The 72,089-nt window shown below is 38.3% G+C and overlaps 1 protein-coding gene across 1 annotated transcript; it reads right to left on the bottom strand.

Moving 5' to 3' along the window:
• Positions 1-17,668: 17,668 nt before the first annotated feature.
• GC (GC vitamin D binding protein) lies at positions 17,669-51,240 on the bottom strand. Its single transcript, XM_032843129.1, has 13 exons — positions 51,049-51,240; positions 39,895-39,964; positions 39,159-39,291; positions 35,429-35,640; positions 34,146-34,278; positions 33,789-33,883; positions 30,303-30,432; positions 28,865-29,067; positions 27,970-28,099; positions 27,410-27,507; positions 25,471-25,603; positions 20,170-20,224; positions 17,669-17,852 (listed from the first exon to the last, which is right to left on the bottom strand). Exons 1-12 carry the CDS (start codon positions 51,104-51,106, stop codon positions 20,195-20,197), a joined length of 1,425 nt encoding a protein of 474 aa, XP_032699020.1. The 5' UTR covers positions 51,107-51,240; the 3' UTR covers positions 17,669-17,852; positions 20,170-20,194.
• Between the last annotated feature and the right edge of the window lie 20,849 nt (positions 51,241-72,089).

Genomic DNA, 72,089 nt, shown 5'->3' with positions numbered 1-72,089 from the left:
TGAAAGGGGAAATCACCGCTTTCTCTGGTTTCCTCATGACTCCAGCAGCCTCAGACCTCAGAATGCTCGGAAGTCTCTACGTTCTTATCCTCATCCCTGCCAGCATGTAAAGGGTGCTGGGTGTTCCAGCTCATCCCTGGTGCTGCCTTCTCACCACCTGCTCTGATTCATCCCTGCTTGTCAGCCCTGATATCCTGACCGGACTCATCCTGTTGCTCAGAACAAGTCATCAACATACATCTATATTACTGCTAAATAAATTATATACCAAACATAGAATTAAAGAAAAAAAAAAAAAGAGAAATGTGTTGCAACGTAGGTAGTTAAGGGATGGTTCCTGGTAGTGACTACAGGTAGTTTTGCTTTGCTTTGCCCCTTAATTTTGCTGGGTATTAGCATCCGATATTCTCAAAGCGATGATAGCTAAGGAAGTCAAAGCAGCACAGAGACTCCTAGGAATTCTGTTTCAGGACTTGATGTCTTTGGCATCCTTAATATTTTATGTGTTCAAGGCTTTAAACCAATACCTGAGAGAAGGTGGCAACTCTCGTCACATAATACATAACACAGTATGTTAATTTGGAAGTAATATAATGAATGATTGTGGTGAATTAAGACAGCCAGTTTAAGCAGGAGCCAGATAATTGGCTTCCGCTCTCAAGGTATAGGTATCTTTCCGTTACTAGTCTCTGCAGTGTTTTGCTAAGATCGGAAGCTCGCCTGCCTTACCTGCTGGCCTTCAGGTCCACCCTGCATTCCCTAAGGAGGACTCCACGAGACTCCAGGGTACAGCTCCACATCAGAGGACACTTAGAGGGCTCTTTCAAAGAGTTTTAGTGAGAATTGATTGAGGCGGAACACCTAGATCCCTCCAGGACTTAGAGATCCAAGCCTGGAACTTTTTGTAGCACCTTAGAGTGGGGAGGATTCTCTGAGGGATTTCTGGACCTGTGTGCTGGTTCTGTGCAGACTCTGAGCCTGTAAGTGAGAGTCAGCCTGAAGCCACTGGCATAGCCCCTCAAGTTTCAGGAGAAAGTGCTGGTAGGAATAATGGTCTGTGAGAGGCCAGATGCCATGGAGCAAAACCATAACAATAAAAAATGATCACAGCTAACATTTATTAACTGCTTTACTTGTCATATCTGTTTACTCGTTATAACACCACTTAGAGATACTAATATTTTCCCCATTTTACAGATAGGCAACAAAAACATTGTTAATTGTCCAAGGTCTTACAGAGAGAGAATGGAAGTTTTCTTCATGCCAAATGCAGACGGTTTGAATGGCTTAAGGTAGAAAAAGAGTACATTCCTGTTTGAACACATCATGTTCTTGCTATGACAACAATATTCAATCGTAGCGTTAGATCTGGAAGATGTCCTTTAATGTGGTGGTAGGTAATCAGAAACCTCAACACACTCATATGCCCAAGATCATACAGTTAATAAATAGCAGAGCTGAGAGTGAAACTCAAGTCTTTTGATAACCATGGCAAAGTCCTTCCATTAACTTTTTGATAGTGGGATTCAGGATGATACAGAGGGGGAATGCAAGGCCTGCAGTTGTACAGTAACCAGGATTCTGCTGCCATCTAGTGGGACAATTGGGTAATATATTTTTTATTTAAAAATTTTTTTTTTAAATTAACATATAATGTATTAGCCCCAGCAGTACAGGTCTGTGAATCGCCAGGTTTACACACTTCACAGCACTCACCATAGCACACAGCCTCCCCAATGTCCATAACCCAACCACCCTCTCCCTATTCCCTGCCCCCCCCCCCCCCCCCGCAACCCTCAGTTTGTTTTGTGAGATTAGGAGTCTCTTAAGGTTTGTCTCCCTCCTGATCCCATCTGGTTTCATTTAGGTAATATTTTTAAAAAGTTTCAGAACCTGGGCTCGGAGCCGCACCACCAGCACACACAGTAAACTGCCGTCAGGGATACAAGGAGGAAAAGGGATTGGAGAGGTTATTTAGTGTACTGGCAATATTTTGCAGACGGGACTGGGGGTGGGCGGATTGGGGAGTTTATTCTATATGTATATATAAAACTCTGGTCTCTACTTTTGTTCAGCTCAGTGCTCTTTTCCTCTGGTACTCCACTGATGGGAAACAAAAGTTCCTTTCGATTCAGACTCCAAAATCAGTGTATTTGCCTGAAGTATAGTGAGGCTTTCAGCACACGTTCTATCACTCAACTTTTTATTTTGACAGATAGTTCTTAGTGATAGTACTGGAAGGGAACACTAGTATGTATAATATGGACATATATCTATGTCTCCATATCTATATATTTTACGACTATGTCTCCACCTTGATCTACAACTGTGGTCTTTTTTTTTTTTAAAGCTTACACTAGAATAAATTTCTATTTCTTAGGCACTTGATAACTTATGATAGCCTTCAAATACACTAGCTGTCAATAGACTGCTGGTCAGTATTTTTTAAAAAAGTTAATGAGATTAGTGGAGGCTGGGTGGCTCAGTCCGTTAAGCGTTTGACTCTTGATTTCAGCTCTGCTCATGATCTCAGGATTTTGAGATCAAGCCCTGCGTCAGGCTCCACGCTCGGTGGGAAGTCTGCTTGAGATTCTCTCCCCCCTCCTTCTGCTCCAGCCCCCCTCACATAAACAAATAAATAAATATTTTTAAAAATGTTGATGAGATTAAAAAAGTTAATAGAGTATACATAATAAAATACACAATATACATCGATAAAATACACTTTATGCCACTATAGTCTTAGCAGTAGAGGAATTTTATAGCAAGTTTCGTAGATGCTTATTTCAAAATAGATTTTTATTTCTACTTCTGATAAATTTGTTTTGTATATCAGGGTTCATACAAAATTTAAAATATTCCGTAAGACCTTGTTTGTTGAATCTATGCATGAAATGGACAGTAACTTAAAATGGTGACTTCTTCTCTCTTTGTCACATTTGCTAGTTTGTTTTCTTCCATTCTTTTACCTAAAACAATGTACTGAATATCTGGGAGGGTAAGAACCGTTTTCATTTGGTGGTGGTGTTTTTGAAAAATAGCATGGGGGCCGGGACAGAGAGAAACAGACTTCTATCAGGGAAAAAAAAAATAGCTCTTGTCTTTTTTTGGAGGATCTCAACCATAGGGAAGATTTTAAAGATTTTTCTTATTTTTACGTCTTTTCTATATGTTCTAGATACAATTCTCCAATAGATGGGAACTATCACCAAGTGTCTTATCAGTTGTTATAATCTTCAATTTTGCAAAATGCTGGACACATTTTAAAAATTCTGCCATATTGGGAACCTGGGTGGCTCAGTTGGTTAAGCAGCTGCCTTCGACTCAGGTCATGACCCTGGAGTCCCAGGATTGAGTCCCACATTGGGTTCCCTGCTTGGTGGGGAGTCTGCTTCTCCCTCTGACCCTCCCTCTCTCATGCTCTCTCTCTCTCTCATTCTCTCTCAGATAAATACATACAGTCTTTAAAAAAAAATTCTGCCATATCTTTAGCAATTCTGTGGCAGTATCAGAAAGGAAAGAAGGCAGTAAGAGAGGAAGGAAACTTTAAAATCTTCAGACCCAGACAAAAATATATGAAATGAAGCTGGCTATTAGAATATATGGGTAGAAAATGCTTTCCTGACCAAACCATGAAAAATTTCTTCTATTGTAACTTTGGCATAATTTAGAGAAGTTGCCAAGCCTAGTGGACAGAGGCAGTGAGTTGTATATATATATATATATATATATATGTTGAGGCCATGGCTCTGACATCAGCCTGCCCAGCTCTGAATCCCAGCTCCACCGCCATTTACTGATGGGTAACCTTCAGCCAGTCACTTCATGTCCTATGTTGTCAATTTTCTGCTTTCATATAAATATCACATAATTACTGTAGCTATTTCATAGAGCTTTGTGTGTGTGTGCTGGAATGAGGTAGTGCAGTTAAAATTGTTTTGAACAATGCTTGGCACATAGTCCACACTAATTTAAAGGTGTTAAAATAATTGTTATCAACGGCTCCAGTTAGAGATCTTGAAGGGATTAAAGTCTAGTCTTAACTCAGTGGAATCATGAGTCTGATAACATTTCTCGTGAACCAGTCTCTGTTTCAACCACATAGAACTAATTCTGTTCCTTGGACAGTCGTTCTTCAATGTCTTGAACAGATCAGAGTTTCTTCTGAGTCTGTTATATCTGGCTCTGCTGAGTACCATGTGTGGGTTATGACACTGCGGCAGGACTCAAACTTGGGGAGCCATTATCACTTTTCTTTCTCAACAGTTGTTGGAGTCGGTTGGTATTACAAGTGTAAATGACAACATAGGCTACTCTTCAAGAGCACATAGAAGATGCAAAGTTTGGCCTCCTGGCTTTACTGGTCCCTGGACAGGAGACCGCAGGTGCACCTGATCTCTGAGAGTGGTATCTTTATGACAGATTGGGCCTGTGCCAAGGAGACATGGGTACTGGAGCCCTAAATAATTTACAGTGGAGAATTTTTTTGGACACCACATAATATCCTCATCTTCCTCAGCTAGTATCACAGACTGTGGGAGAGGTCTTGGAAAAACCGTGGACAGAGTAGAGCTGGACAAGACCTCAATTGTAGGAATGATGAAGTCCTTAGCCTTAATTCTTTTTTTTTTTTAAAGATTTTATTTATTTATTTGACAAGAGAGAGAGAGATCACAAGTAGGCAGAGAGGCAGGCAGAGAGGAGGGGGGAAGCAGGCTCCCTGCTGAGCAGAGAGCCGGATGCGGGGCTCAATCCCAGGACCCTGGATAAATGACCTGAGCCAAAGGCAGAGGCTTAACCCACTGAGCCACCCAGGTGCCCCATCAGGCCTTAATTCTATATCTGACTTGGGATCTTTTTCTCTTGTTGGGTCTCAAGTGCCAAAGGCTAGTTAATGATGTTAATCATACCCTTCAGTTAATGGACGTTATCATCTTTGGGTCACGGAAGGCTCAGCTCTTGTTTAATTTACCCCCATTACTCATACCCCATTTCCCTCTGCCTATGAGCGTATGTATTTTTAATTGACATAATGGTCACGTGTAGGAATGTCATGTGTTTTGTATTTTTTTTGCCAGCACTATGATTTTAAGACCCATCCATGTTGCTATACATGCATCGTTTGCTGTGTTTAACATGTGTGTCACTTCCCATGGTGTGCATTCTTAATATTCTGTTTTTTCTTCTAGGCTAGGGCTGGAGCTCCAGTTTTCATTTGACTCTCTGCCTACACGAACAGTGCTACTGAGGCATTCTCCTGCATATTCTCCTGTGGACCATGTGAAAACTTGGTATGTTTTATGTATCTCCAGGCGCAGAATGTACAGAGTTTATGTATATGTGTAATTGACTAAGAACCTCTAGATTCCTTCCAGAACACATAGACCAGCCTGCTCTCCAACCAGCAGTGTGTGAGGCGGCCTTTGTCCCCAGATCTCCACCAACCCTGGGCTTTACACAGCTTTGTAATTTCACTCAGTCTCACAAACGTAAAGTGATATCTCATGGTTGTTTTAATTAGCATTCCTCTGATAATTAATGAGTTTGATTATCTCTTTATATGCTCTTAAGTCTTTTCGATTTCCTCATCTGTAAATTGCATTTTTTAAAAAATTAATAAGCTTTATTTTTTTAAAGCAGTTTTAGATTTAGAGAAAGGCTGAGCCCATAGTGCAGTTCCCACACTTTCTCTCTCACTCCCACAGTTTTCCCTATTAACATTTTACATTTGAATAATACATTTGTTACAATTAATGAATGATAGTTTATTTAGATTTCCTTAGTTTTTACCTCATACACTTTCCTGGTCCAGGATCCCAAACAGGTATCACATTTTATTTAGTCTTTGGGTCACCTTGGGCTCCTCTTGGAGTGATGGTTTCTCAGACTTTTCTTGTTTTTGAGGAACTTGACAGAGGTTTGAGGAATACTGGCCCAGGTATTTTATAGAATGTTTCTCTCTTGGAATTTCTCTCATGTTTTTCTCATTAATAAACTGAGTTTACAGCTATTTAGGAGGGAGACCACAGAAGTCAAGTTTCATTTTCTTTTTTTCTTTTTTTAAAGATATTATTTATTTCTTTGGCAGAGACATATCACAGGTAGGCAGAGAGGCAGGCAGAGAGAGGAGGAAGCAGGCTCCTTGCTGAGCAGGGAACCTGATGTGGGGCTCCATCCCAGGACCCTGAGATCATGACCCAGGCCGAAGGCAGAGACTTCAACCCACTGAGCCCCCCAGGCGCCCCTCAAGTTTCATTTTCATTCCATCATATCAATCATCAGCATAATTTATGATTATTGATGTTGATTTTGATTAGTCGGCCAAAGCAGTGTTTTTCAGGTTTCTCTCTTGTAAAATCTCTTTTCTCCCCCATTTTTAAACATAAATAATTCGTTGGAAGAAAGTCGCTATGCAACGTCCATGCAGAAGGCGTGGGGACTTATGGTCCCTTTTTTTAGGGGGAAAATGTTCACGTACTTTATTTGTAATGCTTTTGCAGGGAAGTTTTGTCTCTCCTCTCTCATTTATTAATTTACACAATCATTTATTTATATTAGTGTGGACTAACTCATGGACATTTATTTATACTTTGGGTTATAATTCAATACTACTGTATATATTTTGTTCCGGCTTTGACCACTGGGAACTCTTTACATTGGCTCCTTTGTCCCACTGACTTACCCCAGTCTTCGTGGGTTTTTTCCCCCCCTTTTTTGAGCACTTTCATTCTTCCCGATACTACAATATACTCTAGGCTCATTCTGAATATTAACAGTCATTTCTCCAAGGATCCTTAACTCCTTTTGTTGGCAAGAATGGCATTAGAAACTAGGGTCAGAGTGCTTGGTATGTTCATGGCTTCTGGATTATCATTTCTTTCAGGCCTTCTCTGTGGACAGAGCAAGCACACACGTGTGTGTACGAAACCCAGTGTATATACACACATTCATAAATATTTCTGTATGTAGCCATCTGTAGCTACCTTAAGTTAAACATGGGTTCTTACTGATGTCTCCAACTCGACTCCATTACATCATTTCAGCTTCTTTGCGTCTCTTATTTGTAAACGTCCATTCCAACAGTGAGATACTTGGCTCCTAGTATCTTCCATCCACTTACTAATAATTCAGTTCCAGTACATGTGGTAGCAGTATCAGGATTGTCAACAAGTATCTCCACGGGAAATAACTTTATCAACTGGAGTGCAGTGCTTATGCATTATTCCTTTCATCCTTCGTCTTAACAGACTTCATTTGTTTCTAAAGTTGTGAGGGTTGACACCATTTCCCCCGACCCTTCTGGTGAAGTTGCTTCGTACATTTATAATACAGTTAAATTCTCTTGTCATAGTCTGCATTCTTTCCTCTGATCTTTGACCTCATAAATGATGTTCTTGAAGTTGCATACATTAACGTTCAGCATTTGGGTTGTACAGTTCTGTGGGTTTTGACAAATGTGTAATGTCCTTTGTCCACTGTCACAGAATCGTGCAGAATAGCTTTACTACCCTAAAAATCCTCTGTGGTTCCCCTGGTCATTTGATGGTGCATTTTATTTTATTTTCTTTGTGGATTTTCTTTTATTTTCTAAATTTTAATGCCTTGTCAGTTTTAGAATTGCAAATCCATCACTATTTTGCTTAAGATTTGTCCTTTTTTGCATCTTTTTGAAGTAGGTTGCTCCTGACCCCATGTTATGAATATGTTTACTTACATTCTTCCCTATTAATTCCAGAGTATTCTAAGTTTACCTTAAAGAGTTTAGTCCCTTTGTATCTTCACATATGCTATTTGATAACATTCCAATTTAATTTTTCTACACACTGAAGAAAAATGTCACAATATCTACAAAACAATCCAACCTTTTCACAGTGATTTATGACACCATTACTATAGTTTTAAGTTCCATATAGACCTGGATTTCTATTCTATTTTACTTAACTTTTTGTATGTTTTTTTATTATATCTTAATATCTGCTTATGTACATTCCCACACATTATTCTTCCTTTTTTGACTTCTTTCTTGTAGATTTTTAAATTTCTGTATACATTTTCAAATAAGGATTTTGAATGAATTTTTAAAAAATTCACCTGGAATTTTAACGGGGGATTGTATTTAACTTATAAATTTGAAGAGGATTGATACTTTTGTGATATTGAATTATTCACTTCAAGAGCATGGACTGTCTTCTCATTTATTCAGCCCCTGTTTTATGATCTTATTAGCGTTTTAAACTTTCCTGAATGCCTGAGCAGATTACAGAAGCTTTCTTCCACTTACTCTGCCCAGGGTTGAATCCACTCCACTCAACCTCTCTCCCAGCTCGATGTTCCCAAGCCTAAGATGGCCTTTAGGGAATTCCCCAGCCTTCAGACTCTCCAAAGATTCTCATAATTATTGTTGTTATGGTTGTTAGTTTTTCACATCATTTTAGTTTCCAGCCTTGGAGGCAAGAGTGCCAGCAGCTTGCTTGATGTCACCATGCTGAAGAGCCTAGGTGCAATTTGGGGTTAAGCCTGTGTGAGCCCCGCATTGGGCTCTCTGCTCAGCGGGGAGCCTGTTTCCTTTCCTCTCTCTCTGCCTGCTTCTCTGCCTGCTTGTGATCTCTGTCTGTCAGATAAATGAATAAAATCTTAAAAAAAAGAAGCCTGTGTGAATGAGGCTGTGTATTGTTTTCATGTTTTTGTGGGGGTCGGGGAAGAAGAAGTCACCTACTTGATCCATTTCAGTACCTGTAAAATGAGGACCTGACTGGAACTGCCGGCCCAGGTGGAAAGACAGAAATAGAGGCCCACAGAGCACATGTCCAAATATTGGACAGTTTGAAATACATCTGACAAACTGTTAAATAAATAAAAGATGTTTTATCCTCCTTGTTCGGCAAATGTAATTTTATAACAACCTGAAAATCCAGGTTTAGGCCTGAAATTCTTAGATCCCTCTGAACTCTATAGTAGAACTTGGCAAAATGCAGAAAGGCCGCCTCGACCCTGTGGCCTGTCTCTGTTTCCCTCCCAGATCCAACTCTGTTCGCCTCCGTGACGATCTCATAGTATGCACGTGCACATGCTGGTCCATCTGTCTAAAGCCTCTATACACCCTCTATAAACAAGTGCCTCTTGGTGCACCAATCATGTGGTCCCCCTAGAGAGGAGACCTATGTAGATGCTGGAACGGAATGGAATTCTGGCATTCTGGGTACTAGAATAAGGTCTGGAAGGAGGAAGAGTTGATTTTAGGGGGGCATGTCCCTTTGGCTTGATAGATGCCTAGCCCCATGGTGGGAAGTCAGGGGATCCTGGCTGGACAAAGGGGAGAATAGGGTATCTTAAAGTTTGGTGCCCAGAGTTAGAGCTCTGTGTGCCTAGGCCCAAGAGAGGTACAGGTCAAGTACTATTGTTTCTTTTAGGCTTTGAAGAAAGAAGTATCATCCATTCCTTTTAAATTCTGAAGAGGCTTAGTTGTTGCCTAACCCCCTGATGCAGGGGAGAGGTTTCCATTTTGGGGGTCAAATAAAGTATGGATCATGAGAAGAGGGACATCTTCCCCCAAATCATGAATTATGGATTATGAGAAGAGGGACATCTTCCCCCAAATTATGAAGTATGGATTATGAGAAGAGGGGCATCTTCCCCCAAATCCCTCTTCTTTCTGTTCTACCTACATAACGTAACTATGAACCTCAAGGTTCCTCTTAGCCTGGCTATTTTTTTTTAAGATTTTATTTATTTGTTTGAGAGAAAATGAGAAAGCATGAGCAGTGGGGAGAGGCAGAGGGAGAGGGACAAGAAAACTCCCTGCTGAACAGGAAGCCCAAAACAGGCTGGGTCCTGGAATGCCAGGATGCCAGGGTGCCAGGGTGCCAGGATCATGACCTGAGCTGAAGATAGCTGCTTACCCGACTGAGCCACCCTGGTGCCCCTAGCCTGGTTGTTAAAAGAGAACGGAGTGACTTAAAACAGAGGCTGGACGTGTGGATAGTGGCTGGGGAAAGCATGCCTTTCTAAATGAAACGTCACTAAGTACGGACAATGTAGTTATTTTAAAGTTGTGTTGTGGCTGGGCTTAAAATCAAATCATGTGTTTTCTTAATTATCTATGCATAGAGAAAGGGGCTCCATCCTGAAAAGTCCTAATCACCACTGATATTCTTAGCAACTTAGTTAATGAGATAAAAGAGTCTTTTATGAGGGAGAGGGGGGTGAGGAGCATGAGATACAACCCTTGATTCTATTTTGTAAAGATTGTGTTCTGGACTGGCAGAGTCACAGATCAATCTCTGATTGGAAAGGGGTCAATGGTACTGAATTTTGTATAAAGTAGCAGAAAAGAATCAAATCTCTTAGGTATGCAAGTCAGAGAGACAGTGGTGTTCAGATGACTTGTTACTTCTTGTCTTTCCTTTGTCTCAAATCTTCCTGAAGGAGATGAATGATAAACAGTGATGACCTCGTTGCCCTTGGAGCACGAACAAAGGTGTGGGTAGATCGAAGTCTTGCAGTTGGTATGCTCTGAAAGCCCGAGTTTCTGGGTGGAAGTCCAGTCCTTTCATGTTTTGCATACTCGTCTCGTAAATGTCAGCAGACGAGTGGAGACAGTGATCAGTGTCACAGACACGTGCTCCGGAGAGAACTGTCCCTTCTTTTTAGTTAAGTATTAAACCACAGCACATCCTGGCTTCATGGTTGTTTTTCAGGAATAGCTAAGTAATAGAAGAAAGACATGGGAGGTCTATTTTCAGGAACGATGATCTGTCGTATATTCACGGCAATAATGATGCAGTTCTAAAATTTTAACATGTCAGACAATTTTACGTAATGTTTGCATTATACTTACTCAGTGTTTCCATGGTTACATGGAAATGCTTGGAGCCACCATTTTGAAGTACAGACTTACCAATTAAAAATTATATAAATGACTATATGTAATTGCCAAACGATGACAGTATTGATTTTACTTGCATCAAAATTAACCACATCATTGCTATCTTTGAGTTAATAACTGACAATGCATCACTATGTGATTCTCTGCTTCTTTTTTAAAAATAAGATTTTATTTATTTGAGAGAGAGACAGAGCATAAGAGCGGGGAGGGTCAGAGGGAGAAACAGACTCCCCGCTGAGCGGGGAGCCTAATGTGGGGCTTGATCCCAGGACCCTGAGACCATGACCTGAGTCAAAGGCAGATGTTTGACTGACTGAGCCACCCCGGTGTCCGTAATTCTCTGCTTTTTACATACAGATAATCTATTAGAAATTAGAGTAACAGCTAAGCGTATTTGTTGGTTTAACGTGAGTGTATGAGACATCATAACTGGGGACATATGAATGACAAGGAGCCAGATATGATAGACTGGGTGACAAAAACTCATTAGAGACGAATTCACTTTATTTGATGTTAAGTTCGAAGGAGTATTGACCTTATTCTGTGTTTATATCTGTTTATTATTTTCATCTAATTTTATATCTAAACTTATTCTAGGAACTACTCCACAGATTACTAACCTAGAAAGTAATTTTTAAAAAATGTTGGTGATTTTCCTTCTGGTCAACAAATCTATACTTGGATCTGACCCCTATTTACATCATTTCCCTAGCCTTTGGAGCGCGTTGTGGGGTTCTGCATTACCACTGCCGATGACAAATGTGTTGATCTAAACATTTTGTACTGTTGGTGGAAACTCCATTGGTCGAACACCGCAGTCTATCTCGTCTCCTCTCGGAGCTGCTGGGGCGTTTGCAGGCCCGCTGGCCAGAGCGCAGTGGGAGGGACGCTGCCTGCCTTCCGAGGGCTGACGCGAAAGGACAGCTTCCGCCCGTCTATCTTGGGATCCTCGGGCATCTGCAGCCGCCGCGGGAACGGGCTGGCTGCCCTGAGGCTGCCCGCGGGGACCCTGGGCACAGAGCGCCAGGAGGGAGATGCTCAAGGGGCCCCGCGGTTGGTTGCTTCCATGCGGGTCCAGCTTCTGCGGAGGAAAACGCTTTGGGGACGGCCGCGCCACGGCCGGAGCGCGACTGCACAGGAAACCCCGAGCTCAGTCCACACGGACAGGCCTGAGCAGAGTTTTGACGGTTGCTACTGCTCTCAGCTGCTCCGTCAGGGCGACGGCCTCCCGAGCATCGGGCGCTGGGGCGCGAGTGGTACCCGCCGCGCCTGACGTTGGGGGCACTTAGCGCTGCGCTTTGTTCCTGCGTCTCTGCTGTGGGCGTGAGCGCCTCCCGCGGAGCCCGTCTCGCCTGTAAATTAGTCGCATCAGGACCCAGGTTCTCTGCCTCATGTAAATCCGAGGAAGACGGAACGAGATAAGATGGGAAAGTTTCTGAAAAAGTAACACTGAAACCGCTCAAGCGTAAAGTTGGACAAAAATCAAAACGGCTGCACCAGTGCTCCAGCGAAGCTCGGTATTAAAAAAAAAAAAATGATCGCGGCGGCTGGGTGATCAGTCAGCGAAGCATCTGCCTTCCGCCCAGGTCATGATCCAGGGTCCTGGGGTCAAGTCCCGCCTGAGGCCCCCTGCTCTGCGGGGAGCCTGCTTCTCCCTCTCCCTCTGCCGCTCCCCGGCTTGGGTGCTCTATCTCTGTCAAATAAATCAATAAAAATCTTTTTTAAAAAAGATTTTTATTGATTTATTTGACAGAGAGAGATCACAAGCAGGCAGAGAGGCAGGCAGAGAGAGAGGAGGAAGCAGGCTCCCTGCTGAGCAGAGAGCCAGATGCGGGGCTTGACCCCAGGACCCTGGATCATGACCTGAGCCCAAAGCAGAGGCTTTAACCCTCTGAGCCAACCAGGCGCCCCAATCAATAAAATCTTAAATAAACAAAAAAAGATTTTATTTGTTTGTTTATTTAGAGAGCGATTTCGGGGAGGAGCGGAGGGAGAGGAAAGGATCTCTAGCAGGCCCTGGGCTCAGTGCCCAGCTGAACCCAAGACCCCGAGATCCTGACCTGAGCGGAAATGGACTTGGATGCTGCACCCACCCAGCCGCCCAGGCTCTCAGGGAAGCTCTATTTTAAAGAAACCTTTTAACTGTTTTCTGAAAAACTCCCCTCCTCCTTTCTTAGCATTTTGTTTCAGGAACCTGGTACCACACCGAAGAGGACTAAGGCTGGCAGTGCATACACGGCTCCTGATGAAACCTGTCAGATCCTGTATTTCCCCATAAAACCCCCAGTCCCTCGCTCTGGGAGGGATTTGCAGCCTTGTTGTTGTTATTGTTGTTGTTGCTAATATGTATGTATTTTTAAGATTTTACTTATTTTTTTGGGAGCGAGCGAGCACGAGCCAGGGGGAGGGGTCGACGGGAAGGGAGCAGCCGACTCGGGCTGAGCAGGGAGCCAGAGGCAGGACTGCATCCCAGGACCTTGGGATCATGACCTCAGCAGGAGACAGACGCTTAACCAGCTAAAAGCTATTGTTCTTCTTTATCCCAAACCGTGTCTTCCAGTTATAATTTGGTTCGGAAGCACAGAGGTCGGCTATTGACAGCAACACAGTGTGTAAAAAGTGAAGTATTGTACTATTTTTTTTACATTTTCTTACCTAAACTTAGCAGGAGTTTAATATTGAGACGATACTCCTACTCCTTCACTAATGCTATCTTTTAAGAGAAAAAAATGGCTTAATTTTCTTTTCTCAAAATTTTAAACATCCTCAGGAACTAAATGAAAAAAAAAATAGATCATCTGGCCTTTTATGTACAAAATGGCGAAATTCACACAGTTGCTAAAATCTCTGGGAATAAAGGTTGCTCATTCTTTCAACTTGGCTTTTCATGTTGCTCTAAACAGAGCTGTAGCACAAGGTGATCAGTGTCTACCCACTTTATGAAAATCTGATTTCAGAATAGCTTTCCGCACAGCTATCTGCATTTAGGCCTGTTAGCCGCAAGGTGGAGGCAAAGACACTTCTATTTGAAGCAAGCGTGTCCTGCCTGGCCAGGCTTGCCGCGGTGCAGCATCCAGGGTTTCAAGGATCTGTATTTCTGGGCTTGTAGCATGAAAAAGACACTTAATCCATTATTGGAAATTTTCTTACTGGGACAGAAGCAATATAGGAATTCCGAACCCCTCCTTGGTGGATGGGTAAGTAGGTATTATCATTAACTGCAAACTAGAATTTGCTGGAAAGAATTAGTTGTAAAACGATGAGACTTGCGGTGGTGCATGTAGTGGAAAGAATAATTAGGTATTTTCTTGGCCTGGTGGGGAAAAGAATATCTCAGATCCTGGAATGGACAAGGAAGAAACTGCCTCTGGGAAAGGCCATCTTTTGACTTGATTATCCATGACCGGGTTTTCTGTAATGGGAGACAAACATTTTATTCCATAATTGACAGCATTTTCATAATGCAATGGCAGACTGACAGAAAGTAGTATTAGAAATTCACTCTTGCCCAGTATAACCACTTAGCCAGCAGGTCCTTCACTGGTTGATTTCAGATGCTTCCTTTTTCTAGTTTGGGTGAGGGTGCCCAGACTTTTTTTTTTTTTTTTTCAAGATTTAATTTATTTGAGGGAGAGAGACAAAGGAAAGACAGAGCGAGCACAGAGGGAGAGTGAGAAGGCGAAGCTGACTCCCCACTGAGCAGAAAGCCTGACTTGGGGGCTTGATCCCTGGACCCTAAGGTCATGATCTGAGCCAAAGGCAGATGCTTAACCAACTGAGCCACCCAAGTGCCCCATGTACTAGGCTTCTAAAGCAGCGAGTTAGACTTTTGTACAGCAGGTTCCATTCAAGACTGATTAAACCTGAATCTCTGAGAATTGCTGGTCTCTACACTGGGTGAAGGCAAGGCTTTGATGGTGGGGAGGGGTACACAGAAAGAAGGCCAGAGTCATAAAAGCACAAGCTTCTTAGTCTTCTTGTTTATTTCTAGCTGTTTGGAAAGTGGGTAAACTGTCAAGTTGACTCAATTCTTGTTTCATTAGAGCATATTGCTGTTGGATTAAATGACATAATAGAAAGGCTTTCTCCTTGTTGTTTTTAAATTAAAATCTCCGTAAAAAGGAGCTTTTTAAAAGAATTTCCAGGAAAAGGTATTAATATACTAATCCTGTGTAGACCACTTAAGGTGATGATTCTCAGGTGATGGTTTAAGAATCACCAACAAACTGAAGGTTTTGGAGGGGAGGGGGCTGGGATTTGGGGGAGCCTGGTGGTGGGTATTAAGGAGGGCACGTATTGCATGGAGCACTGGGTGTGGTGCATAAACAATGAATTCTGGAACACTGAAAAGAAATAAAATAAAATAAAATAAAATGGAAAAAAAAGTACAAAAGAAAAAAAAATCACCTGTGGAATGATTTAGGCATCTAGAAAAACACAGGGTGTTAGTACTACAGTTTGAAAGACATTAAGTCTTGTATAGGACAGTGCAATTTCCAGAAGTTTTGTGTGATGGCTGAACTGTATGGGTCAACTTGGCTAGGGTATGGTGGCCATTTGTTTAGTCAAATGTTAGGCTAGATGTTGTTGTAAAGGTATTTTGTAGATGTGATTAACATCAGTCACCAGCTGACTTTAAGTAAAAGAGATTACTACCCTTTACAATGTGCATAGGCCTCATCCAATCAAAGGCCTTAAAAGCAAAACTCTATTTTTATCTCGAGGCTGCAACACAGAAACCCTGTGTGAGTTTCCAGACTGTCCGCCTCCTTGTGAACTTCAGACTCGCCCGCCACTCCACGACTGGGTAAGCCAATTCTATGAACTCTCCCTGTTTTTCTATCTCCTCTTAGTTCTATTTCTTTGGAGAACCCTTACTGATACAGTTTGTGATTGCCATTTTTAGAAACAAGGAATTGTGTTTGTTTCTATTATGGTGAGTACCTTGTTTTTGGAAGAAGGTGATAAGTAATGCATAAAAAACGGAGGATCATTTATATATATAATAGACACTAACAAGTAAAATCACCTCTGGTGGACAGTAGATGGAAATTCAAAATCATCTCTTTAATGACGAAAAGCACTTAGGAAGTAAGTGTGAATTTTGACAATATCTTCTCAAAAGATCTCTGCTTCCCATAAAGTGTAACAAATACAAGCATAATTATGCATATAAAGTCTCAAATTTAAACTTGTATTATAATGATGGTATATTTGGGTCAGAGATCCTTAATATAAAAAAAAAAAAGCAATGAAAGTTTTTCAGAGTTTGCTGAGAAATATATTCAGGGAACCATGAAAACACTACTTCAACCCATTATATAACATTTATTGAATATTTAGTGACAAAAAACACCCAGTTCTCCTTGGTCGGGCATAAAAATGCTTGACCAAAATGGGCATGATTGTAGTGGTTTATGAATGATTTCTCAAGAACGGAGCAGAATTTTCCAAGATTAATTTTACAGAGCAATAATTCTGGGTGATACTCAAAGAAAAAGGGGTCAGTGGTTAAATTAGGGACGCTAAATTGTACCCGGTCGATTGTGACTCTTCAAGGAAGATACATGATATTGTTTCCAGAACTAATTTCATCAGGGAGCACATTCTTCCAATATACCTTTCAAGACTAATGGGCATGGCATCTGGACTTGAAGGCTAAGTCTCTGCTTTGTTCTTGCCTGTTACTGTAGGCCACTCATTTGCCTTTTTGGAGTTATCAATAATGTTTACATCCCAGAGTTGGTTTTGAAGGTTCACCAAGATACTTTGGAAGTATAAAAGGACTTTAAGAAATTTAAAATCCTGCCTAAATATGTACTGCATAGTTTGTTGCCCCCCCCTTTTTTTTCTTTGTGGCATCTGAAGAACTTTCCACTTGAGGTTCATTTCCCATTTTGAAATCTTTGTGGGATGTAAGACTGGCCCCTTCTACAAAAGCTGCAAGGAGACAGGCATTTTATTTTCCAGTTACTGGCCGCTAAAGTCTTGAGGATTTGACCTTGGCTTAGTTAATGATATTCTTCCTGGTGAGAAGACTTAGAATCTTGAGGCATGACCGAGGATGATTTTGGTTAATGTAACTCCACTTATATTTGCTACAAAATCTGCTTCATCTCTACCATATAACTCTACATCCACTATGAGATAAATGTAGATTCTTTCAGGCAATTACTTATAAATATAGAAGTTTTCCTTAGCTTGTATGGATTTCAGAGAGGTGCTTATTCTAAAAGTATGACTGTTTTTTTCAAAACAAAACCTGTCCACTTAGAACATTCATTTTTCCCTGAGCAAAGGAAGCACACAAAAATATCTTATACAGTGTACATGTGGTAAGTTGAATTAAGCTAAAATCAGGTTTTTAGAATTTTGACCCAATAAATTGCTCTGAGGGCTCATCTTTAGCAAAGATAAAAATGTTCAGATCACAGAGATTTTTATGCAAGGCAGATGTTACCTACTTAATGCCACACAACCTATAGCTGGGAGCACAAAGGTGTTCTCAGGAAGGCAGTGGTGGTTCTTTAAGAAGTGAGGGATCCCAGGCTATTTATGATAGAAGTCTGGCTACCTTTTCCTTAATGGTACCTATTAAACCTGAGAAGCAATCAAGAAAGGGAGCTTAGTGTGCTGGGAATTTGAAAGTGGATACTTAATGTTGTGAATCTTCTGGAAAGACCACAGAGAACTAGAAGAAAGCAGGTTCTCATGAGGCTGGGGCTGCCTAAAACAGCATCTTTGTGAAAATCATAGGGACAGAGCTGAAGATCAACATTGTAATATTATCCTCGGTAACATTTGTGGTCTGCATTATATTTATTTTCATAGCAAATTATCAAACTTATCATTGTATAAAGATATTGTAGCTGATAAAAAGCAGAGAGTATCCTACTGGTCTCCCCAGGAGCTCTGGTTTTGCTTAGGTTAGGCCATCAGATGGTCCCAGGTGGTTTCAAAACCAGATCTATAAGAATAATGAAAATAAATGTTAGAAAAACAGCTAATGGGCAACAGTCATAATATCACTTAGCAGATGTTTATAAGGCCTGGTTATTTTTATGTTTAAAGAGAAACCTGTCTAGCATGACGCATATATCCACCATGGCCCAATTCATGGGTCCAGACCAAAAATGTAAGAAATTCCCAAGACCTGTCTAAAAGGCCATCACTGTTGTTATGTCAAGATATATCGTAGCTTTTCTTTTTTTCTTTGAATTAATGTTGTTTGTAACTTTGCACTCAGAGAATGAATGGTTACAGCCAAAACAAAAAATGCAGCAACCAATAGCACATGAGCCTTCCTAGTCATGGGATTGAGAGAGTAGTTTTTTTTTATAAAACACTTAGTGTAAGTTTTTATCAAATCCCCCTCTACTTTGTAATGAGGCAAATATGTCCCCTCTACCCCTTGGTTACCAAACCCACTGAGATGCAGCAGCAGAGTTATAACATAGTTTGATGTGTACAGTGCAAGGGATTCCATCTTTCATTGTACAGAGTTTATGCCTTTGAGGAAGAGACAGGAGAGACAGGAGACTCATGCTTTCTTCGTGGGTTTCTCTCAAGGTGTAAGCACCTGGCTGTGGTGAATGTGATTCTGGTGGTGTTTTCTATCCAACTTGAATCTGTGATGGGAGCCGACTCCTTTATTTGTCGGCAACCCAGGGAACACTAGTTCCCAAGCTGAAGGAAAAAAAAGCTAACTGGTCTCATGGGATTTTGCAGGAACCTGTAATTCTCTCTCTAGTGAGGTATGCCACAATGAATTTTGGGGCTTGAAGAAAGAAAGTGATCAAGGGGACCAATAACGGTCAAGAGGACAACTCCGGTTTATAATATTAGTTAAGAATGAAGTCATGTCGCATTGTTGGCTGGAAGACTGGGATCATAGGTGTACCTAAGGGTGAGAACCCCTGAGGCCAAGGCTTCAGCTCTTCATCTGATGAAATACAGATGAAATGATCCAGATTGACGCAATACAGATAACTCAACGTCTCTCACTGAGATAGAATGCATAGCCAGCTGCAGTTGGTGTAACCGTTTTAGGAGCTACTTCACACTGAACAGTATGTGTCCCTTCTGCCATGGGAGAGTCATCATGTTCTTGTAAGAGAAAACTCAGAAGAATATGAATCTATTCTAGAGCAATTTAGAATACAAGAAGACTGATCTACCTGGGGGAAACCCATTTGAGTTTAGGTTCATGTTATCTGTAGTTGAAGCCGCAGCAGCAATTTTGCAGGTAGGACTGCCACTTCCTAGGTGTTTTCCATACATTCCCTTCCCTTCATCTTTATAACAGTGCTGATAGCTAGATACTGTAATGCTCTTTTCGCAAAAAAAAAAAAAAAAAAAAAAAAAAAAAAAAGACACTGAGCTTTAGGGAGTATAATAACTTGCTAACAAAGATAGATAGTTGGAGGGGGGATTCTAATGTGGAGTGGGTAATTTCAAGAGTTTCTGTGACCACCCCCATTATCCTGCCTCTCAGGATGTTAATTTTCTTTTTTACTGTTTTATATTCAAAGAGTTTATATTGGATGTGATGGAATGATTTGATTTCCTTAGTCAATGGTCTTTGCTTCCATATCATTTTGAGGAATGTTGTCAATAAATCAGCAAAATAACAATCTTATAACATTAAAAAGCTTCTCTGTTCAATGAAGGTCTGAAATAAACTGAAATGATTTTCATCACTTTTAATCTCAAAAGTAATATCTTTAAAATGAGTGCAATTAAATCTGGAGAGAATAATCTTGTAACATGCAGAGTTGAGGTCAACTTCAGTTTACGGTGTGAGGTTCTATTTTATGCTCTTAACATCATCATGTATTTTTTTTATGGGTGAAAGTGTAATATCTAAAATAAGCAAGTGATAATACTTGAAACATGTTGATTTAATTTGAAAAATGCCTCTTTCCTTCTAAGAACCCTGTTCTCTTTAAGACTTGATGGATTCTGACTTTAAACTGAGTCTTTAAACTTTGAATGCACCAAAGTTGCTGAAATGATCTCCATGTTGTCATTATCTTAGATGTAATGTTGTAATGGGTACAGTACCAAGCTGGGGACCTGGATTCTAGGCCTAAATGGGTCAGAAGTTGGTTGTGTATGTGTGTATAAGCTCCTTAACTTTTCCATATGCTTAATGTTTTCACTGTAAAATGAATTTGAATAGTTGATAGTTAGCAAGGAGACTATTCAAATTGTTCTTGGATTTTTAAAGTATATATCTGGGACTTTAAAAACTATACTTACTTGCCTTTAAAAACTATACTTACCTAAGACCACACACATGCATCAGGACTATAGGATGTTTTTCATTTCAACATCAATCTGAAATGAAAAAACGTTATCTAAGTCACAAAGTATCTCATAAACTGTTGCAGAAGGTATACACAAATTTGAACCTTGCTTGAGGGAAAAGATTCTTGTCAAATGTAGCTTTACATTAAATTTTTTATTAGTCATCATTCACATTTATTTAGTTTTATACTGTCCCTGCCCTTAGAATTTACAGTGTTCCAGGAAAAACAGACAAGAAAGAAATGACCATAGTTACCAAGTGCCAGTTCCTGGGTGTGCATGGAATGGTAAGGGCTAATGGAAGAGCTTGAGTGCCAGGGAAGGATTCCCAAAGGAGGTAGGTGAAGCCTAAATTGAATCCTGAGACTTGATGAAAGACTTAGCCAGGTTGGAGTGAGCATCAGGCAGTCTGCGCTGAGTCATTATGTGCAAAATCCTTGAGGTGAGAGCAAGCTGAATGTACTTGAAAGACTGCAAGTAGTTCAGGAGGAAAAAACAAAAAGGCAGGAGGAACGAGAAGTAACGGTAGGTCCGACTGGAAAAGAAGTCAAGGGTCCAAACTCTCTATTACAAAAACAAAATTTTAGATGCAATGCAGATAGAGGAATGTGCTAACTATTTTGTATTTTACAAAGGTTATTTTGACCTCTGTATAGAGATGAGGTTCAGTGTGAGGCATGGAAGGTGGTGGGACTGGAAACAGGAGACCAACTGGGACATTGTAATTCAGGCAAAAGTTTGCCTACACTTAAGTACCAATAATGTAGAAGTGGGGAGGTAGAGATAACTGATGTGTTAGAATCAATGGGATTTGGTATTTGGACATATATTAAAAAAAAGACAATATCAAGGTCACTTGTTAACTTAGACAATGAGTAAATGGTGGTGATTCTCATAACCTTAGGAAACACAAAAGGAGGACTTTAAGGGGAAGATTTTGGACATGTTGAAATTAATGAAACACTTTTTTAGTCTGGTTCAGAAGTGCCATTTGTCATTCTTCTAGTGGCTGTGCCGAGTATATTTAGAAAGGTAGATAGAGGTGGGTCCCTGGGTATAAATGACTTGGAGTCAATGTAGTAGATAGGCAACATTTTTAAGGAAAAATCTGTTAAGCAAATGTAGGGCAAGGAGAATTAATAAACTATATCCCAAATATTATAGGAAGACAGGACAAATATTGACACCAAGCATTGAGAATCAAAACAAACGCTGTTCTAACATGAAATCCTGGAGGCCAGCTCATTAACCTAACTGTGAGATTAGTGTAGAAAACCATCTAAAGGGCTAAGATAGGGGCGCCTGGGTGGCTTGGTGGGTTGGAGCCTCTGCCTTCGGCTCGGGTCATAGTCCCAGGGTCCTGGGATCGAGCCCCACATCGGGCTCTCTGCTCAGCGGGAAGCTTGCTTCTCCCTCTCTCTATCTGCCTGCCTCTCTGCCTCCTTGTGATCTCTGTCTGTCAAATAAATAAACAAAATCTTAAAAAAAAAGGGCTAATTCAAACAGCAGAGGGTCTCCTCTCCCAGCAATCCAGACAACCACATGTGTGCGAGAGCCTCCGTTCCATTTGTCTCCCTCTTCTCTAGCAATTACTGAAAGATTGGCTCTTCGGGAGCAGCACTGCTCTACATTAGCTGGATATGAAGCAAGAAAATCATTATAAGCCTGCCTTTTCATCATCGTAATTGAAAATTCAACATTTCTAAATAGCAACGTGTTATAATAAAAAATCTGAATGCAACTCAAAAAAAGAAAAGCAACAGACTTGAGGGAAGCATGTGTTGTGTGCTGTTGTTCAGTTTGTCTTCTATGATGTCAAAAAGGAAAGTGTGTCTATGGATAAACAGATAACAAAAATTGCTTTTGACAAAATGTAAAAATATAAATACTTAGTCCTTTTAATAATTGAGACTCTCAGCAAAATCTGCTGGTAACAAATAGGTGAAGTAATTTTATTTTTCTGGGATAAAGAAACCTAATTCAGCTGTTGTAGGTTGGTAGTAAAGGAAGGGACTGCTCAGCTGTTTTATGCTAAGCATTTTAATGCTGGAAATGACCAAAATATTCTAGCAATCCAACTCCTCCAATTTTTGTTTAGAATTTCACTTGGCTTGCATTTTCATGAAAGATGAACATAATCTATTTCTCAGCAGAATTTAAAGAATAGGCTTTTATTCTTCATCTGGAGTTCTAACTTTATAAATGGCTACACACAAGATTGACAAATAGGTTTGGTTCTAGGTTGTGAATGTACAAATTAGAAGAGAAATCAGGATCTCCTAGGATATTAAGCAGAAAAACAAGGTGATGTAACTCAGTTTGGCAAACTAATTAGGACTTTGTTAGGTGCTATACAGCCAGAAACAAATAAAACGTCACTAAATTGTTAGTACTCAGAGCACAGACTTGCCTAAATTTTAAGTTTTAAATTCCAGCAGTGTGATTAGTTTCAGGTATATGACAGTGATTCAGCATTCCCTGCATCACCCAGTACTCATTATATAGTGCTCTTTAATCCCCATCACCTGTTTAACCCATGCCCCTATCCTTCTCCCTTCTCATGATCATCAGTTTTTTTTCTAGAGTTCAGGGTTTGTTTCTTGATTTTTTTTCTCTTTGCTCATATGTTTTATTTCTTAAAATTCAACATAGGAGGGAAATCATATGGTACTTGTCCTTCTCTGATTGGCTTATTTCACTTAGAATAATACTCTGCAGCTCCAACATGTTGTTGAAAATGGCAATATTTCATTTTTTATGGCTCAGTAATATTCCATTGTGTGTATATATACCACCTCTTCTTTATCCATTCATCAGTAGATGGATACTTGGGCTATGCCCCTTCAAATCAGTATTTTTTGTATCCTTTGAGTAATTACCTAGCAGTGTAATTACTGGGTTATAGACCAGTTCTATTTTTAACCTTTTTAGAAAACTCCATATTGTTTTCCAGAGTGGCTGTACCAGTTTGCATTCCCACCAACAGTGTAAGAAGGTTCCCCTTTCTTAGCATCCTTGCCAACACATGTTTCTTGTGTGGTTATTTTAACCATTTTGACAGGTGTGAGGTGGTATCTTCTTGGAGTTTTGATTTATATTTCCCTGATATCCGGTGATGTTGAGCATCTTTTCATATGTCTGTTGGCCATCCATATGGCTTCTTGGGTAGAAGACATGAATAGACATTTATTCAATTTTTTTAAATTGGATTATTCAGTTTTTGGGTGGTATCTTATAAGTTATTTATATATTTTGGGAGGCCAATGCTTATCCATCAGGCCACTGGGGCTTCTAGTTATTTATATAGTTTGGATACCAACCCTTTATCAGATATATCATTTAAGACTTGACTAACTTTTAAAAAGCCATTTTAAGTATAAAAAATATACTTATATACATATAAGTATTCTCAATGTGCTCTAATAGAATATTAGAAATAGAAAAATGGTAGAATAATAAGATGAAACCAAGCTTTTGTCATTTTCATGGTTTAACTGAAGATCTTCAAGAATTTACACAAGTTTATCCAACTTATAGAAGAGGACTTCTAACTGACATTAAATTATTAGCCTAAGTATTGACTTACACAATAGTTAAATTCTTTTCATGTAAAAACACAAAAATGTTGGGTCAATAATGGATCATAAAGGATGTTTCCCCAACACATGACAAAATAAACAATAGTAAAATCAGTCCAATCTCAACAGCCACGGCCAGAGTAAGAAAAGGATATAATTTAATATCATAAGCAGAAAGAGGGGAGCAAAGGAAGAAAATATTTTGGCATAGAGTTGTTCTTTTTTAAAAATACTTTTTAATTTATTTATTTGACAGAGACAGAGATCACAAGTAGACAGAGAGGCAGGCAGAGAGAGAGGGGGAAGCAGGCTCCCTGCTGAGCAGAGAGCCTGATGTGGGGCTCAATCCCAGGGCCCTGAGATCCTGACCCTAGTTGAAGGTGGAGCCTTAACCCACTGAGCCACCCAGGTGCCCTGGCATAGAGTTGTTCTTAACCCAGCCTCTCTATTCCAGAAGTGGAATTGGTGAGACAACACAGTTCTTGGAATTATTACTAATACCTCCAAATTCACAGTAAAGTGAAAGAAATGTTATCTTTTTGACTCTTCTAAATAATTAATGACTGCTGGGGAGTAACAGGTCAAATGGAAGATGCAAATGGGCTTACTGTATTTGAAAAAGGCCAACAGAAACTCTCCCCATGGAATGGGATAGATACAAGTTGACTTGGTAGAAGACATCCTAGCTTAAAACATTTAACAAAATCTCAGAGAATGACCAGAGCTACAGGCAGGGAACCCATATGGCCTGCATTGGGCTCTCCTCCCCTCCTTTTAGGTTCAGTCTGCATAAAGATAGGACACTAAGTACTTGCCTCACACGGCTTATAGGGCTTATAGGAGAAAACCCACAGTCTCAGATGTAGTAGAAAGGATACACTAACAGACTACAGAAAAAAGGGGTTGCTGGAAATGCCTGTTATGCACAAGGTAAAAAAATAAATGACCTGGTATCTATGCAAATTTCATTTAAGGGACAGAAGGAAAGTTAGGAGGGGAATAGGGTAAAGGGAATGGAGGAGGAGGGAGATTAACATTTACATTTAAAGAAAAGTGAACACAGAGCTAGTGGGAGTGGGGAGGGTAATTGGAAGATGTGTGACTTTTGATTTCTTTAGCTTTTAAAGTTTGGAAGCAAATCAATAGTGTCTAAATTTTTTTTTTTTTTGTAATTAAAAATGACTCCTTTTTAACTTTTAGAACCTCTTACTCTAAAGAGATATTAGTGACCATTAATTTTCAGTTGCACTTTTTTCTTAAAATTAAATTTTTTTAAGAGAGAAGGTTTGTGATCCAGGTTTCTAAAAGTATTTCTATCTACTGACACTGATATGCATGTACATATATGAAGTTAAATTCACAAATATTTACACTCACTGTGTGAGATGGACTCTTTCTACCACATTTTTTTTTCCGTCTTAAAAAGCTGTTAATATGTTATAACCTTCAGTTTGAAAAACGCTGCAGTATACTTTGTAACATAAGGGTTTATGAATATAGGCAACAAAGTTTTCAACTGCCTCAATTTGCTTTCAAATTAGCATAACAAGGAAACAGTAATTGTTTTGTCTTTCCCATGAAAGTGTCAGGAAGAGTCTGACACATAATGGCATCTCAGTAATAGAGGAGTTAGTGAATCTGAGTATAGGAGTTCTTAAAATACTGTACAGTGCTAAGTAGAGGGTTAAATTTTCTTACCTCTGAATGACAGTAGAGTGGAGGTGAGTTTATGGAACAGCACTTGGAGGCAAAGTCTGAGCGCTTGTCAATCAGCCCTTGGAGTTCCACGGCACTGGCATCAGGCAATTGTGCTTTTAATTGCTCTGCTAGTCTGAAAGACCATGTGTATGTAAGGTTTTATTAGATGTACTTTACAAACCTTACTGATGCAAGATGATTACTCCAGGTCTCTCACAATAAAAAAAAAAAAATGGAAATAGTTCTTAAATTTCAGATCTGTGGAGTGATTTTTGGCAACTCAATTCGAGGTTAGAAAGTGAATCTCCATCTCTTTTAAGATCCTAAAAGTAAACTTAAAATTCATGTTGCTGGATATGAATTCCTGTCTTTCCCCTTTCACTTGCTCAAGTATATTAACATGACTCCTTCCTCTCCTATTCTTCCTGACTTTTCATCTTCTCTCCAGGGCTAGTTTTCAAGCTCCTTAAAGAGTATTTTCATCATGGGACTTTATGCCACCTTAATACTTTTTCTGTTCTCTATTTTATACAATTTCCCCTTCAGTGTGCCTACTTCTCAACTAACTGTGTTGGAGAAACACAAAGAAGGTCAGAAGTTTGGACTCTTGTTAGCTCTACTATCAGTTAACTTTCCGTCTAAGATGGTGCTAGGACTTGAGTTCTCAGGATTGTCTGTAATAATCTTGGTATCTCTTGACTCTTTCAATGGGTAACTCAGCCTGGTTTTATGACCTTCTCCAGGAACAACTTGCCAGCCTAGTTGTGGGCAATAGGAGGTGGTAGAAACCCAAAATTGTCTAGTTGAGGCAAGGTGGGTGCTGGGAAAGGACAAAAGGATGAGGGGGCTAGTTGACTCATAAAAGCATTACTGAAAGTAGTAAGTCCCGAGTTGGAAGAGGAGGCAAGTCAGACCAGAAGGAACTCAGAGAATGGAGAAAGAAAAAGTGTGGATGTGTGTGTGTGTACTGTTGTGCAGGATTTCAAATACCTGGATGCAGTTGTCTCAGCCTTTGATTTCATAACCCCAAATGTCAGTTCTATTCCATTGTTATTTTTAATATATTGCGATTATATAAATTGTTAGTTGCCCAGTGTAACCCTGGAGTACAAAACTTGTTTTATCTATTTAATGTTATTCTATACTTTTTCTGACAATTGAGAAATAAGCATTCTGAACTTAAGGTTTTCACAAATTTTCATTTTCTTTTAGAGTTCTGCTAAAGCAGGCTTCATGGGGGTCATTGAAGGAGGTGACCTACTTTCGGGATTCTTATGTCTTTTTGTGGAGCTCTATTTGTGCTTGCTTTAGGTCTGTGTTGATCAAGATGATTTGAGATGGATCTAAGAAATCTATTTAATTAAGTTGGGAATGCCATGGATCTTTAGGAACCCAGTAAAATTCCTTTCACTACAGTGGTCTTTCTTCTCTTACTTGAGAAACAAGACTGTTTACTCACGTACAACATGACTGATGATTAGTTATTTTCAATTTGTAAAGAACACATGTTGGTCATGGGTGATACTACACTTGATGGAAAGTTTGTGTTGTCTTGTCAGACCCAATATGCTGTAAAGTTAGGTAACCTTTTCTGGCAGTTTTCTAGTTCCTCAATTATGTGTGGGAACATCTACGTAAGCTTTAGGGCAAGAACGTTGATGAACTTTGGGCTAATTTGTTGTTTTTTGAATCAAGTTCCTGCGGGTCTTATAATTCCTACTTCTGTGGCTATGTTTCTAATTCACCTCTCACCTGAAGCACGTGACTTTTTTTTTCCCCTCTGAAAAGGACTTCCTTTCTTCCTACATAGATACTAGATTCTACTTTTAAAACTCTTGATTGCACCTCTTCTTTATCTTAATCTTCAACTATACTTTCAAATCACAATACCAAACTATTATTGACAAATGTGGAGAAAAGAGCCAAAAAAATCCCTTACTTTTTCTTATACTCAGTAAAAGTGTTTTCTGAATAATCTGCACATAGTTTTTGTCCCTTCTCAATGAAAGAGGATAACTCCTTTTTCAGTTGAGGGCCCTGTAAGAAAACAATTACATACAAAATTACTTGTCTTGAAGCATTGCTCTAGAAGACGTTAAATCAGAATTTTGTTTAATGTATTAGGATATGTGTTTATTATCTACATCAGACATTGGCAGACATTTTCTGCATAAGGTCAGATAGTAAATATTTTTGGTTTTATAAGCTATATATAGTTTCTTTTGTAATTATTCACTCTGCCAATATGGCACAAAAGTAGCTATAAACTATTTGTAAACAAGGAATAAGGCTGTGTTGTAATGAAACTTTATGAAGACTGAATTTTGAGTTTCACATTTTTGTCATAAAGTTAAAAGCAGACCATTTTAAAATAGAAGACCATGCTTTGCTCATAGGCTGTACAAACATAGGCACTGGGTCAGATTTGGCCCATGAGCTACAATTTTCTAATCCTTGACTTCTACCAAGGTTGCTAAAGAAAATGGTAGGGAGTGGTACCTGAACGTTCATACAGCCGGTAGCATCTCCAGAGTCACAGCATTCAACAAGGCTTTTCAAGGTTGGCTCAAGTATTTTACTGAGGAATACTTCTGGAAGATGAGTTCTCCTGCTTAGTTCAAATGTATACCTGGCATGAGAGGAGAAGGAGAGAATATTCTTTAACATGAGTAGATTGGTGTATGTGTGTCGTGCTTGAAATTGGACCTCTATTATGAAGGCTGATCACCTGGCTTCTGTATCTTAATTAAAAATAAAAGATTTAGGTACAACTGACTCCAAATCAACAGGTTTGGGATTAAGAGTCTCATCAAAATGCAAATTATTAATAGTTGCTTTGGAGCTATTCAGATTAGTTAATACTGAATTAAAGTTTTATGTGTGCTATACACACCCAAACACACGCACACACACACACACACACACACACACATATTCTATATAAACCTATCTATTTCAAATGCATATGGAACTAGCCTTTGTGTAACTATAATACAATGAACACTACATAAAGCATCAAGTAGGTACCTTGAATGGCTTTTCTGTAAAAGTAGATTTGTGCAAATCCTTCCATTATCTTATTCCATTGCTCTCTTTGCATTTGTGAAAATATTTAGACAAATATAAATTAGTCTAAAGTTAGTCTGAATTCACCTCTCTAATACTGGCAATTTTCTGACCCGTTAATCCATCCTACTTGTGAACTATTTCTATGCCATGGATATGCACATACTCGTAGTTTATGCAGCTCATAGTCTGTGCAACATATGGCATATTTTAGTTCTTTGTTGGATGAAAAGAGATGAATGGGAAGAAATGGTAATTTCTTTGTCATTTAATGCTAGTGAATATCAATACTGTCAGGAAAAATATTACTCTGATCAACTGTACTTACTGATCTATGGCTTTGGTGTTCCCTTTATCACATACATCTGAATTTGTGGGCAGCTCAATGGCTGGCAGCTCTGGTGTTGGAGCGGCGGGCATGAAGTAAGTGCACACAAACACATCCATGGGCGTTTTTTCTAGACAGCAGTCCTTAAACTTAGAATCCTTTGTGGATAAGTTGTCACAGATTTTTACTGTGTATTCAGGTAGCTATAAAAGCAATTGTGAGTTTGGGCACTGTTAGTTTCCTGGTTGGCCTCATTAAAAATAAGGAAGGGTTAGGGAGACTTACAAACCCTGGCATGGTATATAGGGAAGGTTCTAAGCCAGGTTATAGAAAAACACCTATTAACCCAGACCTGTTTTCTTAGTGGAAAAAGACCAGGTAATACTATGTACCTATTTCTAAAGAGGTCCACAGACTTGGAGTAACCTTTATATAAAGCAACTCTTCACATTCATATCCGCTTGGAAGGATTATATAAATGAGAAATGGTGGGAAAAGAAAACTGACACGGTTTATAACAGGTATAAACATGAGCAGTTTCCAATAATCTAATGGTTGCAATATTGTTCAGTAGAACTTAATGATGAAGTGGTCTGAGTCTATACTGTCCAATACTATTGAGCATTTGAAATGCAGCTACTGGGGCACCTGGCTGGCTCAGTTGGTAGGGCATGTGGCTCTTTTTTTTTTTTTTTTTTTTTAAGATTTTAAGCAGAGAGCCTGATGCGGGGCTCAATCCCAGGACTCCAAGATCATGACCTGAGCTGAAGGCAGAGGCTCAACCCACTGAGCCACCCAGGCACCCAGGGCATGTGGCTCTTCATCTCAGGGTCGAGAGTTCCAGCCTCATGCTGGGTGTAGAGATAACCTAAATTTTAAAAAGAATTTTTATTTTTATTTATTTATTTTTAAAAGATTGTATTTACTTATTTGACAGAGAGTGACACAGCAAGAGAGGGAACCCAAGCAGGGGGAGTGGGAGGGGGGAAGCAGTCCTCCTGCTGAGCAGGGCACCTGACCCCTGGGATCATGACCTGAGCTGAAGGCAGATGCCCAACGACTGAGCCACCCAGGCTCCCCTAAAAAGAAATTGTAAACTATATGGCTAGTGTTACCTAGGGACTGAAGTTTAAATACTAAGTTTTAGAAATTATAATTAAGTTAAATAACTTGTTTAATTATAATTAAACTGAATTGGGCTGTGTGGGTAGAGTAAGATCTCAGGAGTTAGATGATCTTGTCCTTGTGTGTGTGGACTTTGCTTCTTACTAGTTGTAAAACTTCAAATTATTCATCCTGGTTAACCTTGTTTCCTTATCTATAGAATGGAGTTAACAATACACTTAAATTTCATAAGGATTCATTGAGTGGATGTCTGTGAAAAGCAACCTCGAGTGTCTACCACTCAGTACATGGACCATGATGAGGATTCTCTTACCTCCTTGGCCATGCAGTCCTCAGAGGTGGACTCACAGCACTTGGAGAGGACTGTGTTGATCTCTTCAGCGAGTGGCAAGACATCTTCCAGTTCAGCAGTTGGCACTTTCTGGGCTAATTTTATGAGATGGCTAAACAGTTAAAAATTAATTGTTAGCTTACCCACATTCTGTTTTCTTGGTTTCATTATGAACCTACACTCTGGAGGAATAATGCCATAGTTTCAACTCTTTGCCCTCAATAGCTGCGTGGAACCCATCTGTTACGTGTGTGATGGATCCCATGAGCTAGAGCCACTATTCAAAATTCAGTCATCCCTAAGGCATCCTATTTTAAGCCTGATATGCAGCTTTTCTTCTTGCCAGATTTACCTACTGAAAGCATGACTTTAAAATGTTAGATCTAAAAAAGCAATAAAGCGCTAATGTCCCTGTTCATAAGGCCAATGTCTTATTTTTGTGGCACTTCCTTGTACTTCTAAAAATGGCTTATAAATGCATTTAGAAACCACAGATTAAAAAAAAAAGACCTATAGCCCTAGGCCACAGAATTAATAAATGTTGATATTTTGGTATATAACCCTGGAGCATTTTATAACGTTTATCAAGTATTAAGTATTTCATAAGGGATTACACTCTGCCAAACTATTGATACATTTGCATTTTTCACTTAATATACCAGAAATATTTTCTGTATTAAGTATTCTTTTTAAATTGTGGTAAAACACAAAACCTTAAGTTTGCCATCTTAACTATTAGTGTATAGTTCAGTAGTGTTAAAATTATTTACTATAAGTAAATAGCTGTAAATATAACAGATCCCTAGAGTCTTTCCATCTTGCTAAACTGAAGCTACATACCCATTAAATCCTGATAGCCTCTACTCCAGTCTTTTGGGAGCTACCTTCTTTGTTTCTATGATTTTTCACTACTTTAGATACTACACAGAAGTGGAGTCTTATAGTATTTGTCCTCCTGTGACTGCTATTTTACTTAGCATAATGTCACTTAGCATTCATCCCTGTCGTAGCATGTGATAGGATTTTTTTTCAAGGCTGCGTAATATTCCATTCTATGTATATTCTATATTTGCTTTATTCATCTATCAATAGATATTTGGATCTCTTCTACTTCTTGGCTATTGTGAATAAGGCTGCAATGAACACGGGTGTGAAAATATTTCTCTGAGATACCACTTTGAATACAAAAGTGAGATTGCTGAATCACAGGATTCTATTTTTAAATTTTTGAGCAAACTCCATACGGTTTTTCATAATTGCTAAACCATTTTCCATTTCTATTAACAGTGCACAAGAATTTCAATTTCTCCATATTCATGCCAACAGTCATTTTCTGTTTTAGTAGTGGCCATCTTAATGGGTGCGAAGTGACCTCTCTTTATGGTTTTGGTTTGCGTTTCTCTTATGATTAGTGGTGCTGAGTATCTTTTCCTATGCTTGTTTGCCTTTTATACACCTCTTGGATAATTGTTTAATTAATTTGTTATTAACAATTAATTGTTAATAATTTAAACATTGGATAATTGTTTAAATGTGATGAAACAGAATTGAATACTTTCTTATTGAGTTATGGCAGCCCCTTACATTCTGGATATTAAACTTTTGTTAGGTATACTTGCAAATATTTTCTCATTCTGTAGGTTGTCTTTTTACACATAGAAGTTTAAGTTTGAAGTAGTCCTATTTATTTTTGATTTTGTTGTCTATTCTTGGTCATGTGTAAGAAATCATTGTCAAATATAGTGTTCTGAAGCTTTCCCTTTTGTTGTCTTCTAAGAGTTTTCTAGTCATAGACCTCATGTTTAGATTTAATCATGTTTTGAATTTTATGTGTATATAATTTTATTATGTGTATAATTTTATTATGTGTATAAGGGTTCGATTTCATTCTTCAGCATGTTGATATCCAATTTTCCCAGCACCATTTGTTGAAGAGATTGTCCCTTCTGCATAGTATAGTCCCAGTACCTTTGTTGAAATTCATTTGGCCAAATATGTAAGAGTGTATTTCTGAGCTCTCTGTTCCATTAGTTCATATGTATTTTTTTAATGACAGTCCCATAACATCTTGATTATTATTGCTGTATAGTGTGTTTTGAAATCCTAGAGTCTGAAGCCTCCAACTTTGTTTTTCTTTTTTTGAGATTGTTAGGACTATATAGAGTCCCTTGACATTGCATATGAATTTTAGGATTTTTTTCCTATTGCTGTAAAAATGCTATTGGTTATCCCTAGTGATTGCACTAGATCTGTACTTTGCTTTGAATATTATGAGCATTTTAACAGTATTCTTCCATTCAATGAGCATGGAATCTCTTTCCATTTATCTGTATCTTCTTCAGCTTCTTTTGTCAGTTTTTAATAGTTTTCATTAAATATCTTTTTTACAATAACATTATAGCAAGCCATATAGCATTCTCATGTGGATATACTATAACTAAGAGAGTCTTCCTAATTTCCCTAAAATGGAGACTCTTCTAACTTTTTTGTATTTAAAAAGAAATGGTACAGCAATATATCAGCTAAATCTTTGTTCACATTCAATACTATTTCCCTGGGATAAATTCCCAGACACTAATGCAAGTATAAGTTAATGATTAAGACAGATATACATTTTACAGGAGGTTTTTTATTATAAACCTTTATGTTCTATTTGCCAAATATACCATCTTAATTCAAAAGGAAAACTAGAGGGAAAATCTAGGGAAAATGCCATTTAGTATTTGCATATTTCTATTGAAAGATTATTTTTAAAGAGCTTAAGAAAGTAGTTTCTATTACCACTAGAGAACCTTAGGATCTGATGCCAGCACAAAATAGGTTTTTTGTTTGTTTGTTTGTTTTTCATTACCATGAGAGGAAAAAAATCTTGTGGATCAGAGTAAAAAGAATTAGAGACTGTAGATACTGGAGAGATAAATCTGTGAAGTCTAGAAGTCTGAACTGTGTTAACATAGAAACTGTCAAAGTTAAAATATAGTGTTAACAGTAGCCACACAATCAAAGTGAAGGTTACAAATAAAGATATTAGAATATATTCACAAAGCTTAAGAGATACACATTATATATACCACAAAACTTCATAGAACAAATAAGAATTTAGGAAGTCTCATGCCAAGGGAAAAAATAGGCAAAAGAAGTAACAGGTGATGAACAAAGGAGTTTTTTTTTGTTTTTGTTTTTGTGATATGTAATAATATGAATACTGAAGAAACAGTTTCTAGTGGTCTACCAGTTTTCCCATCTGTATGTAGAAAGGTTGATTAAAAGCAAATCTCGTGTTTTACAACATAGCCTTATTTATTCATATTTTATGTAGAGGAAAAGAACTAGACTGTATTTTTGTGAATGATTAGAACGTAAGACTAAGATGTATACATTTCATTACAAATATTTTCTCAGAGCATCCTAATATTACAGATACTGTAAAGCAAATGGCTAAACATACTGATGATGCTTAATCTTTACCTGAGCCTCGATTTCTCCTTCCCATAAGCAGCATATTGTGAGCAGACTCTATTTGACATGGTGGTGAGAAGTGATAAATGCTTCATCTGGAGTCTCTAGGAAAGAAGGGAGAGAATCCTATTAGATGGTTTAGATCCATTGAATACAGTGTGCAGGAAATTCTGAATTCTGACCAAAGAAACTTATTGATATTTCTTTCTAGAGGTATTTATGTTTGTTTTTCTAGTAAACAACATGTAAAAGAGGCATTTTAGAAAGCTTTACTGATTCTAGAATCTGAACTTTCATTATTTAAGATGAATGGCATTAACAGAAGAAAAAAAGAAGAATATAACTACATAATCAAATGATACCTACCTCTTTCAAAAAGCATACTGTTGGGCTTGGTGAAGTACAGCAGGACCCTATCATGGAGAGGTAGCTTTTGGTGTAACCGACTAAGAGCGATAGAGGGGCTTGTCCATAATTAATGGAATATTCATACATAAATCTGTGGAGAGGGAAGTAAGATTGGTTAAAACATTTTGTAGGAAGCAGAATCTACATTTTCATAAGGCTTTTAATGGAGAAAAGGATTCATTACATTAGTTTAGCTTTATTATATAAAAAGCACCAAGGATTTAAAGACCGGGTTTTAATACTAGTCACTTTTAATCAGTATTTTCATTAATTTCTCAAATTTCCATGTGAATTCCATGTGAGAGGAAGGGATATTTGTCTCTTTATGGTTAGTGTTTACCAGCTGTATGGCCCATGGTAATTGCTTATTAATGTTGATTAAACAAATTAAAATGAGATACATTTGCCTTTCATGATCTATCCCAGTTTACTATTCTTGATAATTGTTATGTGTAGGCTCGCTTATTTGCTGAAATCTAATTTTTAGGAACATAAGCCCTTAAGGGTCTATAGGATACTCTGAAATCTTGGGCAAAATCCTCTCTGAAATTTTCAGGGATGAGAAAGCCAATGGATTTTTTTTTTTTAAAATAAAATCATGACCTTAATTTCAAACTTCTAAAGCCAATTTGAATGACACTGCATTTGGCTTTCGTATATGTATTTTGCCATTATCATAAACAGAAGTGTATTGCTATACTCAGTTTAAATGTTTAATGTTCAGAAAAGCCTTTTTTTTTTATTCCTACATCCCCCAGAAACAGTTGTGAACGTGACCTGCTATACCACATAAGTGAACATGTAACTTTGACCATATCATTGTTTAATGTTCATGAGTAGCCAGGTTGTATATTCTTATATTAGCTTTGGAAGATCACAAAAACTAACAAAAATGGGGAAGCACGTATCTGGTGGAGAATGTAAGGATCCTTCACGTAAGGAGAATCCCAATAGGTGTCAAAGATTTGAAAACCTCACATAGAGCGGGAATCCAACTGATTCTGCTTCAGACAACAGAATCAAGTTTTGGAGTTTTAGAAAGTTGACTTCATCTCTGTCTGAGAAAGACATTTATAATAATTAGCACTGATGGCGATGAGAAGTCTTGGGTAGGAGTCAAGTTCTTACTGGAAATTATCCAGGTTGCTATAGAAGAGGTGTTTGTATAGAAGGGGCTAGATTTGATACACTTCCGATATTTTATGCCCTGAGAACTTTGACTTAGGATAAAAGTAGCTTACTGCTCAGCAAAGTCTTTGGGATCTTTCCTGAATGTCTCACAGATTTCATCATTTGTTGGCTCTACGTAGGTAGGAAATTCTTGCGGCTGGTGCCTCAGGGTAGCCATGCAGAGTTTCCGTTCAAGGCCCTCTCTGGTACAGCACTCAGCAGTTCCTGGGTGTACTGGGAATGGAGAGTCCTTTTCGCAGGACCTAGCAGACAATGCTGAAGTCTAGAATGAGAGGAGGGAAACAAGTCAACTCCTGTATGGAAGATTCCAGGCTCTTAGTTCTCCATTCAATATGTCATCTTAGTTTTAAGTTTAAAAATTCTCATTAGTAACAAACCTTCCATGCCAAAAGCTTTATTGGATGTCTTGTCAACATGACAATTTGCAGAGTTATAGGCAAATACAGGGTCTTGGGGTAGTAAAGGGCTCACTGGGATAAAAACAGAACCTTCATTAACAAGTAGACCATGTTTGTAGCCATTAGAGGTTGTATCTTTTAGCTCCATGTTGCGCTAGGGAGATATTAAGGGAGGTCATTTGAAAAAGCTCCACTGGTGATTCTGATATGATCTCCCACCTACTTTCTGCTACAAATACCCCAATGAGAAGGAGCACCTCCTTTTACTAAATGAGCAGTCTCTCAATTCTGGACTGTGTTAGTCTACATTTGTTGGCATTCTCTTACTCAGTGGTTCATGAGCCTGTTTTTGCATCAGCATCATTATGTATAAAATTAGGTGTCTGGGGTTTACGATGTAGAAATTCTGGTTTATTAAGTCAAAGAGGAGGCCTAAGGAGCTGTTTCCCAAAGCCTCAAAGTTTATGCTGACATGCACAGCTTGAAAACCACCGGGGCAATTAATTTACTGCCTCCTCACTGGTGCACTGCCAGCCCATAGGCAGGTGAAGCCCATGGTAAGGGCGCTGCTAAAGCAACTGGAGTAGCAAAATGTTCTTCTTGGAAAGAATTTGATAATTGGAATAAATGTAGAATTGAAATTGTCCCCATATAAAAATGATCTGGGGATTTCCTTGGGGAAAAGTGCCTTGACATCCTTATATTTATTCTAGAAGTTAGTCTTTTTTTTTTTTTTAAACAAAACTTCTAAGGTTCTTTCCTATAAATGAAGGAAAGCAACATGATGAATTAGTTATGTAAACCAAACCTAAGCCTCGCCTCCTCTCCCACACCAACTTTCCATCAGACTCTCAGAACTTAGGAATTCCTAGGAACTCTTTTCTTTAATCCTTATCTCTTTTTTCAGTGAATTTCTTTTCCATTTCTTTCCCTAGAAAATCTTTTTTTTTTAAATTAACTCCTTGCAAAAAAAAAAAAGTTTGAAAAGAGTCAACACGTCTTTAAAAACGCTTTGAACAAATAGAAGGTGTTTATAAAAAGGCAGTACCATCTCTGTTTCATTATGATCTGTCTCTGTAAACCTGGAGATTTTCTGTGGTCAAGGCATCCCTTAGAAAATACGTGTAAAATAAAATAAAAATGTGTTCTGTTAGTGATCATGGTTGGTTTTTAATTTTAAGGTGATGCAGAAGGTCAGGCTGTAAGTGATGGATATTTACAGAGTTTGTAAAAAGATTAAAAAAGATTAAAAAAGGGAGAAAAAGATTAAAACTCTTAGAAGGTGCATAAGGTAAATGAAACAAGAGGGGATCGGGAGGGAGACAAACCATAAGAGACTCTTAATCTCTGCAGAACAAACTGAGGGTTGCTGGGGGGAGGGGGTCAGGAGAAGGGGGTGGGGTTATGGACATGGCAGGGGCTATGCTGTGGTGAGTGCTGTGAAGTGTGTAAATCCGGCGATTCACAGACCTGTACCCCTGGGGCTAAAAATACACTATATGTTTATAAAAAAATTAAAAAATTGAAAGAAAAGAAGGTGCATAAGGGCCAGATGAAGAAATTAATGGGTGAAAATAATCATTGTGTAGGATATATTCTGATCAGATCTTTGGAGTATGGTTTCTGCAGGCTTGAAGAAGCAGGTAATGGTCTGTAGAGCCTTTATCAAGATGCATCTAGATATCCTTTGCATGAGGCTGGATGACTGCATTAGTAGATTGCTAGAAACACCCGTGGTTTCACCTTTTTCAGCTCCTGTCTACATTTTTTTAAGTTATATAATGTATCCAACTTTATTCACTTTGATTTCAAAAACAGAGGAAATTGAAAATCTTTTCCTCAATAAATGATATATAACAAAAATTTAAAAAAATATATTCTCCTATTTTTGTTAAATAATACAAGCTTTTTCCAAACACACCCATATTACTAGAATTAATTAATCTTTTATTTAGAGCAAAAACTTTGTAGCCAGTCTACAAAACACTGAAGGTATGTGTTTGTTTGCTCAGGTGTATTTTACATGTTGGCACTGGATGCTTTGTATTTGGTCATTTTTTCATTGCTACTATACTGCCCTCTTAAAATTTGAAGTTCTACATTTTGAAACTACATTCAATCTTGCATATAACTTCTTTTTTATTAACATATAATGTATTATTTGCTTCAGAGGTACAGGTCTGTGATTCATCAGTCTTACACAATTCACAGCACTCCCCATAGCACATACCCTTCCCAATGTCCATTATCCAGCCATTCCATCCCTCCCACCCCTTTTCCCTCCACCACCCCTCAGTTTGTTTCCTGAGATTGAGTCTCTTACAGTTTGTTTCCCTCTCTGGTTTCATCTTTTTTTTTTTTTAAGATTTTATTTATTTGAGAGAGAAAGAAAGAGAGAGGGAGAGAATGAGCAAGAGAGAGCATGAGAGGAGAGAGGTCAGTGGGAGAAGCAGACTCCCCACCAAGCAGGGAGCCTAATGTGGGACTCAGTCCCCTCACTCCAGGATCATGACCTGAGCAGAAGGCAGTTGCTTAACCAACTGAGACACCCAGGCACCCCACTGGTTTCATCTTGTTTCATTTTTTCCCTCACTTCCCTTATAATCCTGTCTTGTTTCTCAAATTCCTCATACCAGTGAGATCATATGATAATTGTCTTTCTCTGATTGACTTATTTTTCTTAGCATAATAGCCTCTAGTTCCATTCACATCATGGCAAATGGCAAGATTTTAGTTTTTTTGATGGTTGCATAGTATTGAACCCTGTCACTTCAGCACTTTAACTTTTGCATACATACTTCAAGGGAGAATCTGGTACATGATTACAGGGCAACTTTTTTAAAAAGATTTTTATTTATTTATTTGACAGACAGATCACGAGTAGGCAGAGAGGCAGGCAGAGAGAGAGAGGAGGAAGCAGGTTCCCCACTGAGCAGAGAGCCCGATGCGGGGCTTGATCCCAGGACCCTGGGATCATGACCTGAGCAGAAGGCAGAGGCTTTAAGCCACTGACCCACCCAGGTGCCCCTACAGGGCAACTTTTGAACCCCCAAATAATTTGAGGTGAAGCCAAATTATTCTGGGGGCATTCGGTACCAGTCTTAACATGATAGATATATGCGTAGGAGTAGGCTTTTATGAGAAACAATATATTATTACAGGAAGTTCATGAATTAATATATTTCTCAGTTTTCCTATTTGAACCTTATAGGACTGATTCATTACACTAGAATAAGTCTGGGCTCTGAGGGAAACGGGCTTTATAAGTCTCTCAAACTTGGAGTAGGTGGAGTTGCTAAGATTTCTCGAAGATATGGAAGAAAAGCCTATCCTGGCTTCTTTCTCTGGGCCACTGTGGACATGGCCAGGCATGTGAACCTACCCTGCGGTCATAGCATTCGGGGTCAGCCCCTTCAGCACAGCAGGTTTCTGTCAAGGAGACAACTTCTTCCACAAGGTGACTGATCTGTTCAAATGTGCCACTGGGAAACTTTCTGCTGTATAAGACCATTGATCTGAGGGAAAAAAGCCAATATATATAGAATTTTTAAAAATTTCACATTTGCACAAATTAAAACATGAAATTTGTTCAGTCTTTAATAAGCATATTGCACATCCTGATTAATGAAAAGAAAAGGAGGTTGACTTTTTTTTTTTTTTTTTGGAGGTTGACTTTTAAAACAGTTTTTGTTCTAGGCAAACTTCTCTTGTAAAATGGAAGTTGAATTTGGGGTTTTATCTGAACAGCCTCCTGTTCTTTCCTCTCTCAAGCCTCCCTAGTAGGACCCATTCTGTATCTTGTCTTTGTTTGCCACAGTCCTTCTGTATACTCTTTGCATTCTCATTTACCTGAGAAAACTGTGCTTGTTCTCTTATCTCTTAATAAACTTACTGCAAACAAATTCTTAGACACTAGTAACAATAATTCAACTAGAATCTTTGAATGTCCTCCACTGGCCTGATGTCCATGCCCACACTGAGTTTGGGTTCTATCCTTTTAAAATGAGCAGAGAGCAGTTCAGCATGCTGAGTTGAAGTTTCCTCAGACATGGTTTCATTCAAGGTCAAGTAGATCAAGGTCCAGTAACCAAAAGCATGAGCAAACACCTCATACTTACAAGGATGCGAAATCATCTTTTCCCAGGTTGGCAAGTTCCTTACAAACTTTATCCTTTTCATAATCTCGGCCTAGGAATCAGAAATAGAAAAATCTATATCTTTTCCTTCTTGATGAATGCTACATTGTATGTATAAGTCTTATACAGGATTCATCAAAGGTGAAAGTAGCATTTTTCTCTATATATAATTTCATTTTTGCTTGCCTTTTTAACTATTTTCTTACAGATGAATTTCATGGCCTGCTATAAACTGTAACAGACAGCAGAACAAAAGCACTAATACTGAAAGTAGAAAAGTCAAATGAGGTCAGAACCCTTGACATGGCAATCCTTCTCATAGGCCCCTTCTTTACAATAATGCTAAGATGGAAATTTTTAATCCTTCCTTTCTTTGTCTCCATGTCACCCAAGTGTTGAAAGAAATAATAAAAAAAAAATGAAGAGTATGTCTACACACATACTTAGTGGAGAGCTAGCCCCACCTGATGCAGAACTTTAAAGGACATATGTGAGCTGGTGTTGCCACTGTAACTCCATTATCCACCTCCGATTTCTATCCAGGAGTGCTAGGCATTCAGCTGAGGGGGAAAAATGGAAATTTGACCTCTTTCTCCAAAAAATAATTTGCCTGTGTGGTGGGTTCAGAGGAATGGGTAGAGAGAGCTTCCCCTCACTTTAAGCACAGCAAAAGACTTAAAGGAAAAAACTCAGACCCTGGTAGGTGACTCCTGGAGTTTGGGAATGATGACAGGTGTCTGATTCAGACTAGAGAATGCTAGAGGAAGGGGCTGGTGAAGTGGCCTGGGATAGCAAAGGAGAAGGCTTTGTGTGGGCAGCTGTATTGTGACCTGTGGGCCTGATGTAGATCAAGCAGGAGAGTAAGCTGGCCTGGAGTTGTCTTAATTTTGGGGTGGGGCTAAGCTATCTAAAGGGCAATTGGCTGCCACCAGTGTACATCTCTGTGCAAAGGTGACAACTTGAAATCTGAAGGTGTGGCTGGATATGAGAGATCCCAGAAATGATAGGAAAGAGTGCTACAAAGAAACCATAAAGGAAAAAAAAATATCAACCTGGAATATCTCCCATAAGCAGGGGAAACACTATCTCACAAAACTGTCCCTTGAATTAATGTTTCTGCTGCTTACCTCTCCTGCTAGCTCCTCCCTTCTCTATGTTAACCTTGGAAGAGGTAAAAACAAGTCTAGAGAATGGGAGGAAGGAGGAGAGAACAGAAGAAAAGTGTATGTGTCTCTTGTTGCTGCCACAGGCAACAGGACTGAAATAGGCCTGATATGGGGTGAGTAGCTTCAACTTCAAAAGAACTTGCAAATGTTGGACTATTAAACAAACCAGACATTCCCCCATGACTGTTAGGAGGTAGTTATTTTGAGGGTCAAAAGGACCAGAAGACCTTTTTAAGTGAACAGAAGTATCACTGAACCTACTCTTGGGTCTGTTCAAATGGTTGGGAAGAGATAGGTCCCACAGGAGGAGATGAGTTTTTTTATTAAGTCCCACTCGTTTACCTACTACCTAATAAAACAGGGTGGGTGTGTGGAATCCGTCCGTGGGGTTATTTCCTGATGTATCACTTTTGCAAGCAAGTCTAGGAAACATTCCAACATTTCATGATACAGCTTTTGGGGAAAAAAATGTAAGAAGTATATAAATGGCCCAGTTTCTAAGTGTGTTAAGATTTAAATAAGATATTTTTCCTGGAATTTAAATGTTAAGCCATCCATCTCAGGTGACATAATGGCAACTTCTGTCATGACTTTGACCCTCCTGCATGGCCTTGCCTCTCGCAGTTACAGCTTTGAAAGCATGAACATAAGGAAGCCAGGGAAGAAAGTGGTATTTGAAGGTTTGGAATAGAGGTGGTGGTGCTTGGATACAAGCTGGGGAAAATTTTTTTGTTCTTGTTTTGGTTTTTTTTTTTTTTCCTTTTGGGAAGGTTCCCTTTAGGTTGTGTTAGATTTAATGGCAAAAGTCTCCTGCGGAGGAAACTGTTGCCCCTCCATCCTTCAGGTGGACAACTCGAAGTATATTACTGAGGTAGAAAGAGTCAGAGTTGAGGGACAAAGACATTCTTAAGCAGCACTTTGAGTGAGCCCGTTATTACAAATTCCATCAAAACCCTAAAGGGTGGGAAGGAAACTACAGGTTCAAATCTCATGTTATCTTGAAAATCAGGACAAGACAGTGGGATTGTTAAAGTTAACAGTAGAGTATAAAGAACTACTTGGAATGAACCTGTTACAGCTGAGGGCATTCACATCTAGTACATCTTCTGAAATGTATCGACTAGTTTACAAGGTTGGATATTGTCACTGTTTCCAAAGGTCAAAGAGTGCCAAAAACTTCCATTAATCATTAACGGTATCCAATGAGACCAGCGATTCAGGCATGGGGGAAGAACTTAGGTGACAGCAGTCCTCCTATAAGGAAGAATGTGCCATTAGGATGTCCATAGAGTTGTTTTATGTTGTTCTTAAGGTAGAACTAGGAAAAATAGCTGGGTGTTAGATTTTAGTTCAATGTGCGAGAATTGTTTTTATAGCCGTGACTCATATATGATGAACCACTTTTTAAACACATGAATTTGTTTTGCCCTGGAAATAATCAAGTGGAATTTAAATAACCATAAGTATTAAAGATTCTTGAATGTAGTACCAGATTGTGTCTTCATGATCTCTAAGATCACATCCGAAAGTTTACAAAATAATTCCTTTTAGAAATTGTAAATTATATGGACACCCCTCCCCTGCAAAGCTTACTGTGTTTTAAACCACAAAAGATAGCTCCAAGAAGAGCTTTTCTCTTTTTAATGCAGAGGAGCTAAATCTGTTTAATAAACTTTCTCTATAAAAAGAGGTCATTTTTGTTACTTTGATTGCAAACACTCAATAACATGAAATGTGAGAGCCTGTATTCAAATGATGCACCTCTGACAAACATTTAAAAAAATATTTTGTTTCTAGACTTCCAGGGTCAGATTTCTAACTTAACCAAAAAAGAAGTTTCAGTATGTTATGGGAATGGGAGAACATGTGATCAGTAGATCCCGCAGATTATTCCATTCAATAGCTTTAATTAAATCAACTGGTGTTTGCACTAAAATGCATTAGAATCAACTGGTGTTAGATACTGCTTTAGTTAGAATGCAAAATAATAGCAGCGAAGTGTGGAAACTTGATCAACTAATGACTTAACGTTGTTTGGGAATGATTTTTGCTGAAAATTCAGCCTTGGATTTGATAGAAGCAAGGAAGGAAGCTGGGAAGAAAGTCACTGAGAAAGTGTAGAATTAAAATATAAGGGTAAAAAGCTCTTAAAGAAATAACATGTAGAGGAAGTTGTTGTACTGTGTATCTTTCGGGTAGAATACTCAATATGTTTCTGTTTAAAACTTTTTTTTCCCACTTATTTATCTACCAAGATCTATAGCCTCTAAGTCCAAGTAAATATGTTCATCATTTTCTCATGGTCCAAAAAACAAGTACTGAAGTTAATTTGCGATGTGATTATTACAAATGGATTCCTTACTCCATGGAGTATTGCTAAATGTTTTCATACTGTTTGAATTCCCTTTGATTCATAGAATTAAATCCTATCTAGAATGAATTGTAAACGACATAGTCTGTTCTTTAATGTTCCATGTGGTTGTAAAGAAGGCAATCTGAACTTTGATATGGGCCCGGTAAATATTGGCATAATCTCAGTGACTCTGGTGAAATCATTGTCACATTGAGTGACCCCTCAGCACTCAATGTTTACAAATTTCATTAACAGTTTTCCTTTTTGCAATAGTCTGTCCCATTTCTATCTGTATTGTGAAATATTCTGGTAAGTGGTGTCTAATTCTAGACTTTTGAAGACTTGATTTATTTTCAGGAAGTTTTTATTGCTTCATTTTTTCTCAACACAGATAACGATATTCATACATGCAACAGATATGTTTTGAAGACCTGTAGCAGGTAGGGTTCAGTATTGAATATAAATGGATAGCAAAATAGACTTATTTCTGCCCTTATGGAACTTTCAATCTAGTGTGATAGAAATAAGATACTACCATCTTGGTGCAAACTTTACTTAAAAAAAAAAAAGGTATATTTTTAAATGCTTTAACCACTGTTGGAATATTTTTCTAAAACCATTTCGGTCCCTTACAAAAGCTGTTATATACCAGGAACAACGGCTATATCCTAAATAACATTGATTTAATAAATGCTTATATAGAATGCTAGAAACTGCATTAAGTTGCTCTTTTCCTATTGTGTTCTGGAAAATCATGGTCTCTAAGAGCTCTGCTGGGCATTCTGTATTTTTTTGTAATTTCATTCCTTTGACATTTTCTTTTCTATTGTATGCTGATAGACTCATCTGTCAGAAACTGTCAGCATATTTGGGGGGAAATTGGAGGGGGAGATGAACCATGAAGGACTGTGGACTCTGAAAAACAATCTGAGGGTTTTGGAGGGGCGGGAGGTGGGAGGTTGGGTGAGCCTGGTGGTAGGTATTATGGAGGCACGTATTGCATGGAGCACTGGGTGTGGTACGTAAACAATGAATTCTGGAACACTGAAAATAAATTTAAAAATAAATAAAAATTAAAATAATTAATAAATAAAAAAGAAATATAAGAACAAAAAGGTACCCTGCAAGAAACTCTGAAGCCAACAATCCTTAAGGAATTGAAGTCTGGTAGAAAGAAACCTATAACACCAATAGTGCTCATTGCCATAGAGGAGATTGAAACAGAGTAATACCACACTTCAGAATGAAGAAAGCTTTTAGAAAGCTATTACTCGAAGTGAATCATGAATAATGGGCAGGATTTTAACAGGAGTAGATGAATTGGAAGAAGTGTTTTATGTGGAGAGAAAAACTTGAAGAGTGATCTAAAGGTAGTGAACCACAAGTCTGCTTGAAAAAAAAAAAAAGTCCAATAAGGAAATGAAAATGTAGACTTTAACACATGTTTGATAGTCAAAGTTTTACTTTCTAGGTAATGGGGTATCTATTGAAATATATTCCTGTAGGGGAATTCAAGGAAGAATAATATTGGATTTAAGATAGTAGTACCTTTTTCATAAGGCTGTTCTATGAAATATGTTAATCTAAGTAAAAATGCTTAGCATCTCTCCTGCCTAATGTGATAAACACCCTGTGTTAGCAACTTTTTATAGCAAAATTTAATGATGATATACATTATCAGGTTCTATAATCTTATGATATGGGTATCCTGGGATTTTTTTTTTTTTTCAGTCCTTCTTGCAGGTGGTAGCTTAAATTACTTTCTGGTTAGAATATTGGAGAGAAATAAAAATAGAAAACTCCCAGAGAGCAGGGAAATGAGTTAACATGCACCCCAGTCATCTGGCGAACTCTTACCGGATCTGGCAAATAGAATGGTAGCCTGTCAACACTGAGATGCCTTGGCTCAGTGCTCCTTTTCTCTGGGAAGTTTCAACTTGTCACAGGACCCAGAAACATACTGTACTAGACTTCTATTGCTACTGTAACAAATTACCACAAATTTGGTTGTTTAATCAATACAAATTTACTACCTTACAAATCTGGCAGAGGTTTCATTGGGCTAAAGTCAGTGTCAGTAGGACTGTGTTCTTCTTGGAGGCTCAAGGAGATTATCTGTTTCCTTGTCTCTTCCATTTTCTAGGGTTGGCCTACATTTCTTAAGTCCAACCCTCCTCTCCATCTTCAAAGCCAGGAATTTTGCCTCTTTTTTCCTTACTCACACCTTCCTCTGTTCTGATTCTCTTCCACTTTTTTTTTTTAAGATTTGTATTTATTTATTTGACAGAGACCACAAATAGGCAGAGAGGCAGTCAGAGAGAGAGGAAGGGAAGCAGGCTCCCTGCTGAGCAGAGAGCCCGATGTGGGTCTTGATCTCAGGACCCTGGGATCATGACCTGAGCCGAAACCAGAGGCTTAACCCACTGAGCTAACCAGGCGCCCCAAATTCTCTTCCACTTTAAAGTACCCTGTGATTACACTGACCCCACGCAGATAATCTGGCATTATTTTTCTGTTTGAAAGCCAGCTGATTCCTTTTTTTTTTTTTTTAAATCTGCAAACTTAATTCCCTTTTGCAATGTATCCTACCCTATTCACAGCTTCTGGGCCTTAGATATAGACCATTTTGGAGGGTCCTCATTCTACTTACCACATATTCTTATTTAAGCCTCAAGTCACCATCAGTTGGCTCTAAACAGAGACCAGAAGTATGGTGGATTTGTATCAGACAAATGAACCCTGGAATCCTACCAGCCTGTTGTATATGCTCAAACTCATCAGTTCATTAACCTCTCAATAACGATCCTGACTTTGATATAGTCCATCTTTTGGATCCCAGTTACCAGTTTACCAGGTTTTGTATTGTTCTTAATATGAATTGGGGAAGAGATAGGATTTGATTAAGAAGCCATTACAATAGTTAGGTGAAGGGAACAAGGATCTGGACAAATGGGATGTGGAAATGTAGTGGATATGAGAAGTAGTGTTCACAGGCCTTGAGCTAGATACATGTAGGAGGGTAAAGGAGAGAAACAAAGGGAATACTGAGGAGCTTTCTATAGTAGAAGGCTCTGGGTAAAGCTGATGTATTTTGGGGCTGAAATTCGTAGAATGTGGAAATAATTGGATATAGATAGCAAAAATGGATACAGTAAAATCCAGGAAGTGTCTATGGGATTGGACATAAATGATTCCAAGGTGTTGGGAAAATAGGGAAACTAGAAGACAGAGCCAGGACCATGAAGTACAGATGAACTAGAGTTTGGATCAGTTATGGATGACCATGAATTTCACTTATTTCCCTTAAAATGGTGCTAGTGAACTGATTTTCTCCTCTGTTCTTATATTAGTGAAAGATTGTTGAGATCTCTGTCCTGTGAGAGGCAGCAAAGTCATGATCATGAGCAGTGTCTTTGTAAACATAATTAATCTCTGTAAAATTCTGATTCTGCTCCTTGTTAGTTTAGTTTCCTTAGATAAGCTACTGACTCCTCCCTCCTACAGATTCTCACTTTTTTAAAAAAGATTTTATTTATTTATTTGACAGAGATCACAAGTAGGCAGAGAGGCAGGCAGAGACAGAGGGGGAAGCAGGCTTTCTGCTGAGCAGAGAGCCCAATGAGGGGCTCGATCCCAGGACCCTGGGATCATGACCTGAGCTGAAGGCAGAGGCTTAACACACTGAGCCACCCAGGCACCCCCAGATTCTCACTTTTAAAGTGGGGATAATAGTACTGAGTTGATCAGGGTGTTATAATGATGAAATAAATCTATTTCAGCGATCTTGAACATTTTAGAACATTGTGAATATTGTCTATTTTATTCAGTGCATGGACTCTAAGACCAATGTTTCACAGTGGATACTTCATAAATCTTATTTTTATAATTATCTTAGAGTTTACTACTTCTAGGATGTCTATTAGGTATTCTAATTGAAATTTAATTTTCCTTAAAAACTTAAAACTATCTTTTGAGATCAGTACTCTAACAATCCTAACTTTGATTTTTTTACAAACAAACAAACAAACAAACAAAAATCTATTGAACATGAACTACCTGGCATGTAGTATTCTAAAACTGAGAATTAAGGAAAAAAATAAACTCTTTGACCTCATGGAGCCTAGGGTCTACGTTTTATATTTGTCATAGTAAACAGCTGGTGATCAGGTAAGGTGATGAATACTAAAAAGAAAAATATAAAGCAGGGTAAGGGGATAGAGAAAAATGAAGTGGTCAGTGCTATTTGAGATGGGTTGGACAGGGAAGCTTCTTCTGTACATGAACTTGGAGCAGACACATGAAGGAGGTGAGGAAGGGAGCCGCATGGATCTCAGAGGTGTCAGTGCTCTAAGAGGAGGGGGCAGTTAGTGCAAACCCTTTAGGTGCAGAGCACATAGTGCATGGGTGAGTGTAGAGGTCTGTGGCTGAAGCAGAGTGAACCTAGGGGAAACAGAGCAGGGTAGCTATGGACAGAATATAGAGGTTAAGTGGCCATAGATAACCCAGGGAGAAGGGTAATCAATGCCTCTTAAAGATTCTTCATCTCCTACTCCTAGATTAATCTCATGGCCTTTAAAAGCATGCATACTTATCCCTGCACTATACACATGCTGGTGAGGGCACACCTGGCATTCCACCTTACAACAGGGGGGTGTCACATTGCTTTTGATTTCCAGGGAGCTTAATATGGCCTTCAATGAAGTTATCTCTCTGACTTCAGCTCCTCCTCCTCCTTCCTGGCGAAGTCTCTTCTGTGCTTTGGCCCTGGCTTCTTTGTGATTTTGAATCAGGCCCTGCTTGTACCTGGGACTTTTACATCTCCGTTCCTTCAGTTTGAAACACGCTTCTAGATCTTTGCATGGCTGCCTTTTCATCCTGTAGATCTCTTATCCTAGGTCACCCCCTCAATTAACCATTATATAGGTTTGGCAGAGAGGATATAAAGACCCCTCTGGGGGAAATAAAGAAGATGTCTACTTATCCTGCATGCTATACAGCTAATGTCCCTGAACCAAACTGAGGACAACTTGTTTTTAGTATGACTGCTGATGAAGGGGCAACTTGTAGAAAAGAGAAACAGTGATTCATTGGTGACTGGGGAGTTTGGGATAACCCATATAACGTAGGGCTGTTCTGGCAGGCGAGGGGGAGAAGGAAAATGCAGCTCACCCACCAACCCAGAGGACTTAGGTTCTTCTTGCTGTTTGGTTTCCCATCTAGTAACGATATGCATGCAGAGAATGAGTGGCTTAAAGCAAAAAAGAACATAAAAATGTTCATAATAAATATCCTGTTATGGCCAACAGCTCATATAAAATGCAGAATTGTATTTCCTGTAACATTATTTCCTTAGTGATTCTGTAGCTGTGTCAGCTGCCTTCCTGCTGCTTCATTGGGAGCAGGGAAGGATCCATTTTAGATTTCAGTCCTGAGGAAAGAAGCTGAGTGGAGAGGCAACTGGTACTCACGGACTGCTTGCCTCTCATGGGGTAGCTCAACGGGATGTTTTCTTAGACCGTATCCAGATGTGTGGCATATTTGGTAAAGTCCCTCTCTCCCAAGATGTACCCAAGGGTTTGCGAACTGTTGTTGTTGTTAGGAGAAGACTGGCCTGACTAGAGCTGATATCCATGTGTAGCGGTATCCATCTTAAACCTGATGTTTCCCAAAGAACACTTCCTTTCCCAAAGACATTTTAGGAATGAGCCCATGTGTTTGGGAAACTGGGTGAAATAAGATTTCCTTCTTATAGGACTTCTCAGGACCTTTAGGATAACAAAGACCTTGATTGTAAACTGACCAAGAAAGACTAATGTATGGCCTAGTTCTTAAATATGTTGGCCATAGAAAGCTTTTTTTTCCAAGAGGAGTCTTGAATGAAATACACTTTCAAAAAGGTGTTCTAGATACATGCTATGGACTATTGGTCTGCTCTCTAGAGCTATAACAGGCAGATAGAACTGCAACCCAAACCCATCCCCTACTAGTCAAGCCTCCTCTCAATTCCTTTAATCTGGGTACTTTGTAACTTTCTTCCAGGAGACCATACACCTACCTTCCAGGTAAATCATTGGTTTGGTCATTTGGGTTATGCTTATGCATTATAGAATAGAGGACTAATGTGTCAGGACTACTCTTCTCAAATATCGGACAGGTAGTACTTACAGATGTATTTTATATCTCAGGATATCATCCAGCCTGTAGCACCTAGGTAATCTGACTGAAGTTGACCTTGAGGTTCAGATCTTTAAGGAAGGTGAATTGTAGTTTTTCGTATCCATTTCATTAGAGTGTGAGACAGTGCTGAATGGTGTCCAAACACAATGGTGTCCGAGGGTGCAGACCCCTGCTTTCCAGAGGACGTTTGTAATCCTTTGTGGTGAAGCCAACATACACTTACTGAGTCACTAGTTCAAAATGACTCATGCCCTATGCTATGGGTCCACACACAATTCCAGGACCTAGTCACTCCTAGATCTTCTGTTTCAATGATCTTTATCTGAACATATTTCAGTAGGATTTTCCAGGTTCAGATATGTCCCAGGGAAGCCTTGGGCAAAAGAGTAAGCTTTCAGGGTTTCTTTGGACTTAGCCTATCCAGAGGTCTTGTAAAGGATGCCATTTATTTTATTTATATCTCAGACTCGTAGTCTCAACATAAGGACCCATAGCTTGCCTAAGAATCTATAAGTGAGTAACTTAAAATATCAAAGAACTTCAGGAACAAAAGATCAAGGAAGAATGAATGTAAAAAGAAAGCAATAAGGTTAGTCACGTCGCCACTGGTTACCAACAATTTCTGGGATATACATCTTCTACTGGTTAGATAGATTACCGATATGGATATTACCCTGTGACTTGGGTGAGACTGTTCACTGAGAGCAGTAGATGGAAGTTTTAGTTTGCCAAAGTGAGACCAATGCAGATTTCCTTGTAAGCATTGAAGAATCAGCCAGAAAAGTTAATTGGAAAAGCTTCTGAATTTTGCACTTTGGGAACTTCTCATAAAGTTGTTTGCTTCACATATTTTAGCTTGTATCATTTATAAGTTTTTAAACATTTCTCAGAGATGAAGACACCATTTGAAGAATATTAGTGAAAAATATGCTTAATTATTTTGATAGTCATGTTTCATATCTTATTAAATTCTTTTGTGTGGGATCTTTTAGAAACTTAGTACATTTTCAAGTATTATACATACACAGAATTCCTTAAAGAGGATCAAGGATCTTAGCTGACTTCATGCATCATTGATACGGCATACTATGCTCTCAAAGACAATAAATCTTCGAAGTCTGGGGGGCGGGGAGATGCTCAGTGGTGGACTACAGCTTCCATTTGCATTATCTTTTAGCCACTAAAAAATTCCTAATTTCAAGTGATTTGCTCTAGATTTTTTTTTTCTTTTGTGTGGTTCTTGATTCCTTGCAAATTCCAATTCAATGCTATATGCCCCATTTGAGCTCTCAGATTGGTACCTCTTTAATTCTACCCTTATCCCTCACAAAGCTTACCAATTCTCTGTTCTTCACCTTTTTGTAGAATTTTTAAAAATAGTAATGGAAAATCAGACTAGTAAGAGGTCTTATAAGTGATTGTACCACTGGAATGTCTTACCTCTTTCTAGAGCATGCACAAATGCTACAGCAAGCAGAAGAACCAGGATCCCCTTCATTTTCTTGCCGGCAGTTCTGCAACACCCTGTCTCCTGTAGGTGACCCCGTACAAAGTAACAGCCCAAAGTAACCAATTTCCTTTTACTGAGATTCCTGACTGTGAACTAATCAATTATTAATCTCCACACAGAAGCAAGGGCTGTCATCCTTGGCCCAAAAGAGATAAAATAATATCTATCAAGGCAAATAGACACTCTGGCAGGGGAGAATGTAGGAGATTTTAATCATTAACTTTGTCAAACTGCACAAGAGTCAAGGAATACATGGAATTTTTTTTCCACTGCTGCTTTTTACTAAAATTGATTTAATATATTAACTAGTACATATCCCTCCCCTCGCCCCCTTGGAGGGTTGTGTCTTTGGACTCTCCCTACCCTTCTCATATATAAATGGGAAACTGGAGGTTTCTCTACTGGACTACTTTTCTTCAAATTTACTACAAATAAGGATTACCTTAAAATATTGAAGACTAGATATTTTAAAATCCTACGGTAGAAGGGGATGAGAAGCCAATTTATCAGTTTCCTAGTTCCATAATCTTAATGATCTAAAATTTTATTGAAGAAGGCGGGATAGTACTGTATGTGCTATCTGACTTTTTGAGGCACTGACATATTTTAATACATACTTTTAAAGATATTTATTTATGAGAGAGACAGACTGAGCATGGGGGGCTGGAAGGGCAGAGGGAGAGAGGGAAGTAGACGTTCCACAGAGTAAGGAGCCCAATGCAGGACTCGATCCCAGGACCTCAAGTTCATGACCTGAGCTGAAGTCAGACACTGAACTGACTGAGCTACCCAGGCACCCTTATTTTAATACATATTAAAAATTACCCTTGATTGAGACAGATAACTAGGATGGTGGTGGTAAATGACTTGCCCCAAGTCACAAAAGCTAGTTGTAAATCTTGGATTCCCCAGAGGTCATTTAAAGTTCTTTCTATGGGGGCTCCTGTGTGGCTCAGTTTGTTGGGTTTGCCTGAGGCTCAGGTCATGATCTTAGGGTCCTGTGACTGAGCCCTGAGTTGGGGAGGTGAGAGGGTCAGGTCCCTGCTGAGCAAGGAGTAAGCTTCTCCCTCTTCCTATACCCTTCCCTCTGGCTTGTGGTCTCTCTCTCAAAGCTTTTTTTAAAATTTTACCTGAATTCTATAAAATAAGTTTATTATGGGCTGGTATAACTGGAGAGCTCACAGTGCCCTTGTGGAGTGCTGAAGAGGGAGCATTTTACAGAAGAGGGAACCAAGTCCCAGATACGTTTTGTAACTTGCCCAGAGTGGCACAGTTATCATTCATCTCCTCATGGGAATCAGGTCAGTGCCTGGGTCTTGCAGTAGCCCTCTTTCCCAGAAACAGGGTCAGGTTAGGATTGGTTTACACGCTCTGAAACCAGATCCTTACTCAGCTCTTATGGGCTGTGTAACCATGGGAAGTTTTGTCTAAGCCTTACTTTTCTCCTATGTAAAATAGTGGTAACTCTAGTATTGTTGTCACAAAATTGTTGTGAGCTTAATGGAGAGAATCCATGCACAGGGTTTACTGTTACATCAAACACAAAGAGATAACATTAATGTTATCTATGACTGTTGTTGATGTTAGCTATTGCTCTTATTCTAGTTATTGTTCATTTTCTTTACCAGCTCTCCAAACCAAGAAGGTCACTGGAACTCTGTGGAACATTTAAAGCCAGCCCTGTATCTCGGATTTAGGACCATCACAGACAAATGAGCTAGAATTTCGGTATCCATTTAGTAGCTAAGGATTCATTGCATGGGCAGATTCCAACCAAATCCTAGTAAACTGCACAAAGCGATTACATTTTTAACCTGATTCCCCAGCTGTATTGAAAATAGTGGGGTTTTAGGTTAAGAAAATGGAATCCAGTTAGTTGGAAAAAGATCTCTACTTTGATCTTGTTTATTTACCTCTATAAGGCCAGTGGAAATCTGTGTGGTAAAGGATATGAAAAGATACTATAAACCTTGCAAGAGGCAGTATGGGAAGACAGTCTTGCTGTTCAAGAACCAACTCTATACTGTTCAAAGGTTAAATTTCTGCCTACCAAAAAACTTCTAAACTTTTCTTTTGGCTAAACTACGAGTTTACTTTGTAAGTTAATTAAACAATGTTTTAGGCTTACTGTGAATTATTTGGAAATCAACTGTAAATGAGGGCCAAAGAGTCTAAAAATAAAGAGACCCAGAGCCGAGAATAACTGACAGATTAATTTCCATTTTTAAGATAACACAACATATGTATTCTTATAGTTTTTAATTTAGTATTTTAGTCCTCTTTTGATTAGTTCATTCAAAGATAAAGTAGATGGTTTCCCATTAAACTTGCTACAGGGTTTAAGATCAGCCTGTTCTTGCACTTAAAAACATGACTTTATCTGTGCTTTTGCAATAGCCTCTACCATTTCTGTTTAAGGACAAATTACATGTAGCAAGAATTGCAACATATCGTTTAGGTCTCCTCTTGAGAAATCTGTCTACACAAGCTGCCAAATGCCTTCTCTTGGTTGAGTATCTTACTAACTGAAAATTAGCTCTCACATGCTAGTAGCTAAATATATGAATCTTTGCTCTGTCTTATTTCTGTAAGTTTCCTTAATCTTTCAAATGTTGATTGTTTACAATGGTTCAAAATTTGGGAAAAAATAATCCTAATTGGCTTAAATGAGAAGTTTCATGTTGAAATGACTAGTACATCTGAAGTGTTACAGTAGCAGTTGTGGCAACTTAAATTTATTATTGAAATATATTTTTAAAGATAATTATTAAATAAGCTGTAGGAGGGCAAGGAGTTGTCTTGCTTGTAAAGAATTGAAATAGGACTCTTGGCTGGCTCAGTTGATAGAATATGAAACTCTATATTTTAGGGCTGTAAATTCCAGCCCCACGTTGGCTGTAGAGAATACTTAAAAAGGATTTTATTTATTTGACAGAGAGAGAGAGAACACAGCAGGGGGAATAGCAGACGGAGAGGGAGAAGCAGGCTCTCTGTTGAGCAGGGACCCCGATGCAGGGCTCAATCCCAGGACTCCAGGATTGTGACCTGAGCTGAAGGCAGACACTTAACTGATTGGGCCACCACCCAGGCACCCCATAAAAATAAAATCTTAAAAAAAAAAAAGAATTGAAGTAGTCTCTGTATATCTTGCCACTGGCTTTAGAAGAAATGTAGATTTTTTTTTTTTTTAATCTAAGCAGGCTAGTTCTAGGCAAAATTGTGAGACCAAGCCCATCTTTAATTTTTTCCCTATTATTTTCTCTCTCTCTCTCTCTTTTTTTTTTTTTTTTTTTTTTTTTTGGTAACTCTTAGACCATACACAGTTTACCAAAGCTGTTTTTTGAACACATCTATGCTGCTATAGGCTGCTTGGTAACTTCCATTATAGCATAAAAGTAGAAATTACCTTCAACATGATTTCATTTGTCAGAGTGTTCTTGTAATTCAGATTCTCTCTATGCTATTAAAGTGTGGTGTCAGTAATTTGCCCTGATGAATAACCTCATGAGATGGACATTAGTTGCATAACATAGGTATTATCCTTTAAGTTCATGAGCAGAGCAGAAATAGAACATGATCTACATTGTAGTGTACTTTTTTTTTTTTTAAAGATTTTATTTGAGAGAGCACATGAGCAGCGGGAGGGGCAGAGAGAAAGAAGCAGACACCCTGCTGAATGGGGAGCTTGATGGGGGGCTTAGTTCCAGGACCCTGAGATCATGACCTGAGCCAAAGTCAGATGCTTAACTGACTGAGCCATTGACGGCATCACTGGTACTCCCCCCCGCACAATTCTTTTAATTCCAGTATAGTTAACATGTAGTGTTATATTAGTTTCAGGTGTACAGTATAGTGATTCAGCACTTCCATACGTCACTCAGAGCTCATCACAAGTGCACTCCTTAATCCCTATCACCTTCTTCACCCATGTCCCCACCACTGCCCTTCTGGTCACCATCAGTTTGTTCTCTGTAGTTAAGAGTCTGTTTCTTGGTTTGTTTGTTTTTTTTTACCTCTTTGCTTGTTTCTTAAATTCCACATATGAGTGAAATCATGTGGTATTTGTCTTTCTGAGTGACTTATTTCTTTTTTAAATTTTATTATTTTTATGTACTTATTTTTAAATTTTTAAATTTTTATTTTTTCTCACCATGGCACCTACCCTCTCTAATGTCCATCACCCAGCCACCTCACCCCTCCTAGACCCCCTCCTCCACCAACCTTCAGTTTGTTTTCTGAGATTGAGTCTCTTATGCTTTGTCTCCCTCTCTGGTTTCATCTTATTTCATTTTGACCTCCCTTCCCCTATGATCCTCTGCCTTGTTGCTCAAATTCCTCATATCAGTGAGATCATATGATATTTGCCTTTCTCTGGTTGACTTATTTCACTTAGCATAATACCCTTTAGTTCCATCCATGTCATTGCAAATGGCATGCTTTCATTTTTGATGGCTGCATAGTATTCCATCTCATATATATATATATATATATATATATATATACACACACACACACACACACACACACACACACACACACACACCACTTCTTCTTTAGCCATCATCTGTTGATAGACATCTAAGCTCTTTCCATAGTTTGGCTATTGTGGACAGTGTTGCTATAAACGTTCTGGTGCACATGCACCTTTGGGTCATGACATTTGTATTTTTTTTTGTTTTTTAAAAATTTTATTTATTTATTTGACAGAGATCACAAGTAGGCAGAGAGGCAGGCAGAGAGAGAGAGGAGGAAGCAGGCTCCCCACTGAGCAGAGAGCCTGATGCAGGGCTCGATCCCAGGTCCCCGGGATCATGACCTGAGCTGAAGGCAGAGGCTTTAACCCACTGAACCACCCAGGCACCCCTACATTTGTATCTTTATGGTAAATACCCAGTAGTGTGATTGCTGACTCATAGGGTAGCTCTGTTTTCAACTTTATAAGGAACCTCCATACTATCTTCTAGAGTGGCTACACCAGCTTGCATTCCCACCAACAGTGTAGGAGGGTTCCCCTTTCTCCACATCCTTGCCAACACCTATTGTTTCCTGACTTTTAATTTTAGCCATTCTGACTAGTGTGAGGTGATATCTCACTGTGGTTTTGATTTGTATTTCCCTGATGCTAAGTGATGTTGAGCACTTTTTCATGTGTCTTCTTTGCAGAAATATATGTTCACATCTGCCCATTTCTTAATTGGATTCTTTGTTCTTTGGGTATTGAGTTTGATGAATTCTTTATAGATTTTGGATACTAGCCCTTTATCTGATATGTCATTTGTAAATATCTTCTCCCATTCTGTCAGTTGTCTTTTGGTTTTGTTGACTATTTCCTTTGCTGTGCAAAAACTTTTGATCTTGATGAAGTCCCAATAGTTCATTTTTGTCCTTGCTTCCCTTGCCTTTGGGGATATTTTTAGGAAGAAATTGCTGTAGCTGAGGCCTAAGAGGTTGCTGCCTGTGTTCTCCTAAAGGATTTTGATGGATTCCTGGATCACATGAAGTCTTTCATCCATTTTGAGTCTATTTTTGTCTGTGGTATGAGGACATGGTCCAGTGTCATTCTTCTGCATGTGGCTGTCCAATTTTCCCAACACCATTCATTGAAGAGACTGTCTTTTTTCCACTGGACATTCTTTCCTGTTTTGTCAAAGATTAGTTGACCATAGAATTGAGGATCTATTTCTGGGCTCTCCATTCTGTTCCATTGATCTATGTGTCTGTTTTTGTGCCAGTATCATACTGTTTTGATGATTGCAGCTTTGTAATAGAGCTTGAAGTCTGGAATTGTGATGCCACCAACTTTGGTTTTCTTTTTCAATATTCCTCTGGCTATTTGGGGTCTTTCCTGGTTCCATATAAATTTTAGGATTATTTGTTCTATGAAAAAAGTTGATGGTATTTTGATAGGGATTGCATTAAATATGTAGATTGCTTTAGGCTGCATAGACATTTTCCCAATATTTGTTCTTCCAATCCATGAGCATAGAATGTTTTTCCATTTCTTTGTGTCTTCCTCAATTTCATTCATGAGAACTTTATAGTTTTCTGAGTAAAGATTCTTTGCCTCTTTTGTTAGGTTTATTTCTAGGTATCTAATGGTTTTGGGTACAATTGTAAATGGGATTGACTCCTTAATTTCTCTTTCTTCTGTCTTGCTGTTGGTGTATAGAAATGCAACTGATTTCTGTACATTGATTTTATATTTTGAAACTTTACTGAATTCCTGTATGAGTTCTTGCAGTTTTAGAGTGAAGTCTTTTGGGTTTTCCACATAAAGTATCATATCATCTGCAAAGAGTGATAGTTTGATGACTTCTTTGCCATTTTGGATGTCTTTTTTTTTTTTCTTTTTGTTTTCTGATTGCTGAAGCTAGGACTTCTAGTACTATGTTGAATAGCACTAGTGATAGTGGACATCTTTGCTCTGTTCCTGACCTTAGAGGAAAAACTCTTAGTTTTTCCACATTGAGAATGATATTCACTATGAGTTTTTAATAGATGGCTTTATTGATATTGAGGTATGTACTCTCCATCCCTATACTGTGAAGAGTTTTGATCAAGAAAAGCTGCTGTACTTTTGTCAAATGCTTTTTCAGCATCCTTGAGTATCATATGGTTCTTGTTCTTTCTTTTATTAATGTATCACATTGATTGATTTGCAGATGTTGAACCAACCTTGCAGCCCTGGAATAAATCCCACTTGGTAGTGGTGAATGATCCTTTTAATGTACTGTCAGAACCTATTAGCTAGTATTTTGGTGAGAATTTTCACATCTGTATTCATCAAGGATATTGGTCTGTAATTCTCTTTTCTGCTGGGGTCTTTGTCTGGTTTTGGGATCAAGGTAATGCTGGCCTCATAAAATGAGTGTGAAGTTTTCCTTCCATTTCTATTTTTTGAAATGGTTTCAGGAGAATAGGTATTAATTCTTCTTTAACTGTTTGGTAGAATTCCTCTGGGAAGCTGTCTGGTCCTGGGCTCTTGTTTGTTGGGAGATTTTGGATGACTGCTTCAATCTCCTTACTGGTTATGGGTCTGTTCAGGTTTTCTATTTCTTCCTGGTTCAGTTTTGGTAATTTATAAGACTCTAGGAATACACCCATTTCCTCCAGATTGTCAAATTTGCTGGTGTATAGTTGCTCATAATATGTTCTTATAATTGTTAGCATTTCTTTGGTGTTGGTTATGATCTCTCCTCTTTTGTTCATGATTTTATTTATTTGGATCCTTTTTCTTAGTATTTCTCTTCTCCTGCTGGGTTTAGGTTTCTTTGTTGTTCTTTCTCCAGTTCCTTTAGGTGTAGGGTTAGGTTCTCTACTTGAGACCTTTCTTCTTTCTTGAGAAAGGCTTGTATTGCTATATACTTTCCTCTCAGGACTGCCTTTGCTGCAGCCCAAAAAGTTTGAACAGTTGTGTTTTCACTTTCATTTGTTTCCATGAATTTTTTAAATTCTTCTTTGATTTCCTGGTTGATCCATTCATTCTTTACTAAGATGCTCTGTAGCCTCCATGTATTTATGTTCTTTCCAACTTTCCTCTTGTGATTGAGTTCTAGTTTCAGAGCATTGTGGTCTGAAAATATGAAGGGAATGATCCCAATCTTTTGGTACCAGTTGAGACCTGATTTGTGACCCAGGATGTGATCTTTTCTGGAGAGTGTCCCATGTGCACTAGAGAAGAATGTGTATTCTGTTGCTTTGGGATGGAATGTTCTGAATATATCTGTGATGTCCATCTCATCCAGTTTGTCATCTAAGGCCTTTATCTCCTTGTTGATCTTTTGCTTAGATGATCTGTCCATTTCAGTGAGAGGGGGTGTTAAACTCCCCCACTATTATTGTATTATTTTCAGTGTGTTTCTTTGATTTTGTTAATAATTGGTTTATATAGTTAGCTGCTCCCATGTTAGGGGCATAGATATTTAAAATTGTTAGATCTTCTTGTTGGACAGACACTTTGAGTATGATATAGTGTCCTTCCTAATCTCTTATTATAGTCTTTGGCTTAAAATCTAATTTGTCTGATATATGGATTGCCACCCAGCTTTATTTTGATATCAATTAGCATGATAAATTGTTTTCCACCTTTTCACTTTAAATCTGGAGGTTTCTTGCAGAAAGCATATTGTTAGTTTTTTTTGTTGTTGTTTGTTTTGTTTTGTTTTAATTCATTCTGATACCCTATGTCTTATGATTGGGGCATTTAGCCTATTTACATTCAGGGTAACTATCGAAAGATATGAATTTAGTGCCATTGTATTGCTTGTAAGGTCTATTTTGGTCTATTACTTTTAGGCTCTCTCTTTGCTTAGCAGACCCCTTTCAATATTTCCTGAAGGGCTGTTTGGTGTTTGCAAATTCTTTTAGTTTTTTTTGTCCTCAAAGCTTTTTATCTCTCTATTTTCAATGATAGCCTAGCTGGATATAGTATTCTTGGCTGCATGTTTTTCTCGTTTAGTGCTCTGAATATATCATGCCAGTTTTTTTCTGGCGTGCCAGATCTCTGTGGATAAGCCTGATGCCAATCTAATATTTTTACCATTGTATGTTATAGACTTCTTGTTTGAGCTGCCTTCAGGATTTTCTCTTTGTCACTGAGACTTGTAAGTTTTACTATTAGATGATGGGATGTGGACCTATTTTTATTGATTTTGAGAGGTGTTCTCTGTGCCTCCTGGATTTTGATGTTAATTTTGGTTGTATTTTGGTCTCTTAGAAGAAACTACCTCTCAAAAATTTCAAGAAAGAAACATTTATATATATACAAAAATGAGGGTAAACACAATGAAGGGATGGAATATGACTGTAAAGATGAAAATTTTAAAAAATTCTAAAAAAGGAATTGATCAGTTGATTGGAAAAAGAAAGAAAAAGAAAGTGGAGAGAATTTGCTCAGGCTGGAGACTAGAACAAAGTCTTGTGCTAGATTTAGGGTATATTTTGATCTATTAGAAGAAATTGTATACCAAAAGTTTTTAGAAGAAAAAACCTTGTATGTATACAAAAAATAAAGTTAGATAAAATGAAGGATAAAATATGACTATAATAGTGAAGTTTTTAAAAGATTTAAGAAAATATTTATTTATTTGTCAGAGAGAGAGAGCAGAAGCATGGAGAACTGTAGGCAGAACAGGCAGAGCAGGCAGAGGGAGAAGCAGGCTCCCTGCTGAGCAAGGAGTCAGATGTGGGACTCTACCCAGATGTGGGACTCGACCCAGGACCCTGAGATCATGACCTGATCTGTGTGCCACAGATCACAGTTTAAGGTAACCCTGAGCTGAGAGCTCAGTCCTCAGCTCTGTCTCTATAGTCAGCTTTCCTACTCTGATACCTGTGAGCTCTGCTACAGTCAGACACCCCTGATCCTTCTGTGACCCCGTGGGACCCGAGACCACACTGTCCTCGGGGGCCCCACTCCTGCTTAGCCTCTGGAGTGATGTCCCTCAGTGGAGCAGACTTCTAAAAGTTTGGATTTTGTGCTCCATTGCTCCAATGCTTGCCAGGAGGTGGTCCCTCCCCCTGCGGTCTACCTTCTCATTACTTCAGATTCACTTCTCTGCATGTCTTACCTTTTAGAAAGTGGTCGATTTTCTGTTTCTAGAATTGCTGCTCTTCTCTTTAATCTCTTGTTGGGTTTGTAGGTGTTCAAAATGGTTTGATAACTATCTAGCTGAACTCCTGTGACCTGATGTCATCTCAGTCTGCTACTCTTCCACCATCTTGACTCTCCCCCTGAAATTTCTATCTTTTTATAGTTTCTATTTTACTATTAAGTTTCTGTTCATTTAAGGCCATATTTGCTTTTAATTCTTCAAACATATTCTTTAAATCTTCCTTCATATTAATATAAGCTGCTTTATAGTCTTTATATACTAAACAGCATGTGTGGGCCATCTCAGAGTTGGTTTCTATTGACTGATTTTTATCTGGGTTATCAGTGACCTTTTTCTGTTTCTTTTCATATGTAGGACACTATTGAATATGTTATTAAAAAACCTGCATTCCATTATATTCCTATAAAGATTTGACTTTTTTTTTTCAGTTGGCACTTCAATTACTGGCCAACTTCATCTTAAACTTGTGTGAGATTTATTTTGCCTTTTATTAGGGTAGATGAGTGAAAAGCACAAAGTATTTTCCAAGTCCCTGTACCTTGGAGGGACTGAACCCCTCCAAACACTGTCTTTTATTGCTTTTGTAATGACAAGGATATTAGGCTTTGTACAGGTGGATCCTGAATAGATTTTACTCTCCAATGAGGCCTGTAGGTCTAGAATGTAGTCTTTTTAGTGTCTTCGCTGGATGTTTCGATGTTTAAGAAGGTGGTGATGAAGTCTTTCCACTAGCAGGGTCTGGGGTGTGGAAGGTTCTAGTGCTGCTTGACCTCTGTTCTCTTTTCCCTTCTCAAAACAGTAGCCACATTTTGGTAAGCTCCATATATTCTTTTCTTAATGGCAAAATTACTGAGATATAATTTAATTTTAATTCCATAATGTTCATCAGATTAAGATATAAGATTGAATGGTTTTTAGTATAGTCAGGCAACTATCACCATCTCCAGGTTTAGAGCCTTTTCATCATCCCCCCCAAAAGAAACCTTGTAGTTCCTTTGGCATGACAATATGAGGAATATCATGGACTTGCTCCTCTAGGAAAACTAGTGGAAGTCTCCGGAAAAAGGGTATATAGCAAATGAAGAAACATTTTTTTCCCCAAGAAAATCTAAACTTGGTAAGGAAAGTGACAGTCTGTGGTATTTAAAACAAGACCCACTCACTCCTCACTCCCAACTCAGCAAGACAAGTATAACTACACGGGGCTTCCTTTTCCCTCATCTCTCAGTTGGTAGGGCTACCCGCCAGAGGACCAGGATGCCAGCATTTCTCCTCCTACCTTTTATCTACCTGCTACTGAGGCTATAAGCTCCAGATGAGTGTGGCTGAAAAGCAAGTGACCCTTTTCTTCCTAGCTTTTGCTTGTGGGATATAGGTTCAACCTTGGGCATGGAATCACTGAGAAAACTTGAACACTAACTGCCTTTGCTTTGGCTTGTGGGCAGTAGCTCAAGGACAAGAAAGGTACACCAAGGAGACCTGGAGCTGATGTCTGCTCACTCCACTAAGTTCTCAGTTCCATTTCACTATTTCTTAGGAGAAAGTATAGGGATAATCTTGAAGACAATGGATTCCTAGATATGACACCATAAGGATAAGCAATAAGAGAGAAAATAGATAAATAGACTTCATCAAAACTAGTGTCCTTTGTAGTGCAAAGGTTTTCATCAAGAGCTTGAAAAGACAATCCTTAGAGTTGGAGGAAATATTTGCAAATCCTACCCAATAAGGGTCTTGTATCCAAAATATATAGAAAGAACTCTTACAACTCAAGAACAAAAAGAGAACTGAATTTACAAGGGGAGGGGTAAAAAATTTGAATAAACATTTCTCCAAGAAACATATATAAGTAGCCAACAAGCACATAAAAGATGTTTGACTTCATTAGTCATCAGAGAGATGCAAACCAAAACCATAATGAGGCACCACTTCAAACCCACTTGGCTGAATATTTGCAAAGTGGGATAATAATGTGTTGAGAATGTGGAGAAATAGAAACTCTCATAAATTGCTTGTAGGGGATATAAAATGGTGCAGCCACTTTGTAAAATGGTCTGCAAATTCTCCAAATGGTTAAACATAGTTACCATGTGACCCAGCAGGTCCACTTCTAGATTTCTTCCCAAGAGAAATGAAATCTATGTCTGCACAAAAACTTTTAACAAATGTTTATAGCCACACAACTTGTAATAGCCAAATGGTACAAACAACCCAATTGCCCATCCGCTGAAGAACAGGTAAACAAAATGTTATATATCCATACAGAATACTGGGAATCGAGTATGGATACTTGTTTAACATGGATTAACCTTGAAACTGTTATGTTAAATGACCACCTATTACATGATTCTCTTCATGAAATATCCAGAATAAGCTAAGCTACGGAGACAGAGTAGCTTAATGGATGCCTAGGTTTGGAGAAATGAGGGAATCAGTGGGGTGATAACTAAAAGATATAGCATTTCCTTCTTTCTTTTTTTTTTTTTAAGATTTACTTATTTTAGAGAGTGTACATGCACACATGTGCAGGGGGTTGGGCAGAGGAAGAATCTTAAGCAGACTCTTCCCTGAGTGTGGAGCCTGATGCTGGGCTTGATCCCACGACCCCAAGATCATAACCTGAGCTGACACCAAGAGTCGGTCTTTCAACCAACTGAGTCACCCCGGCATTGTGGTGTTTCTTTTTGAGGTGATGAAAAGGTTCTAAAATTGACTGTGCTGATGATTGCATGTATCTGTGGATAGACTAATATTTTAGATAGATGAATTGCATGGGGTGTGAATTTTAATAAAGCTGTTATCAAAAAGAAAAATTATGCATAGCAAGGCTTATATGGCTTTGCCCTGTGCATGCACAGCCGGCTTTGTCCTAGATTATATGGGGAAGCTCATAGGCTTCCGAGCCCATTTCTGCTGCCATGCATATTCTCCTCCCCAACCCCATACTCTATGCTGCAAATTCCTCAGTTCCGTGGGGCCACTGCACTCTGCATGGATTGCAGCTTGTTGCAGTTGAGGTCAGCACACTTTCTACAAATAGAGAGCCAGGATAACCTTGCGGCTTACCTTCCAGGGCTCCGTATTCAGAGGGATTCAAACTTATCTATTGTCTATTGCCTGAAAGCAGGCACCTCATTAATGGTTTCTTACAGCTAAAACTCTAGCATGGTGTTTGATTTCCTGTTATTCCTTTATACCTGGAAGAGGAAATACTCTTTATACATAAATAGAATTACAAATATCTAAAATACAAAAACTCTGCCCATAAGTGTTGACAATAATTATTTAAGAATATCACTAGTCATTTTTAAATGACTAGTCTTTAATTTTTAAATATTTGTAATCCGCTTTCTTATAAACTCATGATAGTTTCTTCTTTTTACCTGTTCTCAAAGTTGATTTTGAGAGGAAAATTAATCTTAGTATTAGAAGAACTGTTTGAAAATACCAACTTAATTTTTAACTTTGTAGAAGGGAGCAAAATATCTATCTTTTTGAGCTAATTGACTCTATTGTAGTCTTGAATAATGCCTTTATTTCTTTTGAAAGTAGATTTTATTTGTCTTGGTTAAGTATTAGATATAAGCCCTTATTCTAATAGCTCCATATACTTATTTTAATTATTTTTCACTCTTACCTATTCCGATGACTGTTTTAATAGTCTTAGGTTCTCCAGTACTTTCAATTATTGCAATTAATGTTTATTTGGATTTGAGCTTAATATTTTTATTTTGATATTTACCTTCTAGCATTAGTCACATGCAAGATCCTATTGGCATTCTGCATAGAGCTGTACCTACACTGATTAGGTTAGTTCAATATGTTCTTAACGGAAAACCAAGATCCTTTGGATAGTCTAATTAGCAATCATGATGTTATCAGGAATGAAGATATCAAACTGTACAGAACCATCAAGTTGTTTTCACATTGCTTTTTTTTCATTCTTGATATCCTAGAGTTTAATTAGTGCTGTTCAGTCATCCTTTTGATTGAATCAATTGGATAGCTATCAAATTGTTGCCCAGTTTAGTCAAATCACCATTTAAAGTACTCAAATGTGGGACCAAGATAGAAAGATCTGATGAACTTAGTTTGATGTCCTACATAAAGTCTAATTTGGTTGGGGATAAAGGGAATTAGCAAAGAAAAATTTTCTGGTAACAGAAATTTATTCTCATTCTATTTCTGAACCAATTTTTTTTTTGTTTTGTTTTTTAAAGAAAGGCATCTGATTACCTGCTAGAAAGTTTACTTCTGATTGTCGCTTCAGATATGGAGACTTTCAACAGCTTAATGTGTAATGAGTGGTAATAAATTACCTATTTCTCCCTATCTGCTTTATTCAAAGTACTGCCATGCAAATTCTGTACAAGATGTGTTCTGAAATAAAGTCCAGTTAATATAAAGTCCAGGTAAATAAAGGGATATGCAGGATACAAACACTGGCTATTTATGTTACTCTATTTTTTTTTTTTTTTGTCCTCTTTAGAGATCAGGACTCTACTGAATTTCCACAAGTAAAATTTGGTGTAAAATCATAGCTCTTAGAAACAAAAAAACAGGGCACCTGGGTGGCTCAGTGGGTTAAGCCTCTGCCTTCGACTCAGGTCATGATCTCAGGGTCCTAGAATCAAGCCCCGCATTGGGCTTTCTGCTCAGCGGGGAGCCTGCTCCCCGCCCCCCACCGCCTGCCTCTTTGCCTACTTGTGATCTCTCTCTCTCTCTGTCAAATAAATAAATAAAAATCTTTAGAAACAAACAAACAAAAAAAACCCCAGAGAACAATAACTTGGGGCACCTGGGTGGCTCAGTCATTAAGCATCCACCTTCTGCTCAGGTCATGATCCCAGGGTCCTGGTATGGAGCCCCACCTGGGGCTTCTTTCTCAATGGAAAACCTGCTTCTCCCTCTCCTTCTGCTTGCTGCTCCCCCTGCTTGTGCTCTATGTCAAATAAATAAATCTTAAAAAAATAAATAAAAAATTAAAAAAGCTTTGACAAAGAGTGAATATAGATGAGTGCTAATACCAGCCATATCATATACTTCAGTTGCTTTACAGCTTATAAGTCACTTTCCTATAATTATTTTATTTGCTCTGGACAACAATTTATGCATTAATAGTCAGAAGATTATAGAATAATTTCACAAATAAGAAAGCTGAGGCTTAGAGTACCAATGGTACTTGAAATCTTTTGAGATGAAAATACAAAACTGGACTCTGGGATAGAGTGTTTCTTGTTAATTGCATTAGTCCAGGTCATCACCATTGATAGCTAAGGTAGATGGTTCTCTCCTGATGGAGTAAGCAATCTCTTAGAACAGTGCAAAGAGTAGGAACTTTGGTTGTTATAGACAGTTGTGTACAAGCTTTACTAAAGGTTGCAAGATTACCTAATAACCTTGATTAATACAAGTTGAATGATACCAGTTTAAGTGGAAAAATGAAGACATTTGGCTAAACCTAAACATTTGAATTCAAAACACATAACTTCTCTTTTTTAGAATATGTCATTTTTCTATCATGACTAATTTCTAAGGAGTGTTTAAATTTTTGATTCTATAAATGTTGAGGTAACAAGTCAGAGGAAGGAATTTTAAAAAGCCCACCTTTTAAAATAACCTAACTCTGCTTAACCTGTAGTCATGTGGCATAAAAGTGGTAACCCATTGTTCCTAACATACTGTTATATTGTTAATTATAGTAATTTGACCAGCATTAGTAACACAATACTTCATTCAGAAACTTATATTCACCCAGACACTGTTCTAAACATTGGGATAAGATAATGAAAATAAAGACAAAAATATTTGCCTTCATGGAATGTAATTCTAGTGAGATGGAAAAGATGATAATTGTGTTTTAATAAATAGTTACATGTTAGGTAGTGATAACTGCTTTTCATGTAAAAGTTTTTAGTGAACCCTCTTCATTCAGATAATTTACACAGGGAGAAACCTAGGGAGCCCATATCCTTTTAAATTGTGAGTGGCAGGGTGCCTGAGTGGCTCACTCAGTTAAGCATCTGACTCTTGATTTCAGCTCTGGCCATGATCTCAGGGTTGTGAGTTCAAGCCCTGCATTGGGATCAATGCTGGACATGGAGCGTACTTAAAAAGAAAGAAAAACTGTGTGAGGCATATCTATTCTGCTATGCACTCTTCTAGTAGATACGATTAATCATATAATTTTAAGGACATTTGAGTCACTATAACCCAAGGAAAATTGTTTTAAAATGAGCAGCCCATCCAAATACCACTTGGTTTTTAAAGCTTCATGTCTTTTTTTATTAAAAAAAGGTCACTGAATATCCAGGAGAATTAGGCTTGAGATTCTGCTGTGTTCATTTTTACCTTGGTGTCAACAAAAAATATTTCTAACTTAATCACAGAAAAAGTAGAACAGCCATGGGCAACAAACAATAAAACACACAGGTATTGTGCAGCATATAGAACAACAGGGAATAACCACAAAGTGTAAAAACACCAGATGAAGCAACTCCTCTTTTTTTGGTGAGGTGAGAGGGTGCAAATAGTAAGAGAAAACCCACACCATTTCCTCTTGCTATTAACTTTCCTCTTTCATCTGTTGTATAGCCTTCATAACGTACTGAGAAGTGTACAGTTTTTAAGAAATTAGCATTTTCAAGGTTATCTAAAAGAAGGGTTGTTTTATGCATTGGTACACAGAACATGTTATGTTAACTTTACAAATAAGGGATCTGGAATTCTTAAGAAGATTACTGATTTGTAGTATAACTGGAGAAGTGGTGAGGATTATTCTCAAAGATAATTTTTCTTTTAATAATGAACTCATGTTTTGGATCATTCTGAAATTTACTCTGAAGTTGTCAAATGCCAATAAAATCTATTGCCATTTAAATAACTTTCCAATGAGCTAACCAAAAAGTCTCAATACTGTACAGACGCTAGCTAGTAATATCTCTCTATACTGTAGTTATGTGGTCTCATTGTTTATTACTCAGCAAACTGGCCTGGCTAGTTTAATTAACAAAAGTGATTTTTTCCCAATTTTTTTGAGGGGGAAGTGATCAGTGTCATTGTAAAAGGATAAAAAAAAAAAAGCCAGATTCATAAGCATACTACTAAAAATGTTAACATGAAGTTAGTTTAACATTTCTCTTACTGTTAGTACCTCTCCTCTCAAATGCTATGTTTAGTTTACATGGCTTTCCTCATTTAATCTTTGACAGTACAAAAGTCCCCATTCTTTTTTATAGATCAGAAAGTTGTGCCTTAGAGTTTTCTAGTAAGCAGAGTCTGATTATCAAGTCAAACATTTTGATCCACAACTACCCCTAAACCAGTGCTCTATGATCAACAAATAAACACTGACTTTAAATGAGCATATATTTTCCATGCTGCTACTTTCAATTGTATTTAGCACTTGTCTGACTATTGAAATGCAATTTCACCTAAACGTAATTAAGAATAGTATTGGGGTCAAAAAGGTTGATACCTTTTTTGATAGTTAAAAAGGGTCTGCATCCTTGAGGTTGGAAGCTATAATACTATAAATTGGCAGTATTTTGGCGTCACTGGCTCAGAATTTAAGCCTATAGTACTATCCTCATGAAAAATTCTTTATGGCTATAGTTTCATCATAACTGGCCATCTTAGATGTGCAGGCTTTTTTAAAAGGGATGGAGAAATCGGAACACTGTAATGGAAATAGCAACTCAAATCACCTGCAAAATGAAATGAATTGTGAAATATTTCCATGTGAAAGGCAACTCTTCATAATTAGAGCAAGCTGAAACCTATTATCTTCCTCTTTCTTTCTCCCTCTCTGTAAATCCAGAAAACACCTAAAAATATACATATTAGGTAGGGATCTGGAGAAAGCTATATGGCACTTGGATTATGCTAGACTAGTGCATTGCTTTGCTATTGGGTAGAACATAACATATTTCTCAAAATGAAAATAAAAGCCAACTACATATGCATTATTTTGTTATGCTCTACTTCATTTCAAATATATCTTTCATGCTAACTTGGGTTAAAGAACAATCACTGAGTAATTTAATTGTGTTCTACAAGTATGGATGGACTGAACCTATAGAAACATGAGTCTGCCTTTTATCTCTGCTATTAAGACATGATGGATACTGAGTGCCTGGATAATATGTATTTTATAATGTATGATAAAATGCTTCCATGCACTGTTACTTAACAGGAGTCCTGTATCTATACATGTCGTAGGTAAGATGACATGCTTTTAAATTTTCTCCCATAACAATTCAGTAAGCAGCATTGTTCACTTATTCTTTTAATCATTTACTCAACGGATATTTGAGCACTTACTGTGATAAATAAGACACATCCTCTCCTTGGCTTCATGGGGTGACAGATGGTGCTCCTAACTATGTATTTAAGGGGGTCTATGGTAGACCCCCCTGCACATATGGCAGGCTCTGCTTGTGCCTTACCTCATACTCCCTCACTCCATTCCCACCACCCCCCCATCACTTCAAATGTTTCTGTGAAATGTTGGTGTGGACAGGTGTAACCTGACAACATCTCATTTCAGCTGCACTGGAAACTTCGTTTTCTGCCTTAGCACTTCTCTGCCATATCTGCTTGGGTCACCTGTGAAAATTATGTCATTCTGATAGATGTTCTAAGCTGGGAGGATGAGGTATTTATCAATGGGAAGGCCTAGACAATGGGAATAGGAGTTGGTAGGTTAATACTACTCTTTTCTGTCCATAGGCAGATAATTTTCAAGTTCTAAATGGTTTCTCTGAGGAAACAATTTCTGGAGGTTGAGCATATCCCAAAGTAAAATACACATATGCAAGCCCTGTCTCAGTCTCTGCTTCTAAGGGAAGCCCAGGCTAGAATAGTTGGTACTCTAAATCGGTCCAGTAGTCTTTTTAAAATTTTTATCTATCTATCTATCTATCTATCTATCTATCTTTATCTATTTATTTAATTAAATTTGACTTGAGCCTCAAGATGGGACTCTAGAAGTGGTAGTTCTCTGATCACTGGGTGGTAGGATGATATGACCCCTGGCATGAGTTAACATTGGTATAATGAAAACTTTGAGGATGGGTTGAGAAGAATACGGGAGATAAGACATTGGTTTATATGGTTAACAGACTGTAGGCCCCTCTTTATATTACTCCCAAGTGACCCTCTTTTGGACTTTGTGCTTCCTGTCCCTTGACTCTGCTAGAAAAGAGGTCCTGGATCCCACCAGGGAAATATTTCTACCAGAGGTAAAAGTTCAAATTGCCTGAAGCCCCACCACTGTTTCCTCATTTTAACTCTTAATGCTGTTGAACCATTAAAAGAGTTATGTATGGGTTGGAGTGGTTGATCCTAAACATTTCTATCATAATAGAGATGTTATATACTGGGGAAAAGAAGTACATCTAAAATCCAGGAGAGTATCTTGGTGCTTCTATGCCTAGTCATGACTATAGCTAGGTAATTACACCCATCATGGTTAAACCATGTGAAGTAGCTGAAGGCTTTGACTTCCATATATGTGTGTGATGAAGAGAAATATCAGTGTTTGTCTTGAGATGAGTTATAGCAGTGAGGACAGTGTGTTGTTTCTCTGTCACCTATTGGCCTTGATGTAGGGCACAAGTAGATCTGAATGGTGTAAGTGGTGGTCTGTATTGGATGACTACCCACATTTCAGCACACTTCCTATTTCAGCTATTACTGTGGTGGTCATTGCTCAGAAGTGTAATTTGGTGGCAGCTGGCCTTAGCTGTACTGCATATCCCTTGCTGTTTGCCCTGGTGTTTTTCTGTGAAGCAAGAACCAGCTCAGCCATTTTGATTCACACACCAACCAGACAGTGTTAGTTACTATATGGGGACAATTCTTGGGCAATAAGGTTAGAAGAATATGAATAATTACTTGAAAATCACTCAAATAGGCAATTGTCAGATACATCTTCTATGACTCCTGTGAGACTTTGACACATGACTGAACCTGAGAGAGAATCTGCTTGCCAATAATCCCTAGAATTGCCTTTTCCTCCTTCCCCTTTTTTTTTCTATCCATTTTCCTCCTATTTCTAGGACTACTTTACAAAATAAATAATTTACAGGCATGCCCTTGACTCAGATTTCTGCTTCTGTAGGGGAGGATGACACAGGCTAAGGCACAGCCCCTTAAAATGTGGGATGGTATGTGACATTTGGCCATGTTTAGAAGTACTTGAGGTCCCCTGTGTGATAATTATTCCTGCTTTCTTTCTTAGTCATGGTAATCGTATAACCCTGTGTTGATATGAAGCCATCTGGAATGTGGAGCCACCTCAAGGAAACCAGCTGCTCTACAAAAATGAAAGTTGAACTTTTGTCTAGTTATGTGATAAAGATTTTGGGATTTGTTAGTGAAGCTTAGCTTAGCTCATTCTGTTTAGTTATATTGCATGTGCAGTTTGAAGAAGGAACGTAATAGCACTAACCTCTCCTCACCTAACCCTTTTCTCACCTCCAGGAAAGAGGTCCAAACTTTAATTGTTTCCTGTATTATTCTGAACACGCTGAGCAGGATAGAGAATCTAATTAAAATCCATGTACATGTCATATAAAAATACAATTCAAGAACTTCATCTTAATCACATTTAATTACATCATCTTAATTACATTTTCCTACCTCGGAGGTACCTTCATCATCATCATTTTTTTTTTTTTGCTCTGTTCACTCCACTGAATATCTTAATATTTTTATTCTAACTGAATGATTTGCTAAACAGTCTTTTGCATGTTTCTATAATGTAGTCACCACCATGAGCTACTTTTGGGAATGTGCCTTTTTCCTGAAAAACGATTTGAAATTTACTTGGGTTGATAACAGTAACTCCATTTTCACAGCCACCTAACAATTATGTGGATATGCTATATTTTATTTATCCATTCTCCTTTCAATAGACATTTAGGTTGTTTACAGAGTTGAGTGAAGGTCTGAGCTGTTCTTATACCATCCTCTCCTTCCCAGGAAAAATAGTGAGGTTTGTGGTTTATGCCCATTAAGGAGGGTTAACAACTATTTACCTTTGTGAGAGTGGCTTCTGTGACCTATTGGGACAAGGGCCAAACTGCTCTTGGGGTCCGAGTATGTAGGACATAAAGGAGAGAGAAGGGCCTGATAGTATCTGAGTTAACAGATTTTTGGGGTTCCAGATGTGTGTTTTAGGAGAATCCTTGGCCAAGTATTAGGGGAAATCTCCCTTCTGCTTGTTACTTTCATAAAACACAGATTGTATTTTAAGAAGTTTCGAAGCTCTAAGAGCCATCTATCAGAGGGGTTTATAACAGTTTTTATTTTCCATTAAAGATAGCATTAAATAATCATCCAATATTAATTCC

The sequence above is a fragment of the Lontra canadensis genome, unplaced genomic scaffold (genome assembly GCF_010015895.1).
Source record: "Lontra canadensis isolate GAN:19392208 unplaced genomic scaffold, GSC_riverotter_1.0 scaffold1, whole genome shotgun sequence".
Taxonomy (NCBI): Eukaryota; Metazoa; Chordata; class Mammalia; order Carnivora; family Mustelidae; genus Lontra; species Lontra canadensis.
Note: the sequence above shows the minus strand (reverse complement) of the source record. Positions and strands in the feature narration are given on the sequence as shown.

What these genes read in the sequence shown, in the direction of transcription:
- GC (XM_032843129.1), bottom strand. Translation starts at nt 51,106, where the DNA reads ATGAAGGGGATCCTGGTTCTTCTGCTTGCTGTAGCATTTGTGCATGCT. An exon ending in CCGGCTGTATGAACGTTCAG is followed by an intron (nt 27,508 to 27,969) that starts GTACCACTCCCT and finishes GTTTTCTTACAG; the next exon opens with GGCCCTCAACTGAAAAAGGA. An exon ending in CACTCTACTGTCATTCAGAG is followed by an intron (nt 20,225 to 25,470) that starts GTAAGAAAATTT and finishes TTTTCATTTCAG; the next exon opens with ATTGATGTTGAAATGAAAAA.